The 57,549-nt window shown below is 38.6% G+C and overlaps 2 protein-coding genes across 5 annotated transcripts in view; both read left to right on the top strand.

Moving 5' to 3' along the window:
• The window catches only part of LOC117411583 (CD2-associated protein-like), a 68,876-nt gene extending 65,962 nt beyond the window's left edge, over positions 1–2,914 (top strand). For both annotated transcript variants that reach the window (XM_059025780.1, XM_034019236.3), the window contains exon 19: positions 465–2,914. In XM_059025780.1, the coding sequence (XP_058881763.1) occupies positions 465–506 (42 nt within the window). In that variant the 3' untranslated portion in view covers positions 507–2,914. The remainder of the gene's footprint in view (positions 1–464) is intronic.
• Positions 2,915–21,263: 18,349 nt separating this feature from the next.
• Positions 21,264–40,926, top strand: LOC117410980 (opsin-5-like). 3 transcript variants are annotated; one of them, XM_059025779.1, is made up of 7 exons: positions 21,264–21,553; positions 28,529–28,598; positions 33,331–33,450; positions 36,656–36,826; positions 37,293–37,627; positions 38,865–39,106; positions 39,814–40,926. In XM_059025779.1, exons 3-7 carry the CDS (start codon positions 33,369–33,371, stop codon positions 39,887–39,889), a joined length of 906 nt encoding a protein of 301 aa, XP_058881762.1. In that variant the 5' UTR covers positions 21,264–21,553; positions 28,529–28,598; positions 33,331–33,368; the 3' UTR covers positions 39,890–40,926. The 3 variants fall into 3 exon arrangements, with proteins under 3 accessions (XP_058881762.1, XP_033873857.2, XP_058881761.1); XM_034017966.2 differs by having other exon boundaries at positions 28,450–28,598; XM_059025778.1 differs by having other exon boundaries at positions 28,446–28,598.
• Positions 40,927–57,549: the final 16,623 nt, after the last annotated feature.

Raw genomic sequence — 57,549 nt, 5'->3', positions numbered from 1 at the left:
TGAAAAAAATGCGGTCGGCTGACGTCACACGCTTCGGAGGACAGCGTGTGCTCATCTTCGCCACTTCTGAGTTAGCACCGGGGTGGTAACGGTGAGCTGAGCTAAACAAAAATAATTGGACACTATTAAATTGGGACGAAAACTACAAAAAAAAAATAACTGGCGACTACTAAATAAAAATTTTAAAAAAAGCTTATTATTCTATCATTAGATTTGACATAGTCATTGCAAAAAAATCTGTTTCCATGGGAAAACATTCATTGGACAAATGAGGTAACCACGCACAAATCACGAATCTAAATGAAAGCATCAATCGAAAGCCAGTAATCGTTTTCTCAATTGGTACTGAACCATAGGACCTCCAGTACTAGTAATAGATAGGCAATATGACCAATTTGTCTGGCATGGTCACACCGTAATTTAACCACAAGGTTTTACAGCAATCTTCTGTTCTTTTTTCACAGATGGAGATAGAAAAATTGAAGACGACAGTCCACCTCACATGAGGGTCGACATTATCAGCAATAAGAAGAAAGCTCCAACGACAACTGGAAAGAAAATATTGTATGCCTAAAACTTTTTTTAAATAATCATTGCTCTGTTCCACATATGGAAGAAAATTGCCATGTATTGCACATAATAAGGTCTTTTTAGTTTAGAGTTGTAATTGAATACAGATGTAAAACAAAACAAAAAAAGTTTGTTTTTGTTTTTTGCCAACACAAATAATTGAGGCCTTATTTACTACTGTGCTGGACTTGCAGACTGCATTCATTGAATGTCTAAGGTTTGCTTTCAATACTACTGAATCTGTATAAAGGGATAGGGGGTTCAAACTAGATTTTTTATTAAATGCTGGTAGTTGATTTTAAACATGAGTATATAATTACAGTTATATTGGTATCTATAAATATTGTTACATAAAATGATATAGCCTAGTAGCAGGAATGCATTGGTTACTCCTTCTAAAGGAAGAATATAACTTTGTTTATTTCGTTTTTCAACATTCCTTTCCAGGATAACACTATCGTGCCTGTAGAAATACTTCAGTGCAAGTGTTAACATAGAAATATTTTATGTCCAAAAACTAAGAGTGAAGACTTGATGATAATTCAGAAGTCTCAACTTTTTTCAAGCTGTGGGAAATACGTAATGCAAAAGTTTGTCTATTCATAGTCAGGGACTACTCTAGCAAGCACCCAGAAAAAAGGACCATTTTAAGTAACTCCAGCTTCAGATAAGGGATACATTAGGAGGACAAGAATTATCGATGTTTGAGTAGACAGACATTTTCTGTTAGAACCAAACCTTTGGTGTCAGTCCACATTCACCGAATATAAGATTTTGATACACTTTACTGGAAGAGAAACCTATTTTTAAAAACTGTCTTAAAATCTGGAAATCTTTTTGTTGTACAGTTTTCAAAAGCCGCTGTCTGTTGTCAAAGCATAAGGTATAACAGGGCAAAAGTAAGTTTAGGAATGAAGTTGAAATAGTAGACAAAAAGTCAAATCTGGACCATCCGTCATGGCATAACACATTTTACAATTTCATTTGAAATCCGATGTGGTAAATCCTTATCATATCCCCAAAGGTAGACTGACAATCTACTATAAAGTAGATTCAAATAATATGCTGGTGTTTCTGGTCCCATTTTACCTCACTCCACCACTAATTGTGGACCTACTATACCAGTCTATAACTCATATTGCACTCTGCAGACATGCAGAGCAAGGTGTTTTCTGAAATAAATCTAATCCTGCATCAGGTGCAGGTATGTTTCTGCAGCTGTTCCTTTTGTGCAGCATGTGTGATGACCTTTTTATGTTCTAACAGTAGTTCTCGATCTTCTATATTTTATAAAGGAGGAACAGTGACCACTGCAACAGTAAAACTCTGCTTTTAATAAGTGGGTTTCTCTAGTTATTATAGTGACAATCCTTAGTAATGATTCAAAAGCCTTTACAATGTTATATAAAAACTGCCTTCTTATTTCCATAGCAATAAAATGAGTGAGTACAAGGACTTAATGAATTAAAAGAAAATCTTGTTATATATATATATATATATATATATATATATATATATATATATATATATATATATATATATATATATATATATGTATAAAGTATATAAAGTATATATGTTGCTGCTATGATCATTTTTAAGCCATGATACTGTGTCACCCAGGTAACAAAAATACATTTGTGCATTTCTTTGTTTTAACGATTATGTTGTAAAAAGGGACTATGGACTGAAAACATTCCGTTTTATATAAATAACTAATGACCAAACACATTTAAAGTCTATTCCCAATTACTGTGTTTCCAAGTGCTGTACAATTGCATGAATAATTGAAAAATTGTTTTCAAAAACAAATAAATATCCAATGTATGTATGTATTCTCTTCTGAATTCTGAATATTATAATTTGCTTTTTTCTTTTCCTGAGATTATGTTGTAAAGTTTGTTACTTGTAAAGATTTAACAGTGTCCCACTGTATACTGTGTTGTCTATTCCTCAACTGTGGAGCCCATCAGCCAATGTGTATCACAGAACGATGTTTCTTTCAGTACTGTCATGCAAGAAATGTTTGAGGGAAGGGGCTGGATGAGGTGTATAATTCATACATCCTATACAGATGACACATGTGTTTTACAGAATGAACAATAAGTCACAGGATTGAGGCATTATATGGGGAACAAATCACACCAAAATATACAGTACATTACAATAAGCTATAATACCTACAGTGCACAGGGGTGAACATGTGGCAACGATCCACAGTGAGTTGGCAGGGGGCACACAAAACATATTCTCCTTATTGGTTTGGCTTCATGGCTACAGAGTGAAATACATGCATTTTACACTTTTAATAAATTGTTAATGTATATGCATTTATATAGACAAACTTCACTATTGTATTGAATTATTTAACTTTTCCTTGTGCACTGAAGCAGTCTTTTTTCATCAGTCATATCTTCATTATTTTATTTATATATTTTTTTTGGGACAATTTTTTAATATAGAGGTTTGTTTTTTAAAACATGTTGGACCCATTCAAATAAGTGGAATAAAATGAAAATACATTCCACTGTTTATTTTACAGTTCACTAGAAGTGCAGATCGGACTTTAATTATCAGTGCTAATAAGGGTAGGTCATCGTGGGGAAATTGAAGAAAATGTATAATTGGTTCATCAAACGGGAAACAAGCGTGCAAGAGTAGATTATCTTTTTTTTCCATTTTTTTTTTTGTTGTCATATTGTGGCAAAGTGGTTTGCAGTGCTCAAGACAATGACAAACAACAAAAGTACTGGTGAAATGGTGGTTTATTTATAATTCCAATGTCACTTGACAACAGTAAAGTAATGGAGGAAAACAATGTGTATTGCATAGTTAAGTAAACACAGGGTTCAGTTCCAAAATAATACACAGTATTTAAACACACACAGAACACAAACACAATCACAAATCCAGAGTGAGTGCTGTTGTGCAAGTGGTGAAATACAATTTATTAGTGTACACGAGTGCAGTGAAGTCCGGGTTGGCTGCTGGCCTTAAGCGACAGCTCCTGGAAGTGTTAGTCGTCTAGAAAGGACTAACAGTACAATTAATACGGCAAACAAAACAAACACAAAACACTCACGGTACATATACAGTCTTTCAGTGGTTCTTCCGTAACCATAACAAAAGGAACAGTTCACATCGTCACATCCCATTTTATACCATCACCCACGGCCCTTTGGTTAGCAAGTACAATCGTTTTCCTCCAATGCGTGATCGCCACATCGCTTCCTGTCTGGGGTGATGACTTTGGTGTACTGTGACTCCGCCCCCTTTCCCGGGAATGAATTGCCAAACCATACAGTCCGGGGCACACTGTTCCCTTTACACAGCACCCTCACAGGTCGGGAGGGAGATTTGTAACTCAGGTTAATTCTTTCTGTGTCACACATATTTACATTTTAAAAGTGTGTAAGCCACCTGTAGTAAACTGAACACTAACATTTAAATGATCGACGGGACCTTCTCAGAAATATAATAAATAAAGCATTAGTTTATCTAACAACTGGAGATTAATCACTACCAGTTCTTTATATTTAGTAGTAAGTACTTTCCAGTAATAAAAAAGGTGAAACAAAAAAAATAGTAGCAGAAGGATGCTGATTACATTTAATATACAAGCACATTAACAATAAAAACGACTGTCGTAAAGACAGTAGTACATAAATCTTTGCAGAGACACAATGCAAGGCTGTTGTGTCAGTATGGGTTGTAACACAAAATTTGACCATTCACACACTTAATTACTGTATCATAGCATACTCTAAAATTGTTGAATGTGTGTGGATTGTGTAACCTGCTTACAAGTACCTGGAAAGAAACAAATTAGATACCTATCTGAACTTAAATTGGTTATCTATCTGAGAGATACAGGATTACAAAACAATACAGGCCATGCAAAGCACTGAGGCAGTACATCTTCATATTCACTTCTGTTACTCCTACCTCACTGATGTGTTCTTAGTTAAGTAATTAAAGAGAAAGCCAAGTTATAGCATACATAAAAAGACTAACAATGTTCCTTAATTGTTCTTTCTTGCACTGCAGTTTCTGCGATGATGACTTCGATGACTGGAAATGGGGACACATTGTCTGTTTGTTAATCACTGTCTTAAATCTGTGTGTAATTCTGAGAAGAAAATGATAGAGAATGTGTTTCTACAAACTGGAATTATAACTCATTTTTGGACTGTCATGATAATAACATGTTAGTGCTCCCACTACAGGCATGTAACCTAGCATTAGTATTATAAAGAATAACTACAGAGTGTACAGAGAGATTGATACAATCTGAGACAAAGTCAAAATTTTGTATTATAGCAAGGGTGAAAAATTTGCTTCCTTTAGTAAATGCAAAAAAAATGACAAGTATCATTTCTGACATTAAACGAAGCTGTCAATGGAACCCATTGTGAAACGTATACATTGTGATGGATTTTACAGGTTAAATAAAAAAAATAAAAAATCCAATAAAATCACTGTTAGCCTTAATATTAGCAAATTTTTTTCAGAAGGTGAAAAAAAATGCTACTGAATCAGAACAACCAGACATCTCATTTAAGGGCTTGTCAGTAGTGTGGCATTGTTTCTTATTCATTTTAGAATTGTGATGGTGTTTCTGGTGCTTATAACAATTGCTAATAATCCAGCAATGAGTCAAATAATGTAATTTACAGTAAATCTAAAATGTTGTACTTCTTGATACATTGGCTCAGGTCTTGATGGGGCTACAATGCCCCCTGCCCCCTGCCCCCATCCAAGGCTTTTTTTATTATTATTTTTTACTTAACACCAGCATATTAGAGGCTTTGGTTCCTTTAAATGAGCGTGGTTTTTTCGCTTTGCCAATTACACAAAGTTTAAGTTTATGTGAACAGGTTGCCTTTGCACAGCACATAAGTGTTAGCCTCTCTTTATTAGACTTATGGCCTGGGGCATGTCGTGTGGCTTCAAATGCTAAGGTCTTTGTTGGTAAACATTTCCAATAAAGTCCGGTTTCCTTGGCATTGTAAATTTCTTCTCGTTGGAACCCTTCTTTTTCAATAAATTGAAAAGTTATCAGCAGTTGACTGATCTGCACATAACTTTTCCCCATGAATGCAGATCGTGGATGCCATGTCGTTTTTTAAACCGAGTTAGCCATCCAGAGGAAGCATTGAAATCGCGCTCCATCCCCAGCGCATCAAAAATAAACTTGGCTTGTTTAACAAAAATTAGTCTAGACACTGGCGTACCTTCAACTCTTTGCTGGTTGAACCATTCCAACATTGCTGTGTCCAAATCCTCATACTTTGCCTTTTTCATTGATTTCCTCTTGGACAAACTACTCGCGTAGGAAATCAACTCCTCCTTGTTCTTTTTTAAATTACGAGCCGTCTGTTCACCAATTCCATATTCAACTGAAAGTTGCTTTACAGTGCTACCTTTTTCTAGCTTTAAGTATTTCATTTATTTTTTTTCAATCGTCAAAACCACATGTTTACTCGCAGCCACAATGGCACTGAGTGACTGACATTGACCTACCGCGCATGTGTACTTTTATGTATCGGTATATATTTTTTTCTGCTGGCACGGATAATCTGTCCACGGGTAATCAAGAGTTGACTGTAGTATTTTATTTAATAGTATAATTTTCTGACATCTTTAGTCAAAATCAATTAATAATTTTGTATTTTGTTCGAACATTTCTTTTTAAATTGTTTTATAAAGGTCATTGTTTAAGATTGTATTCATTTTTATTGAAAAAAACTATTTTACTTTCCTGTCTGTGTAAGAATACATTCTTGATTTATGGAAAATGTGCAAAGGTACTTAACTTATTGAAACTGAAGATGTTATGACATACTCATTTTCTTACTCCAAATTTTGTTTTAAGCTTTTCTCAACCCTGCAACTCAACTCTATCTGACAACACTTCAAATATGACCCAGGGAAAGATTCATCTTAGTGCCAGATCCACAACTGCAAAGTCATCATTATAGGGAATCATGCTGCCAACTTGGAAAGGCATGTTCAGCGGTTCCATTCAAAAGAATTCAAAGCCCTCTGTGAGGAGAAGGCAGGAAAAAGAAAAGCAGAAGAAAGTCTGTCAGGTGGCCTTTTGAAAAAAGTAGCCAGCCAGAGACAGCAAACTTTAAACTGTCTTCTGGCAAGTAAGACAGTGAAAGTGAAAATCAATAAGGAGTGTCTCTTAATGCTCACGTTGAATTGGTGACAGTCAACGGAAGACCTTTCAGTTTAACGGAAGACTGGCTTTCGAAAGATTCTTGAAGGTTTAGATTCTAATATTTCTGTTAATGTATAGAATATTAGGAATAAAGTGTCAACTGTGGCCAGTGATATGCGCCAGTAAATCAAACAAGAAGTGAAAGGTCGTCTTCTGTCTTTTAAGATTGACTCCGCAACATGTTTGGATCGCTCTGTTTTGGGGATTCACATCCAGTTTGTGAAAGATGCACAGATTGCAGTGAGGACCCTCGCTTTGAAAGAAATTTAAGACATAAATCCCAGCGTGTCCTTTATGTCCATTGAGACATAGGCAGTCCTTGCTTTGCCTGTTAGTAATGGCACTAAATATATGGCCCAATCTTCTTGTGGCCATTTGCACACTATGGAAATTTGTTCAAAAGTTGTTAGATAATGCTCAATGTCCTCATCTTCTGTGAAATTTTGCATTTTGGGCCCTGTCCAGCCCCTAAATTGTCTGTTCATGGCCTCCGGGCTAGTCCCCACCCTGGGCTTTGCTGGTCTTGACTCAGATGCCATTGCTCCACTCTTCACCTCGGTCCTCTCTTCTCTTGGTCTTTTAGGAAGTACTTGCTTGACTTCAGTTTTGTGTGCCCCCTTCTGGCCACTGGATCCCACCTGCCACCAACTGTAATGTATCGTGGGCAAGTGCAGGATGCAGGAGACAATCAGATGTCGAGTTTTATAATGCCAAAAAGTGTTTTTTATTAGAGGTCTCCAGTGGAATAACAAATCAAAACACTAAAGAAAAATAAATCAACAAAAACAAAAGATTCTCAATATTCAGTGCAAAGCAAAGAAAATACAAAATAAAACTTTTAAACAAAAAATACTGGACTGTTTCACACAGATTTCCAAACACAGAACACTTATCTTCTCACAAAGTCTACATAGTCAGAGTGCAACTCACTCTCCTTATTTTATGATATCGGATGGCTAAGCCATTTACTGACTACACAAAACAATTCTACACACACACACACACACACAAGCAAACAAAGGTTTTTACACTACCTTTATCAAGCCACACAGGTTTTTATTGCACCAACAGCCTCTAGCCTTCACACTGACTGCAGACTGCCCCAACAAACATTTCTCCTTGATTTATATCTCCTGATTGCAGGCAGGTGATAATTATTACAGATTGGAGCCAGGTGACTCATCCTGGCTCCCTCCTGTGGCCTTCTGGGGGATGTATTCTTTTGTAACCCCTCCTGGACTGCATTTTATTCCTCTTCCTCCCTCCAGTCTGTCACAATATATATATATATATATATATATATATATATATATATATATATATATATAGTAGCGATCATGGGATTCAAGGACACACACACCAAGGCTTTCTGGTACAATGCGGTTTACACACTCACCCAATACACACACAGCCCTTACCCGCCCTGGAGCACTACTCCAACTCTCAAGGTGACATTCGCTCAACAAAACAAAGGCAGCACAGGAAGGGTTCAGCAATTACACAACTGCACCACACAACAATGAATGCACTTTCCAATAATCAACAATGAAATACAACAACAATAATCAACATTTTCCCAAATATTCCCACTCCCAGCATCCTCTGCTGCTAATGCTATGAAAGAGGCTGACTCCAAGCAACGGCGAGTTGTTCTGCCCGTTCTCGCTACAATATATACACATTCTGTGGCTTCTATTTGAAAAGCTTAGAATATTTTCTTTCTCCAGTTGCATGAAGAAAATGTTGTTGCCATTCTAATTGTGCCTGTATGGAAAAGCCCCTGCTGGTGACCTATTTTCCTTGGTACTGACACCTGTAGAATGTGATTTATATGCTTTTTGGGAGAGCCTTTGTACAGTACTTCTATAATGTCCTGTTTTGTTTTGGCTGGAGTCTGTAGTCACAGAAACCGGATCTAGAAAATGGATGTGTATAAGCTTTTGTATTTGTTTTCTTCTTTACTGCTCCATCTTAATCCAGACTTTTCTTGCCTCCTATTTCTTTTTAGACAGCTGTTCGATTTCCAAGCAACTAAGTAATATAATTCAAGATTTCTGAAGCACTTTCAAGTCGTTTGTATCTCATTCTGTAGCATTAACCATAACTTTGGCAGGGTGGCCTGTTTATTCATTTTTGACAGGGAAGGCTGAGTGGTGACGTCAGGCCAGATGCAGGAAGAAAACAAACAAGTACTGCAGGGCAAAAGAAAATAAAAGTTCAAACAAAACAAATCACAAACACAAAACAAAATAGCCAATACAGGTCAGGCTATGCAAACGCTGTCATTGATCCTCTATGATTTTTATGATTTTTTAAAATTTCCTTTCTTCTTTCTCCTCACTCTCCTGTACTCTCCTCTGAACACCGACCCCGAGTGCAGAGAGATGCAGGCTTTTATGCAGGTGACGATCTCCCAATTAACAACAAATTAATCACGTAATTCATTCAGGAGATGGCCTCCTTCTACACAAGGTTTTCAATTACTATTGGCAGAGGACGAGTTGCCGACCTTGCCAGAACACAAAATAAAAATAACAAACACACGACTACGCCGTCATTTAAATACACAAATCCAATAAATAAATCATAATACAAAATAATACACAGCACAGGGGTGGAGGGGTACCCCGTTCTAAAAATAAACAAATACATTTGTTTTTTAAATAACAAAACTAAACTAAACAAATACATTTATGGCAGGGCTTTGCCCTGCCCCCTTTTCAAGTAAAAGTTTGTATTGTTCATACCTGTGTGTAAAAATCCTTGTTACTAGTAGTAGCTGGTCAGCTGTGTATAAAAGATGGCCGACAGTGACACCTCGCAGCGTAAAGGAATATCCGCTAGAACAGGGCTTCTCAAACTCGGTCCTGGGGACCCCCTGTGCCTGCTGGTTTTCATTCCCTGTGCTAGAAAATGTCCTGAGGTCTTGACGGTCATGGAGCATGGTCAAGACGATTATTAAGAAGTGGAAGATGTATGGCACCACCAAGACCCTGCGTAGATCAGGCCGTCCCTCCAAACTGGATGACTGAGCAAGAAGGAGACTGACCAGAGAGGTTACCAAGAGGCCAATGGTAACTTTGCAAGAGCTACAGGCTTTTATGGCCACAATATCCCAAGCACTCCACAAATCTGGCATGTATGGTAGAGTGGCAGAATGAAGCCATTACTCAAGAAAGCCCACCTTGACTCCTGTCTGAAACATGCAAAAAAACACTCAGGAGATTCTGTAGCCATGTGGCAAAAAGTTTTGTGGTCTGACGAAACTAAAATATAACTTTTTGGCCTAAATGCAAAGCGTTATGTTTGGCGCAAACCCAACACAGTGCATCACCCAAAGAACACCATCCCTAGTGTGAAGCATGGTGGTGGCAGCATCATGTTATGGGGATGTTTCCCATCGGCAGGGACTGGGGCACTTGTCAGGATAGAAGGGAAAATGAATGGAGCAAAGTACAGAGAAGTCCTTGAGGAAAACCTGCTGCCCTCTGCAAGAAAGCTGAAACTGGGATGGAAGTTCACCTTTCAGCATAACAATGACCGAAAGCACACAGCCAAAGCTACACTGGAGTGGCTAAGGAACAAAAAGGTAAATGTCCTTGAGTGGCCCAGTCAGAACTCCGACCTTAATTTGTGGCATGACTTGAAGATTGCTGTACATCAACACTCCCCAAGGAACTTGACAGAGCTTGACAGTGCAAAGTTGGTAGAGACCTATCCCAACAGACTCACAGCTGTAATTGCTGCCAAAGGTGCTTCCATCAAGTATTAACTCAGGGGGGTGGAGAGTTATCCAATTATGATCTTTCAGTTTTGTATTTTTAATATATAATTTTTTTCTCAATAAAAACTTTTTTCCCCTTAACAGTGTGTAGTATGTTGTGTAGATAAATGGAAAAAAAATCCTCATTTAAATGCATGAAACTCTGAGGCACTAACACAACAAAATGTGAAAAAAGTTCAAGGGGGTGTAGACTTTCCATAGGCACTGTATTATATATGTGTATATGGTTAACCTTATATGTGTGAATCTGGCCAAAATAATTTTTGATGATGCTATTGAAGCATTTTTGTGTATGTGTTTATTTTTTTTTTTGAAAAAAATGAGAGTTGTATCTTTAAATGAGAGTTTCCTTATGGGAAATGTATTCTATACATAAGGGCCTGAGTTTGCTCAGGGCTGAGCTGAGCTCTGACCTTGAAGGTGGATGCTGGAGAGACTCATATGGCATATTTTTTCTGTAGTCTTTTTTTGCTTGTTTTTTCTTTTGTTTCCTATAATAAATCAGGTTTTTTATCAACTTTTTCCACTGGGTAGGGCATGTTGGAATGTAAAGGTACGGTTTGGCATTTTTCTGTCTTGACTAGACACACCTCAGACCAAGAGGGACTCCCAGGTTGTGCTAGAGAATCTGACGGTTGACAAAAGGGTTATTCATCAATATTTTTAGTCTTCCTCTAATGGAATAACCCTGATAACACTGCTGCTCTCATTCCATTCATGTGGTTATAATGCGTGCAGACTTTGCTTAGGGTTAAACTCAAATTATTTGAACTACTTGGGGAATTTGCAAACCATTATGTTCAAGCTTTCATAAAACAAAAAATAAAATTAAAAAAAACCCTCAAGAACTTAAATTAAACTCTGATCCACAAATAAATCTGAAGGAGAACAGATGGGTGGGTTTTAAAATGATATATATTTTTTCAATCTAGTGGATGCACATTAACAGTTGTGTCATGGGTTCTCTGGTTAACAGATCCCTATCTGTTTACTGAAATAACCTTAGGTTATCAGCCTTGTAACTACATCACATCAAAAAACAAACTCAAATGAATGGGCATCTCACATAAGCGTCATAGTCACACATAAGTGACAGAACAAATTAAATGATTCAGCTCATCCTCAGCATTCTACTGTATGATGCTCTCTCAAATTCTATACCTATGATGACCTGCAAGGAGCATCATAATCAACCTTCATACCAGAGCTGGGATGAAAGAGCCATACTGATGAACCCGTGTTTTTGTCTATTTTTTTTTTAACTTAAGCTTGAATCCCCATAGACAAGCATTGGGCTTGTGAATAGTATTAAGCTTTTGAGGGTACGATTTGAGTTGGTTCACAGGTCAAATACTAAAAAAGGAAGCTGTGTGGTCCAGTGGTTAAAGAAAAGGGCTTGTAACCAGGAGGTCCCCGGTTCAAATCCCACCTCAGCCACTGACTCATTGTGTGACCCTGAGCAAGTCACTTAACCTCCTTGTGCTCCGTCTTTTGGGTGAGACGTAATTGTATGCATAGTTCACACACCCTAGTCTCTGTAAGTCGCCTTGGATAAAGGTGTCTGCTAAATAAACAAATAATAATAATAATAATAATAATAATAATAATAATAATAATAATAATAATAATAAAGCCCATGCAGCTTAAAATAGCCCAGGCATCTTAAAATAACAATGCATGCTGATGAGACACAGGTCATCATTCTATTGGCTTGAGCTTTATTTAGAAAACTTGGATATTGGAGATGTAGTTAGCCAAGATTAGGGTTGTCATCATGATTGTGTAATACTTAGCAATTTAGCTAATATAGTGACGACGCACACCGGGGGTTTCATACGGGGAAAAATAACAGAAACCAAGTTAGCAAAATAAATACAACAAAATAGTAAACACACAAAGCAAAAAATGAACATAATAATTAATAAAATAAAACAACCAAATAATCACAGCAAATTATAACAAACAGTGCAAATCAATCAATCAGAGAGAAGTGAAAATGTGCAGTGCTCAGTTTGGTCCCTCATCACGTGTGCTCGTTCTCGTCTCTCCCGAGACAGCACAGGGGAGAAAATGGGGTAAAAAAAACAATTGGCAATTCCAAATAAAAAAAAATGGCAACCACAGTTTAAAACAAATTTTAAAAAATGCTCACCACTCTGAGAAGGAGGAAAGGAGCACCATCACCATGACCTCAATCCACAGCATGTACAATACCATCTCATGGGTAATTTAATGTCCAAGGATCCGTTCCCCAGTATCTGAGCTGGGGCCAGATCAATTGTCTTCCCCCATTACATCTGATCAGGACTCAGGCAAAACTAAAAACTAGGGGTCAAAAAGGTGAATTTAATGTCAGACTAAGTCTAAAGGTTTTGGTTTTTTTAGCATAGAGCTAATGTGATGCATGTGAAACCTCCTCAGAATATATGTTTTATAGGGAATAGAAACACAAATAAAAGTGTTAAAAAGCAATTATTTCAGACACATGACATTTTCATACATCAGTGAGAATATAAAAGTATATTGATATGTAGTAAATAAATAAAAAGTGCAAATATTTGTATCCTTTTAGGTACTATGCAATTAATAAATGATCATGAAGACCTTCTGTACGCATGTGTTTAGAGTGGGGTCATTTTCAGCTTTAACCTTTTTGATGATAACATTATTTGATTGACAGATAGCGAACTTTAATCTAAAAATACTAATGAGCTAATTTACCCCAATTTTGTCTCTCCAATTTAGAATGTCCAATTGTATTCTCTCACAGCACCTCTCAGGAGGACTGCAGGTCAGTGGATGTGCTTCAATCGCAAGGTCAAGCCAATCTCCCCATTATACCCAGGAGGTCAACAACAATTTGTATTGAGTTACAGTCCACTGAAGGACAAAGGCCAGTCCCTGTAGAATTTCATTTGCACACGTCCAGGAAGAGTGTCATTTTTGCACATCCAGGAGGCAAAACTGTGTTCTGCTGAGTGTATGCCTTTACCCGGTGAGCAATGCTAACTATATATTTTTTCAACACAATTTTTATTAAACGTAAATGAATGAAGATAAACTGACAGTAATGTGTGTGCTGACACAACAGCAGTGATCTTATGCATGGTTAATTTTCAGTTTTGTGTTAACTGAAATAAACTAACAGTTGAAAGAAGTTTCAAGAAGTCTTATGACACTGAGACAAATATGAAAGAAATTCAAGCCAGCTCAGAACCCCCAAGCCAAATCATGTGGTATTCAATTAAACAAATAGAGCATACAATCTCTTCATAGGCTCCGTTGTAGGACTAAGGATATTGTTTGAATATAAAGTTTTGCATTTGCTGTGAAATATCTTACAGTTACTGTCATAATTAGACTTCTATCCCTTTCTACAGATGCATATGAATGAAAATGAAGCAGTGTTTTAGCTGTGAATCATTCTGTTGCTACACACTACATTACCTTTCCTTTTGAGTAATGAAAAACAAATCTAAATCTTTAGAGTAGTCTGTGTTGTAAATGATGTCTTTCAAACTTGTTTTTTTATAGCTTGGCATGAACTATCGCACTGTAAAAGGCTCCTGATTTACATCATTTAAAACCCAGTTTGCAGAGTATTTCAGCATCACATGTTTTAGCTATAATTGGGTTTATATGGCTACACCATGTTTTACATGTTTTGTTGTTCATCTGCTTGTTGTTGTGTACATTTGAATATATTTAAGCATATATAAGCATATATTCTGTGTGATTTTTGATACTGTACATATCTACTACAGTCATTTTCCCCACTAAAGTCTGCAAATAGAAAAATAAATATAAATCATTCTGTAGTGGTCCAGAAAACGCCACAGATCTGCAATACTGTACTACCTGTCCACATCAGTCTATTTTATTCATAACTAGTGCAAGCACAAAGAAAATGATTAGTGACGACATTTTTTATTACATTTCATATGACTACCGTATTCATCACTTTGATAATCTCTAAAAAGAGAAAAAATATTATGTTGATTTTTATGTTAATATATTTTAAAAATGCACTTGCACAAGTCTGAAAAAAAGGAACAATAACCTTTTTGAAGACTCGCGTCCTAGTCGTGCCAGATGAAGTTGATGATCGAACCAGACTTTACGCACCAATCCGACCCGTGGTGTCAGGGGACAGCGCCTCAGTTTCATGCAGACGCTTCAAATCCAGTCCGGTAATTTGGGGGGGGGGGCTGGGGGGGCTGGGGGGGATCTGGCCTTGTCTTTACCTGCTTTTCTAAAAGTTTTCATGACTGACAGGAATACATTCTTGTTGGTTTTAAACTTGCTGTCAGCAATGATGTTAAAACTTATACTGTTAATATATCTGTTTAGTCCAGCTCAGCATTATAAAACTGGAGACTGAATACTGAATACCCAGTTGAACTTCTTGCACTGGCATAAAATTCCCTCATGTTGCTGACATTTTTTTTTTAACTTATTTCCTTAAAATTAATGTCCATATTTTTTTCTTTTAAACCAGTCTTTAAGTACATTAACAGTCCATGCTGTAGTTTATTTTATTTGTATTTTTTTTTCAGATGGACTGCTGTCTTCAATCAGAAAGTTGGTGTTGTACCAGTTATCTGGAGTTTCATCCCCCAATATATTAAAGGAAACAGGTGGAATGTCACTCATTTGTAGCAGTGGTTTTGTAACTAATAACAAATACAATGGCAGTTTGTCATGGAATTTAGAATGCAGTGATGTATAGTGATTTATTCAGTGTTAAGTGGCTTATTAGTATGCAAGCCATGGTATACGCTATATATACGCATGGCCATGTGATGCTGTTTAACCAATCAGAAGTTGCTATTTTTCCAAACCGTGTTATAACAATATTTAATTCCCTGTGGCTTAAATTCAGGCATACACTGATAATTTATTTTAAATCAAATAGAGATGTCTGTTTTCTGTTTTTTTGTTTTTTGCCTCTGAAGCTATTCTCAGCGCTGACCAGCCTTGACTGCCTGCCACTTTACCACACTTTGTGTACAACACTTGGGTGTTCATGAGCTATTTTACTGTTTTAAGGTTTTACTATTTTACTATTTTTCTTCTAGGTTCTGTTTCTCCAATATTGGGTTATTAAGATTGCTTTCCTCTAAATCTATGTCACAGGCCATCATACACCATCTTGAGTGAACACTTTTTACATGAGAGTGATACAGCAAGAATCCACAAGTCATTACTGTATATAAATTCTAGGGATTTTACCCACATTTATTAAGCACATGTGCCTCTATAGACCATCAGCAGTGCATTATCTCACATTTATTAGAAAAAAATAAAACTACAGCGAAGCATGCCAGCTATAGCTTGTAGTAGAGTAAAAACAGGATCTGCCTCCAGAAACTAGACAAAAGTGACCTCTCCACTAAACACCCTCCTAATTATAACCACCTGACCACTCAACTACCATTCCCCATCACACCTGACCAGTAACCAAAGTAAGCAAACACATAACCTCATTATTTATCTGCACTTTTGATTTATTTTTCATGACAATTTGCAATGATGTTTATTTATTTATTTAAAAACTATAATACAGCCAAAATGTAAATAATACATACCACAAACACAAGACCATGAAAGAATTTGCACCCTTCTCTTTTAGAACCCTAAAGGTCAGAATTGCAAGTGTGAACTTGCTAATGCAGATTCATGGTAGCAGTCGACACTGCTCATCAGCATTCCACAAAGAACCAGTGAGCGTGTAAATGCAATTGACAATACTGTCATTCTTTATTTTCTTTATTCAATCAAAACTTTTTTTCTCCTTTTTCACATCGCTCTTAGGGGATTTGTATTGCAAAACATATTCTGCCCTTAATGGCTGTCATCATCAATTGCTGGTTTTATGCATCAAAATAAGGGCATTTACAGGACAAGCATTTTTAAGCGGTTAGTGGTTAGTTTACATTTTCTAGGTTTTTTTTTTTTAACAATAACTAGTTGTGTTAAATAAAACACATACATACTGTATTACTGTACCAGTATAAATGTGATTTACTTTTGATACAGCAGCTTGTATCAGATTTATTATGAGAGCCAACACCCATATCAGATATTATAGCTGAAAGTAACTTGATGCCATACAATTGTACCATCAAGGAATTGGCAGGGTGGTTTAATTTATTTCCTTACTAATATTAACTTCATTGTTACTGGAACCCCACTGTGTGCTGAGAAACTTTTGGGTCTTCAAACACAGCACTCTAGATAAACAATTGCCGTTGGGGTGAATTTTAATAAATACACATGAAGTGATTAGGTACCTGGAGGCAGTAGACACTCTTATCTAGAGCAATGTTGTTGAAATATCCAGCTATTCTGCAGTGATAATATAAGTGCTAGTAATATGACGTTAGCACTCGTTTAAGAATCTTTAAAAATCACAGCCTAAACAGCAGGGTACATTTTGAAATGTGTGTTTTCGGTCTTACTCAGCTGTAAGGCAAATTCTGGACGTTTAGAGTTCTGTCAGTTTCAACAATGATTGTTCTGTGTCATTCCCAAAACCTAGATGAAGTTGAAATTGAATAGGAGAAATTCTCCTTTCGGTAACAATTTTGTTTCAAGGTTAATTATGCTCAATATTGTCAGTGAACACGGCAAATCAAAGGACTAGCAAGCAAGCAAGTTCAGTCTGTAAAGTCTGAGCTCATTTTCCTTGCAGAACAAATTCTGAGCAGATTGAGTAGATCCTACAACTGATTGGCTGGCTCATTAGCAGCTGCTAGCAGATGTCTGAGCTGTGCAGTTATACCAAAAAGAACCCACCCACCCATAATGCATGTGCTCTATTTGTGAAATTCTGAGACTGGTCAGCTATACTCATATATTTTTTTTTTTTAATCTAGTAGTCGCCAATTATTTTTTATTATTTTCTCCCAATTTAGAATATCCAATTATTATTTAAGCTCGGCTCACCGCTACCATCCCTGTGCTAACTCGGGAGTGGCGAAGACGAACACATGCTGTCCTCCGAAGTGTGTGTCGTCAGCCGACCGCTTCTTTTCACACTGCAGGCTTTCCATGCAGCCACCTCAGAGCTACAGCGTTGGAGGACCATGCAGCCCTGGGTAGCTTACAGGCAGGCCAGCAGGCGGCCAGCCAGTCTACAGGGATTGCTGGTACACCGTGAGCTGTGGACACACTGGCTGACCTAGGCCCTACCCCCCAGGACGGCACTCGGCCAATTGTGCGCCGCCCCCTGGGAACTCCCGTCCACGGTCGGCAGTGGAATAGCCTGGACTCAAACCGGAGACCTCCAAGCTATAGGGTGCATCCTGCACTCCACGCGGAGTGCCTTTACCGGATGCATCAACAGTAAGCAACTAATGTACAGTATAACTGGAATTTTTGGCTGGTATTAAATTTGGCGGATTTGCTATCTTGGTAGATTATTACGGTTTTTGAATTGGCGTTAATCACTTAGCACGTTCGCAAAGATAAATGCCACACAGTTTTGTGTTTCTACTTTTAATATAAAAAACATTCAAATATATGTTTACTTAATGAAATCTGTCTACTACAGTAACTCATTATAGCACCTACAATGTCACTGCAGCAACAACAGAAGAAGGCCTTGTAAAAATGAGTTACAGTATTTATCGTTCTTATGGCCCTTCATTTTAAAATACCAGTAATTGGAAAGGATTAGTAGCTGCAGTACACTTTAACAACAGACATTTGCTAACTCTCAGTTCTAAAACTTAGCTATGGTTCACTAACATAACACAGTGGAATGATCTGGGCAGCGGACCTCCTCTCCAGGGAGGGTCCGCATCCGTCGGAGTGGTGACTCCACCCTCAGGTAGTGGAGCGCATTTGGGAACAGTTCGGGAAGGCGCAGGACGATCTCTTCGCATCGGCAGAGATGACGCATTGTTCCCTGTGGTACTCCCTCCTCCACTTAGGTGTAGACGTCCTATTGCACAAATGGCCCAAAGTGTTTTTATATGCTTTCCCGCCTATACCGCTGCTCCTGGCCTTTCTCGAAAAGGTCCGGTTAGAGGAGGCGTCAGTTCTCCTAGTGGCCCCCAGGTGGCCCAGGAGAATCTGGTTCTCGACCCTGTGCCAGTTATTACACTGCCAGCCCTGGGAGATCCCACTGCGCATGGATCTCCTCAGTCAGGCGAGAGGCACTCTTTGGCACCCAGAACCAGGCAGGTTCCGGCTATGGGTCTGGCCCCTGAAAGGGACCGTTGGTTAGCCCTAGGGCTATCAGACATGGTTGTGGGTACTTTGCAGAACGCTAGGGCAGACTCCACTAGGTATTTGTACACAAGTGGAGGTAATTCCAAGCTTGGTGTCTGGCTGAAAGCCATGACCCAATCTCTTGCCCTATGCCAGTTATCTTACAGTTTCTACAAGAACTGCTTGATGCTGGTAGGTCACCTTCCACTTTGAAGGTGTATTTTAGCAGCTATCTCTGCATGCTATGCCCCGCATAGATTTGGTGTCTCCAAGTGCGCATTTCTTGGCTACCTGATTTCTTAAAGGTGCTCGCCGATTACTCCCTCCCAGGAGGACTGTTCTCCCCGAATGGAGCCTTAATATTGTACTGGAGGCTCTCACGAAGGCCCCATTTGAACACATACACTCCATAGAGTTGAAGTACCTGTCTATGAAGACAGCCTTCCTAGTGGCTATCACCTCTGCTAAGCGGGTCAATGAGCAGCAGGAGCTGTCTGTGCACAGCTCCTGCATGTGTATTTGGGAGGATGACAGCAGGGTCTCTGTGCACCAACCCTGCTTTCCTCCCCAAGGTGATCACAGCTTTCCACATTAATCAGTCTGTGGAATTGGAGTCCTTCCATCCACCCCCATTTGCTTCAACGGAGGATGAGATTGAATTTCCTCTGCCCAGTGCGGGCATTGTGATGCTACATGGATAGGACAAGAGCTCTGCGTCAGTCTGACCAGCTTTGTCTGTCACGGCACACGGACCCTAGGACAGCCCCTCTCAAAGCAGCGTCTGTTGCATTGGATTGTGAACACAGTCTCGACTGCGTATGATGGTGCCGGCTTGCCCCTACCTGGGAGGGTAGCCGCACACTTCACTAGAGGGTTGGCTACATCTTGGGCCTTCTTCAGAGGGGCCTCGATGTCCGATATTTGTACCGTGGCTAGCTGGGCCATGCCGCATACTTTCTCCAGGTTCTACCACTTTAATGTGGTAGATCCTGCCCTGCCTTCGTTAGGCACGAGGGTCCTTGAGGGTGTAAGCTCACACCGCTAACCATTGGGTTATACAGTTCTGATGCATCCTTCATATGCTGCCGTTCCCTCTCCCTCGCGACGGCTCTGGTATACATTATCTCATACAAAATGTAGTTGGTGGTCGTCTTCGAATTGAAAGGGAATGTTAGGTTAATTACCGTAACCCTGGTTCCCTGAAAGAGAAGACAACCACCAACCACAAGGTCGCATCGGTCGCCATCACGGGTTCAATGGAAAAAGAGAAATGGCTTCCTCAGGATGATGGTTTTAATCCCTCGGTGGGTGGGACCGAGTGCATCATCCCAGGAAGGCGTCTATCGTTAGCTCTGGTATAGAGCGCTCAGCAATTACCTACCCAATGCGTAGGCATATCCCATACATAATGTTGTTGGTGGTCGTCTTCTCTTTCAGGGAACCAGGGTTACGGTATAACCTAACGTTATTGATCCGAGTTGATAGCATTGGTGCATGAAATGAAGCAATCTCTGTCAATTTCTTACCACAAGATCAACGCTGCATTTGAAATTTAAAAAAAAAAGAAAAAAAAGAAAAACAATGACGTAGCCTACTCTGTGTAGAGGTTCTCAACATGGGGCGTCAGATTTTCTAGGGGGAACATAGAGCGTGCTAATAATAATACAGTAATTAATCTAATGTACAAAAACGAAATACAAAGTTTACACATCAGTCTCAATATGAATCTTGAAACGGGACGAGCTGTGAGTAACAATATTAACTGTCCAGGTGAGAAGCTTGACAGCCTAATATACATACATTCAAATCATAACAATTATGTTTCATTGCATTGCTATGGAAGAACTGAGATCGCTGTGTAACTGGTGGGACTGTGGAACTGGACTCGGTGTATGCAGCCTATTTGATAGCCTATCTATTCATGTTGCAAATGTGCAAGCTGAATACAGAAGGCAAGTTAGACTTGTCTTTAAACAGAAATTCTCTGCTGTTGAAAGCAAGTAATACATCGTTTATTCAGTTTCCATAGGTCTGATTAATAGTACAACAAATCGGTTGCAAGTGTTGCGCTGTTCTGCTCTGAACGAACCCAGAATGATGTTATGGGGATTTTTGCTCCAGTGTAAAATTTGCTACACGTTTTCTAACTGCAAATAAACGTCTCTATTTTTCCAAAACTGTTTAAGTGGAAAAAAAATATTAATTGTATTTCTATTTCCCATACCTACGCGTCTATTAGATTTGCACCTTTAAACTTTTACAATTACTTTTAGAAAAGCACTCGCAAATTTTGCTCTAGAGCAAAACACTTTGAAAATCACCCTGTTACTGTATCAGTTAAATTCACTGACCAATTTACAGGTTTATCAACGTTTTAATTAAGAATCTGAGTCATATTAATAGCAAGCAATTACTATATAAAGGATAGGGTAATACAAAGTAAAAACCTACAAGGGGGTGGGGGCAATGAACGGACCACAGGTAACTGCTGCAATTTTGTAATTGGACGACTTCAAGGAGAGCATGTGTTTGTGCAGAAACGCGGCGCGATTGTTGCATTGATGGGAAAGAGAGGATCAACATCACAGAAAGTTAGAAGCATAAGAAACGCAAATCTGCTAGCTGCTAAAGAAAAAAAAAACAAAAAACAAAAACCAGTACAAAGGAAATCTGGCTTTTTTGGGATTTAGTGAGTAGGTCTGCCAAGCACCTTATTTGACAACATCTGGGCATTTTGGGAATATTTTAAAAATAAGGTAAGACTATTTTATCACCGGTATGTCGTTATTTTCTCTTCTTTTCTAAACGACCTTATTAGTTAACAGAACTGCCAAGCCTGTTTTAAGTTATGCTGGTAAGACTGTAAGAATCGTAATTTACTTTATTTTGACACATGCTGATCTCAAAGTAAGATCGCATCCCGGTAAGCTTATTGTGATGTGTGGTATTCTAAATAAGAATTAATTACGACCCATTTATGACTACATGGTATTTTGATTATGTTTTCCTTAAATGCCATCGTTTCATTTTATTTTGGAACCATATGATTGTATTATTAAGGAATTCAGATTAGTTTGTCTTGTATGCAGAAACAAATGAAACCATAGTTGGAATGTGACTTGTGTAATATTATTTCTTCTCCATTCTCAATGCAGAACATCAAACAGTCAAGTTTAGTTTTACAGTTACAAAACATAATAGCAATTTTATTTTTTTTAATTATATTTTAAAGATGCAGTGCCCCAGAGACATGCTCAGTTTTATATTAAAATATGATTTCATTATTATTGCTTGCTTCAGTCTTTGCTCTTTTCTGTACTGCATCAGACACCAGGCCTTGAAGGCTGTCCAGTTTGTTTATACTTTCCTACAGGTAGCTTTTACTGCAGCCAGAAGCCTTATTGCCAATGTCACAATGACAAAAAAGAAGAAAAAAAAAAAATAGAAATGTCTTTAATGCCATCTGCTAGGTTCACTATAATTCAGATCATTTTAAATTATGTACCTTGTAACATTCCTGGTTGTTTATATGGGCTTAATGCAAGGTAATATGTTACAGATTATATAAACCAGTCATGTAGGCTACAGTGAAATCCTAGTGGTGTTGCATAGATGTCAGAGTAGCCCATTAGCATTCTGACTCTGAAAACTCAGGTACAGATTTAGAAAATTACTACTGGCAGCAATACATGCATATATGCACAAGGAAGTTAGATACAAATTAAAATAACCTGCGACCCTAGACGCTTGTGTGCCTGCTGGGACACATCTTAACATTACTTCAGTGGGAACACTTGGTACAGGATATTCTTTGTAATCCTAATGTGTCTTGTCAGTGTATCTGTGGCAGAGTGATTTAATGGAATATATTTAATCATGTTTGAAAAGCATCATACATATTGTCTTAATTTAACAATACAGACAGATAAGTAATCTAAGTAATTACCACAAGACTACACATTCAAAGACACTGACTTGTTTTCCAGCAAATGTTCCTTAATCAAGGTAATGTATTCAGAATCTAAACAGCACGGTGTAAGCAATAAGCCTCGACACCTTTGCTTCAAAGGAACATCCTTTGGCAAACAGATAACAATCCTGGCCCCTCAAAGGTCCTAGAAGGGCTGATATAACTGTAGTACATGGGAAATATATTTAGGAAAATTAAAAGATTTCAAACAAAATGAATAATAAGAACATAAGAAAGTTTACAAACGAGTGGAGGCCATTCGGCCCATCTTGCTTGTTTGGTTGTTAGTAGCTTATTGATCCCAGCTTCTTGAAGGATCCCAGGGTGTCAGCTTCAACAACATTACTGGGTAGTTGGTTGCAGACCCTCACAATTCTATGTGTAAAAAAGTGCCTCCTATTTTCTGTTCTGAATGCCCCTTTATCTAATCTCCATTTGTGACCCCTGCTCCTTGTTTCTTTTTTCAGGTCGAAAAAGTCCCCTGGGTCGACATTCTCAATACTTTTTAGAATTTTGAATGCTTGAATCAGATCACCGCGTAGTCTTCTTTGTTCAAGACTGAATAGATTAATTTATTTTAGCCTGTCTGCATACGACATGCCTTTTAAACCCGGGATAATTCTGGTTGCTCTTCTTTGCACTCTTTCTTGAGCAGCAATATCATTTTTGTAATGTGACCAGAACTGAACACAATATTCTAGATGAGGTCTTGCTAATGCATTGTAACGTTTTAACATTACTTCCCTTGATTTAAATTCAACACTTTTCACTATATATCCGAGCATCTTGTTGGCCTTTTTTATAACTTCCCTACATTGTCTAGATGAAGACATTTCTGAGCCAACATAAACTCCTAGGTCTTTTTCATAGATTCCGTCTTCAATTTCAGTATTTCCCATATAATATTATAATGCACATTTTTATTGCCTGCATGCAGTACCTTACACTTTTCTCTATTAAATGTCATTTGCCATGTGTCTGCCCAGTTCGAAATGCTGTTTAGATCATTTTGAATGACCTTTGCTGCTGCAACAGTGTTTGCCACTCCTCCTATTTTTGTGTCGTCTGGAAATTTAACAAGTTTGCTTACTATACCAGAATCTAAATCATTAATGTAGATTAGGAATAGCAGAGGGCCTAATACTGATCCCTGTGGTACACTTCTGGTTACCTCGCTCCATTTTGAGGTTTTTCCTCTAATCAGTACTTTCTGTTTTCTACATGTTAACCACTCCCTAAAACATGTGGATGCATTTCCTTGAATCCCTACTGCGTTCAGTTTGAGAATTAATCTTTTATGCAGGACTTTGTCAAAAGCTTTCTGGAAATCTAAATAAACCATGTCTCATGCTTTGCAATTATCCATAAAAAAATCAAGCAGGTTAGTTAGACACGCTCTCCCTTTCCTAAAACAATGCTGACTGTCTCCCAGGATACTGTTACCATATAGGTAATTTTCCATTTTGGATCTTATTATAGTTTCCATGAGTTTACATATAATAGTAAGTAAAGTCCATATGAATTAAGAAAACACTGAGACTAAGATTTGGTCCGCACTCGGTATGGTTCGGTATGTTTGTCACCCGATCGGTATGTTATCAACCATTGAATGGAAGTCATCAGTATTTATCAGTCCGATTTTAATGAGGCAGTAGGTAGGTACCTACTGAGCCAGCAGCTCCAGCAGGTCATTATCAGCCATTGGTTGCAGTCTGATCTCACAGCAAAAACATTATCACGGTAATGTTTTCATTAGGCTCTGAAACATTACCTACATAACATATTTCAGCGTTTTTGCTACGTCAGCCACAGTGCTTTGCAGGTGAAATTGTGATGGTTTCAAAACGTATATTCCAATTGTTGAATTTATACCAATTTATTTATTTATTTGTGATTTAGAACAACCAATTTGTTTACTTTAAAACAAATTAAATTGTTACAAAAAATTACTATTCTGTGTCCATTCATTTTAATTCTGTACATGGTCTGCTAAAATATACAGTGCCTTTTTTTCTTTATATATTTACACGAATCCTTGCTTAATATAATTGTAGGAGTGTCAGCACTGCATTTGCATCCAGCGCACGTCTGACTATTAAAACAAAAATACGGCTAAAAACAAAACAGTATTCGGTTCAACAGAGACAGTCCGTAGTTTAAACACATTTAAGCTAAGTGCTCTGTGTTTCTGCATAAATGTTGTTCCCTTTCAATTCGAAGATGACCACCAACATTGCTATGGGATATGCCTGCCTATTGGGTAGGTATTACTGAGCTGTTTATATCAGAGCTGCCGATAGGCCCCTTCCTGGGATCACGCACTCGGTCCCGCCCACTGAGGGATTAAAACCGTCATCCTGAGGAAGCCATTTCTCTTTTTGCTTCTCAAGACGGTAGTGGAAGACCTCTGTGTTTAGCTGAGCGTGTTGATAGAAAAGAGCTTCTTGAGTTGACTGCAGTTCCCTGCATTCGTGCTGAAAGCTGGCTTGCCACTTTCCTGGAAACAGCGACTCCAAAAAATCGAGTTCCTTTTTTTGTCCTTCAGCAGCCTGCTCGCTTCCGTTGCAGGCTGCCTTCTTTGTCACTGTCTGTTGTGTGTGAGCGACTGCTGGTGCAGTGCTATTCGCGTGTGGTTTTTTTTTCCTTTCTAAAAACTACACTTTGGGAGAATACAGTTCCTCCACGGGGCTAGGCCTTGCCGCATCCCCATTGTCGAGTGATTCCACCAGCCGCCATCTGGCAGCTGGATTTGGCCTTGTTTGTTTGGCTACCGCTGCACGTCCCCCATCTGTGTATTAGACTGCAGGACCCTGCTTGTCTTGGTACTGCTGTGGATTAGCTGCAGCGCGGTTGTTGACAACAGCCAACCAGCCGTGTGTTCCTCCATCAGACTTTGTTTACATACACCCCGCTGTAGAATAGACCTCATCAGCTGCATAGGCCCACCCACCTAGGTGAGTTGGGCCTCCACAACAAACAACATTGTGTTTTCCCCCAACTATTTTTCTACCGTGTTTTTTGCTGTTTTCAGCTTGCCCACCGCGGCTTCAACCCTTGTGTCTCCCTGGTGCATGCTACGCACTGACCAGGTGTGTGACCACAAGGTTAGGGTAGGTACTGTTGCATAGCTGCCCACCTGTGCTTCGGTACCTCAGTGCACGCGTAGCCCTCGGTACTTCAGTACCCTTGGTGCGCACGGTGCTCATGCACGTGGTGCTCGGTGCACAGAGTGCACACGGTGCCCGGAGCTAACAGCGTCCAGTACACGCGTTGTTCACAGCGCCCCGCGCACGGACACACGGTGCTGCATGATACTCGTGCACATAGTGCTCACGGTACTCTGTGCTCGGTGCACACGGTGCTTAGTACGCACAGTGCTCGGAGCATTCAGTGCACATGCTGTTCGGTGCCTGCATGCAGTACCTTACACTTTTCTCTATTAAAAGTAAGCAATCCAAACAGTAATGCGCATCATGACCTGTTTTGATTTTATTTCATTTTTATTCTTTAAAATACATTTCTTTAAAACTAAATTACAAATCAGGGCTTCAGACACAATTGCTGGTTCCACTTCAGGAGCAAGCTGATTGCTGTCATATTCATCTGCTTAAAATACAACTCCTTGTTACGACACTAAAGTGATACTAAAACAGTAACTTAATGTTTGTACTCACTTGTTTGTTGCCTCATTCTGCTGAATGGCTAATCTATGTAGCTGATGACTGCAATGAACTCGGCATGTTTATATTTTTCAAGTGTTGTGTGTGGAATTTGTGACGGCAATTGTGGATAGGTTTAACATGGGAAACAGCATGCTGCAATGCAGCAGCTCCCATGCTCAGTATCAGTAAAGTCCTGATCTGACATCATGTAACACAGACAGCTCTTATGATTATGTAGCGCTTGACTGGCTATAAATTATGATAAGTGTAGTCCGACCACACCAGCCCTATTAAGAGCACTAAATTTAGAATATTAAATTATTTGCTAATTAGACACTCGGGTCCATTTTATTCTGCTGGCCTGGACACAAAAGGCATGCAACACATGAAAAGGACACAACTTTACAGTAACATTCTATATTTTATTTACCACAGGAATCCCCCCACAAAACTATTTTAGAATAAAATTGCAATACAATCCACTTTAGACACAGGAAGGGGTCTGTAGAAGTCTGAAGTCAAAAAACACTATTTGTCTACTAACATTACCTGTCCCCATGATTTAACTAAAGGTGCCTGTTTAATTATGCATTTAGCCTGTAAACAATTCCAGTCCTCTGTGCTTCTTTTATAGAAGAAAGCACCTATTTACCCCCTTCCAGGTAGCAGACCTCCAAACTCACCTTCTGATGCCTATACAAAAATCAACTGATATACAATGGTAATCTCTTGGGCTAAAATAGTAAAATTAACTAAAATGATTAAGAAATAAATAAACAAGCTAAAATCAATGTATACTCTGGCAGCATTAAATACAATACAATTGCAATTAAAATACTTAAAACAATAAAAGTATTGGTACAATTCTTTTCTGGTGAGTAGTACACATTTAACAGCTGCAAGGTGCCCACTAACTACTGTGATTAAAGTTAGTCTCTGGTAATGTTGAAGTTGTTTTCTGTAAACCGCAGTTTTCCTAAGCTAATGATGTCACTTTGCTGTTGTCAGCACTTTTTTTTTTTTTTTGGACTGCAAGGCACATTTCTTTAAACTCTGTCAATGCTACACACCGCTGGCTTTGACAGAGGGACAGTCTTTAAATAGCTGTATTCTAGGATTCTCTCAAAATCTTTTACAGAGGATGTCCAGAGAAAAGTAACCGTTTCAGAGCCACATTGTTTTTAACCTCTGGATAAATCAATTATACATCTTTCTCATTTCCATTTTACTTCATTTTCACAAACCGTTTGGTCTGATATGACATACCCCTTAGATTATGCTACCTGTGATGCTTTGTTTTTATTCACAAACACTCCAATTTTTTATTTATTTTGATATTGTCATTCTGGGAAGATCATAGCAGCACATATTATTATTCATTTTGCATCAGAATGTCTTAACTTCATGTTCCATAAGGAAAGTTCCATAAGATGCAACTAATTGCATCCGCAAATAACGGATAGAAGTGAAAACTGGGTTGTTTTCTTAACATGCCAATTCCTTATAACAAGGAATAGTAAAGTACATAAGAAAAGTGGCATAAGAGAACAAAAACAAAGACAAAAAGCGCTTTGAGATGGTGGGCCACTATGAAAGGTGCTGTATAAAATAAAGGTTGATTGACAAAAGATGTACCGTAACATTCTGGAAAATTCCTACAGTTAAATATAGATACCCTGGCTTGTTTTCTTCTTATTCCTCATGTTATTTTTACCCTGGTTATCTAACCCAATTTCAATGTCGCCTCACCTCTGCAACCCACTTACCATTACCACTGTCAGGACAATCACCTCTTTCCCCCCACCAAACCAAAGCACAGAATAAACAAACAGGAATGCATGTTCAAAAGTGATGTACACTTTCCACGTTTCATTTTTAAAACCAAAATTGGTAAGACCTTAATAGTAATGGCAATATACCACTGGTTCAATTTGTGGTGTTATTTTATCAGCTAGTATTTTATTTGTGCTGAAAAACTGTTATGAAAGTATATTCATGCAAACTGTTTTTATCCAGACAGCTATTTGTACATGAACATGGAGCTGACTGATAACGGCACGTCATCCCACAATAACCACATTCCTCATTATCTTCTAAAGGATGACCCATTTGCCTCCAGGCTATCGAGAGGAGCTGATGTTGCAGCTGCAGTCTATGTTATTATTATAGGTAAGCTGTGAATACTTTGTTTTGCCAATATCTCCCTTTTTCCTCTGGTGCTTTGCGCAGACAACCAGCTCCCAATTGTTCCATGAAGCTATGAAACCAATCAGACTGAAAAAAGTAAAAGTGAGTGGTCTTGTGTGCTTGCTGAAAAGATTCCGGGTCAGTTGTGCTGAACTGTGTTGAGAAACCAAATAAGTCAAAGATCATAGCCATGACATCATCAAAATGGGAATTGTTTTACATTAGAGAAATAATTTTATCTGTGCATTCCTGTCAATACTTAATCTAGCCGTTGCGCAGCACAGCAGTTTCAATTCTTGAAATACAAATGCGTTGTATTAGCAACATACAGTGTGCCTCTCCCATCATAGCTAACGAAGTACAGTATTGTAGGAAATGAAGTTCATTTATCAGTATAGGAACATTTCTGCAATCTTCTTCAGAAGCATGCACACTATAAGTACCAATATGTTTACTGCCATGCTGGTGTACCGAGGTTGTAGTTTACCGTGTTCTGAATAGAAAATGTTACTTTTGTAGATCAAGAAAGCTTCAGTGATTGTGTACCAAATAGAAACCTTATTCTGAAGTTTAAGACCTAATTTGTATAGATCTTAAAATGATCTGACACAAAAAGTCCAAGGGAGCTCAGAACAGAGTTGAATATACAGTACTTCGCCTTTAGCAGAATGCACATGTTGAACCCTGGTGGCACCACTGTCATTTGTCATAATGATTTCCAGTGTTCTGTTTTTGGTGTGTGTGTATTTTGTAACATGAGTAGGCTTGACATTTCCTGTGGTGTGTTCAAATATCCCTCAGATTATTTCTGACAAATCAAAACTGTCAGTCATTTATTTTTTATTTCAGGAACCTATAAACTTTGAAGAATGCATTTTTATGCTTCCTTTTTGTTGAACAGTAATGTTGGGCCGGATTTTCAAAAGTTTGTAAATGATAATTCCAGTGTTAATCAACAAATTGGTATGTAGCATTGGTTTTGGCATTACCAAGCGGTCGTTATTTCGTTATAAAATAATCGTCCTAATGTGATTTCCGAAATTATGTTGATTTACGAAATAATGTTAATATCTTAATGAGCTGTGCTTCTTGCGACTGTTTCTTTTGTTTGCTTGGGAATTTAAAAGGAAATCTGTGTCAATTGTCATAATTTATCAGGAGTTAATTTGCACTTGGATAAAAGAGGGTTTTAATTAATATGAGAGAGAGAGCGAGAGAGCGAGAGCGAGAGAGCGAGAGCGAGAGCGAGAGCGAGAGCGAGAGAGCGAGAGAGCGAGAGAGCGAGAGAGCGAGAGAGCGAGAGAGCGAGAGAGAGAGAGAGCGAGAGAGAGAGAGAGAGAGAGAGAGAGAGAGAGCGAGCTCTCTGCAGCCCCTGGCCTCACTCTACATGACACTGAAGTCAAGTTCCTGCTCTATGCACATGACCTGGTCCTGCTATCGCCCACAGAGCACGGGCTGCAGCAGAGCCTGGCACTACTACAGCAGCACTGTCAGACCTGGGCCCTCACAGTAAACATCAACAAGACCACAGTCATGATATTCCAGAACAAAGCCAGATCTTGGGGAAATAACTACCACTTCACTCTAGGCAACACCACCCTACAGCACACCAGCAGCTACACATACCTGGGTCTGACCATCAATGCATCACAGAGCTTTAACCTGGCCGTGAATGCACTAAAGGAGAAAGCATGCAGGGCTTTTTATGCCATAAAGAGGATGCTCTACAATATAAATCCCCCTGTCAAAATTTGGCTCAAAATTTTTGAAACTGTAATTCAACCAATTGCTGTCTATGGCAGTGAAGTGTGGGGTCCAATCAACAACCAGGAATACACAAAATGGGACAAACAACCCACAGAAACCCTGCATGCAGAGTTCTGCAAAAACATCATGAGATAACAAAGAAAAACACCAAACATTGCATGCAGGGCTGAATTAGGCCTTTATCCATTGATTATTAATATCCAAAAAAGAGCATTAAAATACTGGATTCATCTAAAAACTAGTGACCCAAACTCACTCCATCATAAAGCCCTGCAATACCAAGAGCTCAGCCCAGAAAAGAGTCCCCTCGGCCAGCTGGTCCTGAAGCACACTGAACTGAGCAACACTGACATCAGTCAGCTTCAGGACAGCACTGCAAAAACAATTCCAATTAGTGTAAACCAAATTATAAAACACCTCAAACACTTCTATCTGGACCATTGGGATACAAATACTAAAACACAAAACAAACTAGAGTGCTATCGGACCCTAAATAGAAATTACACCCTGGCAGAATACCTGGTAACTGTCAGAAACACAAAGCAGAGGCAGATCCTGACCAAATACCGGCTCGGTGACCACAACCTGGCCATTGAAAAAGGCAGACAGAGGCAAACCTGGCTGGCCAGGGAGAACAGGCGCTGTGGTCACTGTGAGACAAGAGAGGTCGAGACAAAGATTCACTTCCTGACACAGTGTGAAAAATATAAAAACATAAGGGACATTTTCTTCCCCAAATTCTGTGATTTAGTCCCAGAATTCCCAAAAATGTGTGATGCCCAGAAGCTGTCAATCCTGCTGGGGGAAGACAAACACACAGCCAGACTGGCTGGTCAATACGTGGAGACCTGTCATAGCCTGAGGGACAGACCGTGAACACGTCGCACTAGAGAGGGAAAAGAGAGAGGGAAGGAGGGAGGGGGTATTCTGTTTAATAGAGGGAGGGAGGAGGATTCTGTTTAATAGAGGGAGGGAGGGGGATTCTGTTTAATATAGAGGGGGGAAGGGAGTACTGTTTGATATAGAGGGGAAGGGAGGGATTCTGTTTACTGTATTAATATAGAGGGAGGAGGGATACTGTTAGTATAAAAAAAAAAAAAAATCCTTTGTCTGTATATTTGAGTCGGTTATGCCATGTATGTGCTTTGGCAACACAATTCTTTTTATTGTCATGCCAATAAAGCCAATTTGAATTGAATTGAGAGAAAATATGTACAGGACCAGAGTTAATTTCTTACAGACAACCCTAGATAATTCAATATTTGTAGTTATGAAAATATTTTAGTCTTGTGGTTATGATTCTCAAACATTTTTACTATCACCAAGCAGACGTGATAAAAAGATCTTGCTACATATCAAACAAGCGAGAACACCACTGCTTAGTCAGCCGACTCCTCCCTAATCGCCTCCTGCTTTAGTGCAGGAAATACCAGTACATTTACCTTCTAATACTTTATTTGGGAAAGAGTTACAGACGAGTATGCTGAAAAGACAGAAAATGTGGTTCAAATTCAGACCTCGGGGGGGGGGGGGGGACCTCTACAGTAGATTTTATTTGAATTATACAAATGAAATATTGGTATAGAAAACAGCATGTAAGATATTACAATAAAGTTTTCTTAGGTGATTTGAAGTCAAGGTTGTTATAATAGTAGAAAACACTAGTAGAAGCTTTGAGTACATTGTTGAAGCTCATAATGCATCAGAATGCATTTTCCATTTTGGATCTTATTATAGTTTCCATAAGTTTATAAATAATATAAGTCAGGCTTATTGGTCTGTAGTTACCTGGTTCGGTTTTGTCTCCCTTTTTGTGGATCGGTATTACGTTTGCAATTCTCCAGTCTGTCGGTACAACCCCTGTGTCAAGAGACTGTTGCATGATCTTGGTTAGCGGTTTGTAAATAACTTCTTTCATTCCTTTGAGTACTATTGGGAGAATCTCATCCGGCCCAGGGGATTTGTTTATTTTAAGAGCTCCTAGTCCCTTTAACACTTCTGCCTCTGTTATGCTAAAGTTATTTAAAATTGGATAGGAACAGGTCAACATGTGAGGCATGTTGTCCGTATCCTGCTTTGTAAAAACTTGTGAAAAGTAATCATTTATTATATTTGCTATTTTTTACTCTTCATATATGTTTTTGCCATTTGTAGCTCTGAGACATTTTACTTACTCCTTGAATGTTCTTTTGCTGTTATAATATTGGAAACAACTTTTTGAAATTGGTTTTAGCCACCTTGGCAATGCTCATTTCTATCTCTCTGGCCTTTCTAACTTCCTTTTTGACTGTGTTTGCAGTTCCAAGTACTCTTTCTATGTATTTTGTTCTTGGTCCCTTTTATTAAACGCTCTGTAAAGTGCCATTTTTCTCCTGAATAAATATATATATTTTTTTTAAAATTGATCTATTTTAAACCATTTTGGCCATTTTGTGATTTTGATTTGTTTACTTTTGGGATGTAATTTTTACCTTGCATTGTCTACAAATGGCGTTGCTCATTTCTATCTCTCTGGCCTTTCTAACTTCCTTTTTGACTGTGTTTGCAGTTCCAAGTACTCTTTCTATGTATTTTGTTCTTGGTCCCTTTTATTAAACGCTCTGTAAAGTGCCATTTTTCTCCTGAATATATATATATATATATATATATATATATATATATATATATATATATATATATATATATATATATAATATATTTTTTAAATTGATCTATTTTAAACCATTTTGGCCATTTTGTGATTTTGATTTGTTTACTTTTGGGATGTAATTTTTACCTTGCATTGTCTAGAAATGGCTTTGTACTGAACATTCACAAAAATACAGCTTGTCAGTGTCAATGAGCCACCTGTTGGCACCTGTTGTGAGAGAAGGGCTGTAGACATTTCAAATGTTTTTTTGTTTTTTTCTGTGATACATGTATTGATTCTTTCCCCTTTCTTTTGTAGGGATCTTGTCAGTTGTTGGGAATGGTTATGTCATTGTCATGTCCTGGAAACGGAAGACAAAGTTAAAACCTCCAGAGCTCATGACAGTGAATTTAGCCGTCTTTGATTTAGGGATTTCAGGTAATTATCTGCGCAAAAAATATTTTACATATTATGTATACAGAGTTGCATAGCTGAAGTCACACTTCTTTGTTCATCTCTATAGCTTCAAGTATGCAGTTTCTGAAATGCAGAGATGTGCCTTCATTTATATGTTAGCCTTTAGGCGTAACTCAGAAAGACTGGCTCCAACGACATTGCCGTACTACAACTCTCTTCCACCGGCGCCTCACAGACCATGGTTACCACGGCAACGCCTCATCGAGTGACTACTGGGAGTGGGAAGTTGCCATGGTGACCAGGCAGCTTCATCAGGCAATGCAAGCCTGTGCCTCAGTACTGCAATCTTCTGGCTCCTCCTGCTGCGCTTCTGCAACATGAGAACGAGTTCAACTCGCTGAATTGTGACATCTAAATACTGCAAGCTCCTCTTGTAGACCTACGTTACCTTATTTATATACATCACTAACTGTTCTAAAGCAAATGTTTTATACATAGACAAGGATTTTAATTGCAATAACCAAATATATGCTACCCTGCTTCACTGAAGTCAATAGTTTCAATTCCAATCACAACCTCTAGACGGCAGCATAACACCACGCCTTTCTTTACTCTCAAGCCCTCGTAGGCGCCCAGGGAAATGTTAGCCTTGTTTCTTTTACAAGAACAGGAAGATTTTTACTCTCTGATTGCTTATTTTTCCTAATCCTATAAACAGAATTATTATTTAAAAATAAAAATAGGGTGAGGGGAGTGGTGTTTGTTACGGTAAAAGTCTGAATATTGGCAAATCTTAAGATTTACAGGTGAAATGTCAACATTTACCAAAGCAGTAAATGTCTGAAACAAACATAATAACACTTTACTTCGGACATTTACTGGTAAATCTCAAGAATAACCAAGTGCCTTTGGCTTATGTATCTTTGTGGTGTTTGTCATAAGTGTGATTTTCTGTTGAAAAAAATGAAGGTCCTAAATGATTTAATTTGCATTTAACAGAATGCTGTTTTTCATCAAACTACTACATATTTGGAGTACAATATTCTTCAACACCATTGTGAATTGTTTTATACACACATTTACCAGAATGTTCTACGTAAGTGGATCACAATATCGTTCAGTACCATGTGGAATTGCTCAAATGTTAGTTACTGTAAGCTCATTAATGATTATTTTGTTAATGGAAAATGTGTATGCAGAACTACATATATTGTTCGACATTCATTATTTTGTTAATTGACAATTTGTATGCAGGAATAAATAAATTATTTGATGATATTGTGACGAAATTAATCGGGGGTGCCAGGTAGGCATTGTTTTAATCCTACCAAATAAATGATATCAAATAAATCTTCACCAGGACCTAACAGCAAGCACATGTATAACTATTAGACCCTACCTGCATTTACCAATAAGCTTTGATAAATCATAAGATTAAAAGGTTAATGTCCGAAAAGCAATCCGTTTCTTCATAATTTCGGACATTTACCACCTTATTTGGTAAATGTTGACATTTACTGGTAAAATTTCAGATTCTGACTTTTACCGTAACATTTATACCCTTTGGTAGCGCTAACCTTGGCCTTCTTTATACACTCCTGTCTATGGCTTGGGGCACATAACATCACCTGCTTGTCAAAATACAAGTCCTTTCTATACCGAATAAACAATACCCCTTTATTGTACTCAAACTTCCAAGTAAATGCCATTGATGTGGTCTAACATATATTAAACGAGGACACATTTTTTTTTTTGTATTCCAATAATTAATAGTGTTTTAAATACTGAGATCGGACAGAAACCAGCCAGCAGAGAAACATCCTCCTTAGCACAATGGAGCATATTTAAACAGAATGAATCCCTTCCTTAAAACGAGACACGGCTTGACACCAATTTAGATAACAGCTAAAAACAATCAGTGTTTCACCATAACTCCCTGTTTCTTATTTACGTAACAGGATTAACGTTGGGGCTGTTAAACTAGCAACTTCAGAGAACCAATGCAAAGATACCAATAACGTGCATATCGACACTAAACAACACTTATTGAAGTGTTCGATCAGAGGAATCATTTTCCGTGACAATGTAATTTAAAACAGTTGGCTAATTTCATAGAACGCCCGTATCTTTCTTTTTTAATCTAATTATTGAGAAAATATTCGATCTCTTGGCCAGGCAGCTGCCACGCAATTAAGTGTGACAGACCGCACCTTTCTTGTGCTGCAGTGTGTAGCCATGCTACATATTATTTAAGATTTGAATGTTGTTTGTGTTTCTCAGTAAAAGAGACTAGTGTGAATCTGATTCTAACGTTTTATTATTTTATTTCTTTTTTACAAATGTTTTGGCTAATATTCAATAAAATCAGTATCCTCGACATTGACTCTTTTGTTTGTCCCTTTAGCTAAAAACAAATTTTAGGTTTTAAGCTTTTGTTCTAACTTGGCCTCTCAAACTGTTTATGAGCTGAAAAGAATATAAAAGCCTTGATTAGCAAATTATTAGTTCAATTATGCCAAGAAAATTCCTGCAAAATCTATTTTTTTTTTAGTCCCAGCTCAAAGACAAATTTCGATTCAGAAATATTATTTGTTCAACATTTGTGGAACTTAGCCTTGTTCTTTGGTCAGTAAGTAAACCCCCTGCTTTGGAGAACACTTCCCACTGATGTTGCAGGCACACTAAAGAAACGATGTGACAGTTGTGCTGACAAAGGCAATGAATCTTTATGACTCGGCTCAGTCATGTTGGTGTTGGAGAGTGCTAAAATGGTGCTAATGCAAAAATCTTATGCTGCAGCAACTGTGGCCAAATCGGAGTGTCTTCTCAAAAGTCAAAAAACAAGTTTCTTCAGGTTATCATAAACAAGTAAGGTGATCACTAGACCCTGGGGTCAAGAAAAGGTTAGATTGGATTGGCTATATCTGGTAGAGGAGAATGTGTGTAAATTAGAGGGGAAGGACCAGTAGCATAGGCGGTGAATTATTATTATATATCTTTTTTTTTTTTTTAATAGTATTTGAGTGCATGTTCGTGTATTTGTGTACATTTCAGTATTTAAGTTACCAGTTAACAATGTATTAGCAAAAGTGAGACAGATGTTAAGCACTGACAGTTTCAAGGACTAATGTGGTATGTGCTTAATTAGGATGCAACAAGATGTTGATTAGCATGCATTATATACAAATTGAAGATAATTGTTTTTAGCTTTTTGTTCATTTTTCAGTTACAGGCAAACCATTCTTTACAGTGTCCTGTTTTGCACATCGCTGGATGTTCGGATGGGCAGGTTGTCGATGGTACGGATGGGCAGGGTTTTTCTTTGGCTGTGGAAGCTTAATTACAATGACTGCAGTCAGTCTGGAGAGATACTTAAAAATCTGCCACTTAAGATATGGTAAGGACCTGATAGTCAACATTTCACCTTTACTGGGAATGCTCCCAATTATACATGATTATTTTTAATGCTGAATAAAGAATGGGTCAAAACTCATTGATGCCAGCAGGTGGTAGGAAATAGACCAGTTGCAACAGTTTAGTCCTTAATCTTTATATATTTACAGTATGTTTATGATGTTTCTGGAGGTTTCTTTATGTGGAATGTGATATAAACTGTTTCACAGTTACAATTTGACTGTCTGAATAATCTGATTATGGGAAAACTGCATTGGAAGGAATGCACAGGTCAGGGATTAATACATTTTAAATAATCGATAGTTGTTTTAGCAGTTTTTTTTTATTTGAGTAAAGAAGCACAGTAGAAACAAATCCATGACTGCAAAACATTTGGTACGACACACTTCTCAGCCAGATCTCTCAAGTGCATTCTCTGTTCTTTCCTTTTCTGAAATACTACTTTTTAGGTAGCTGGTTTATGAGGCACCATGCTTTTGCCTGCTTGGGGTTCATCTGGTTCTATGCAGGATTTTGGGCCACCATGCCTTTGGTAGGATGGGGAAACTACGCTCCTGAACCCTTTGGCACATCTTGCACTTTGGACTGGTGGCTTGCACAAGCATCAGTGGCTGGGCAGAGCTTTGTGTTGTGCCTTCTGTTCTTCTGTCTCATATTTCCTACAGCAATAATTGTGTTTTCATATGCACAAATCATTAAGAAAGTCAAAGCATCTGCACAGGAGGTTGCCCACTTCGACACCAGAAATCAGAACAGTCATGCTCTGGAAATGAAACTAACCAAGGTAAGTGGGCTACTATTACTCCGATTCTTTTTAATCTCTAGCAAATGTCAATTTAAGTGAGTAGTATAGCCAAAAGCTTACTGTCGCCATTATGAATACAGCACTACAATTTAAATGTTAACCTTTAGGTGTAATTCGGTGGACGCTGTAGAGGGCGCTCCCTCGCTGAGCTTCCAATTTTTATGTTTGTAAACAGCATCTCTAGCCTCCCTGGCAGTTCTCAGTGGGGGCAGGATTAGCCACGCAAATTACTTCTGGGTGGGATGGGGGGGGGCAGTTCAGTTTCAATCAAGTTCCAGTCTCTCTGCCAATAGCTGGCGCTGCTCTGCTTGGTCAGGTAAGAAGGGCGTGACCAGAGCGGTATGGGCAATCCCGTTAGGTAGCTTAGCATGTCAATCTCTCCTTCTTTTTATATATACACCCAGCACTGCTTCCGCCCTTTGTCTGTGTTTGTTTTTGTCCTCCTCCTCCCTCCTCCTCCACTTCATCTTATTTCTAATACCGCTCTGTCCGCACAGGGATCCCTCTGGGGGGGGAAGTGATTCTCACTCCCCCGACCGACCGGGTCGGCCTCCTGCCCAAGTCACTGCCGTCCCTGGCGGTTCCTCGCCTGCTGGAGGGGATCCCCGGCCACAACTATCCCTTCGCAGCTCATGCGCTAGCCTCCCCAAAGCCACAACCTTGCTATCCCATCTACCTCGTTTCTTTTCAGGTCCGAGCACCTTTCTGTCCCGTATGGCTGGCCGTGTCCCCACCTGCCGAGCCGGGCCCCACCACTATCCCTTTATCCCTTTGTCTTTTATGTCTCTCATCGAGAGTGTCTTTTATGTTTGTCTTCTCATTCTCCTTGTTCGTCCAGCAGCTAAGAGACGCCACCTGGTTCTGACCTGGACTGAGAGCTTTGTCCTTATTTGTTATGTCTCTCATTCTCAATAGCCACCCAGCAGCCAGAAGATGCTGCCTGACCCGGTGAGACATGAGAGTTCAGAGTGTTTTACGTCATATGTCTTGTCCAGCTCTTCTCATCTCAAGCTGTCCAGCTTTATGTCTCTAATTCCATGTTACACAAGCACCCCCGTTCCTCAAATTAAATCCCATTATACTGCACTACTCAAGCCCTTGTAAGCGACCAGTGAATTGCTGTAATTATTTTCTACACATGTGCTGTTGTTTATTATGTAAAGTTTGGACTCTGCAGTTGTGTTTTAGTGTCTGTCATTTTCTGTTTATCCACCAGGTGGCAATGTTGATCTGTGCAGGATTCCTGATTGCCTGGATCCCCTATGCTGTTGTGTCAGTGTGGTCTGCCTTTGGACAGCCTGACTCTGTTCCTATTCCTGTGTCTGTGGTGCCCACCCTTCTGGCAAAATCAGCAGCTATGTACAACCCTGTGATATACCAGGTTATTGATTGCAAAAGCGCCTGTGCTAAAACAAGTTGTTTCAGGGCCATGAAAAAAAGGAGAATGTACGAGTCCAGGTATTGTATTTTTCTTATTCCATTTTTTTTTTTAAATTAAAAAGTAGTTTGAAAACTGTTGGATGCTAGAATGTTGACAACTGTTTTTTCAATATAACAACATACAATTTTAGTGTGTGTAATCATTATCAGTTAACTTGCTATAAAAAAATATAAGCCAGTATCCTATTTTTGTGCTATTTGGAGTTAACAGGTTTACCACAGAACAGGTCTATCTTATTAGTACTGGTAATACAAATTACTACCGAAAGTCCATTGTTAGTTGCATCACTAACTTAGAAAATACTAGTTGATGTTAGCATTATCCTTTTTAAAGATTTTAAACATGAATTTTCTTACCTCCTATTTGCAGTAAGAACATTATCACTGGCCCTGTTTTATTATGTCAATTAGTTTTTTGTACTTTTTGGGGATTCTATTACAAATTTTGGTTGTATTACTGAACTGGAAAAATATGAATATCAAATAAATAAATAAACAAAAACAAATTCATAAATAGAGCAAAGACAGAAGCGACTATTCTCACAGTGAAAAAAGGACAGTGATAGGGTTTATTCAGTATACAAGATGTTGTGAAGCCAACAAAAAAAAATGAGGAAGAACTCGGGGGGGACATCAGGGCACCAGTGAGGGATCGTGAAAGAAGGTAATTCAACAGGAAGTAGCCAGGATACTGTGTTAAAATATTCTTTCCCTGTTTTCCACAGGTTTTATTCAATAACTGCAGCTGGCAAAGGTGCCCCAGTTATAGAAACCCAGATAGAGATAAAAGAAACTGACTAATTCATTGTGTTTGATGAAGAAGGTTGGTCTGTGCTTGTGCTCCTGATCTGAAGTTATTCTGGATGTATTACACAACAAATTAAACATGAACTACAGCTGCACAGTATACTCCTTCCTTTCTGTAAGATACCTGCTACCGATATTCCATAGCACTCAGAGCAATATATGGCATTGTTTTGCACCTTTAAACCATCTTTAAAAAAAAAATAATAATTCCAGCCACTGTATCCATTTCCTTGTATTCCAAGTAATTTGGTTACAGGTTACAGAACAAAAATATATTTGTCCACTGTGGTCTTCAGTTATTTAAAAAAAAAAAAAAAGTATGCTTTACTGGAGTATTCGACTGAACATGAATACTTTGAAAAGATTTTCAACTTCAAACTTATATTTTATATTTGTAGTATATTTAACCACTTATTATTTACCAAAGACAGTGTCCAGGTAAAATGTTGAAGGAATATTTACAAAATCTGCATCAACGTTCAGTTCTAAATGAGCACAATAAGTTCTTTCTAACTGTGACAGGGTAACGTCAAGGCCCACATTGTTACTGGCAGGAAGAGAGACTCCAAAGCAAGAAGCTGCAGGTTAAGCGCTATTGCGCACGTTTATTTTATTATTATTATTATTATTATTATTATTATTATTATTTATTTCTTAGCAGACGCCCTTATCCAGGGCGACTTACAATTGTCACAAGATATCACATTATACATTATTTCACATTATACAGATATCACATTATTTTTACATACAATTACCCATTTATACAGTTGGGTTTTTACTGGAGCAATCTAGGTAAAGTACCTTGCTCAAGGGTACAACAGCAGTGTCCCCCACTGGGGATTGAACCCGCAACCCTCCGGTCAAGAGTCCAGAGCCCTAACCACTACTCCACACTGCTGTTATTACAACACTAGACACACAAAAACACAAACAGGCACAGTGGCCAAAACAAAAGGTCTACAAAAACTTACAAACATACCGCACCGCACCTCACTGCACCTCACATCACCTCACCACAGCGCAGCGCACCTCACCCCCCCCCCCCCCCAACCCCCCCATACATACCTTATACCGGCCATGAATCATTTACCTGTTAAGATGTCTATGAACTTTCATGACTCTCTGTGAATAGGTAGATCATAGTTCTTGGCTTCTTTTTATTTACGCTTTCGTAATAAACCAAGCTTATTTTTGTATTTATAACACCACAAGAGGAACATTTTTTAAGTTGGTGGGTTTACATTTTTGTGTGTGTGTACAAATAGTTATATGTAATGTGTATATTGGTAATTATGTATTTGGGGTATATTTTCTGTTATTTGAAGTGTTGATTGCTAGGTTTTCTCACTATAAACTGCAGATGTATTAGAACTGTGTAATTTCAATTTCTCCAAAAAGTGTGCAACTTAGACAAAACTTTTTTAGAAATATGGTCTCTTTTTTCAGAAAGTAAAAAACAAAATAAGTCAATGCAATCATTGCTTAAATCATTTAATTCTAACAACTGAATAATGCCATATAACGTCATAACTTGTTTTTCTTCATCAGTGGAAATAGTGCTAATGAAAACAAATACATGTACATTTGTAAATTTTTGGTGTCAATTAATTATAACATTTTCCCCCCTAACAGTGTTACTCCTAAGTTTTCTCTTGCCCTAAAACACTCACCACTCATACATACTTTGATATCCAATCACAGAAATGTTAATGTAACGCGGTTGCTCACGTTACATTAAAATAGGCACGTTTTGATTAATTTTTGTAGTATATTTACTTTTTATTAAATTTTTTCACTTTGTTTAAAGCACGTTTATTTTGGCACATTATTGTCTGTAGATTTGCACTGATTACACTAACACGTTAATGCTCCCCTGTTCGCAGCTCCCATAAGTGATAAATTGATTGATTTGGAGAAGCTGAGCACCTGATTTCATCTATTCGAGAGATTGATTTGTCCATTGTGAAGTGTTGTTTGTTTGGAGTGGAGGCCGAATGCGCAGCCAGCAGGAGTAAAGGAATTGGACCCTTATTCGGCGGGTGGTAGGAAGACAAATAGGAAAGAAAGAGCCTCTGAATTTAAAGGTGTATCTCCCTGCCTGCGCTTTTGGTGTCCATTCTGTCATGTATGTGTTTTTAAAAGACATTGGGGTTTTAGAGGAGTGCTGGAGACAGGCTGTATTGGTTTTATTGTTGTTTTTTATTTGTGAGCCCTGTCTCAGTGCAGGTATTGAGCCGCACTGCCCTTTAGTTTTAAATTATAATTCTGTGTTTAGTTATTGTTTTAATTAACGGGCAGTTCAAACCCCTTGCCGTGATTGTGTATTCTAGATCTGCCATGTTTGTTAAGTATAGTTTACCACCTGTATTTAATAAAATGATGTTCATTGTCCGACATAATAGTGTGGTCTAGTTTATTTTCCTTCTGATATTCTGCCTGGCTGATCCCACCCCATTCAGAAAAGAACCAGTGCCCCTCCCGGGTGCTACATTAAGAACCTGTGTGCCCCAGATTCTTAGACCTTTGAAAATTTCATGTAATTCCTTACTGTCATGCCTGCTAACATGTTATTCATGAAATACTAACATGTACAGGACTTGTACAGAATGTTTAAATAAATACAGTGTTTCTCCGGTGAGAGCTGGTAAAAAGCAAGGTAAAATAAGAAGTTATAAATCACAGAAACAAAGATTACTCTGGATACCTTAGAAAATGTTTATACCTCCCTCCCCATCCCTTTCTTGCCTTTTGTAATACAAAATAAAAGGAATGGAACAATTTTAATCCCAAATGTATTTTATACAAACTGCCACTTCGTATAAAGTGTTTCCATTGACATGTATATACTGTGTGTATATATATATATATATATATATATATATATATATATATATATATATATACAGTGCCTTGCGAAAGTATTCGGCCCCCTTGAACTTTGCGACCTTTTGCCACATTTCAGGCTTCAAACATAAAGATATAAAACTGTAATTTTTTGTGAAGAATCAACAACAAGTGGGACACAATCATGAAGTGGAACGAAATTTATTGGATATTTCAAACTTTTTTAACAAATAAAAAACTGAAAAATTGGGCGTGCAAAATTATTCAGCCCCTTTTCTTTCAGTGCAGCAAACTCTCTCCAGAAGTTCAGTGAGGATCTCTGAATGATCCAATGTTGACCTAAATGACTAATGATGATAAATAGAATCCACCTGTGTGTAATCAAGTCTCCATATAAATGCACCTGCACTGTGATAGTCTCAGAGGTCCGTTTAAAGCGCAGAGAGCATCATGAAGAACAAGGAACACACCAGGCAGGTCCGAGATACTGTTGTGGAGAAGTTTAAAGCCGGATTTGGATACAAAAAGATTTCCCAAGCTTTAAACATCCCAAGGAGCACTGTGCAAGCGATAATATTGAAATGGAAGGAGTATCAGACCACTGCAAATCTACCAAGACCTGGCCGTCCCTCTAAACTTTCAGCTCATACAAGGAGAAGACTGATCAGAGATGCAGCCAAGAGGCCCATGATCACTCTGGATGAACTGCAGAGATCTACAGCTGAGGTGGGAGACTCTGTCCATAGGACAACAATCAGTCGTATACTGCACAAATCTGGCCTTTATGGAAGAGTGGCAAGAAGAAAGCCATTTCTTAAAGATATCCATAAAAAGTGTCGTTTACAGTTTGCCACAAGCCACCTGGGAGACACACCAAACATGTGGAAGAAGGTGCTCTGGTCAGATGAAACCAAAATCGAACTTTTTGGCAACAATGCAAAACGTTATGTTTGGCGTAAAAGCAACACAGCTTATCACCCTGAACACACCATCCCCACTGTCAAACATGGTGGTGGCAGCATCATGGTTTGGGCCTGCTTTTCTTCAGCAGGGACAGGGAAGATGGTTAAAATTGATGGGAAGATGGATGGAGCCAAATACAGGACCATTCTGTAAGAAAACCTGATGGAGTCTGCAAAAGACCTGAGACTGGGACGGAGATTTGACTTCCAACAAGACAATGATCCAAAACATAAAGCAAAATCTACAATGGAATGGTTCACAAATAAACATATCCAGGTGTTAGAATGGCCAAGTCAAAGTCCAGACCTGAATCCAATCGAGAATCTGTGGAAAGAACTGAAAACTGCTGTTCACAAATGCTCTCCATCCAACCTCACTGAGCTCGAGCTGTTTTGCAAGGAGGAATGGGCAAAAATTTCAGTCTCTCGATGTGCAAAACTGATAGAGACATACCCCAAGCGACATACAGCTGTAATCGCAGCAAAAGGTGGCGCTACAAAGTATTAACTTAAGGGGGCTGAATAATTTTGCACGCCCAATTTTTCAGTTTTTTATTTGTTAAAAAAGTTTGAAATATCCAATAAATTTCGTTCCACTTCATGATTGTGTCCCACTTGTTGTTGATTCTTCACAAAAAATTACAGTTTTATATCTTTATGTTTGAAGCCTGAAATGTGGCAAAAGGTCGCAAAGTTCAAGGGGGCCGAATACTTTCGCAAGGCACTGTATATATATATATATATATATATATGCAAGATTCGATAGCCCTTTGGAATCAGACCCAGACACAGACATTGAAGTTTAAAACACTTTCGTGCCATTTTTATTAATTAAAGAAAATAAAAAGAAAACAAAACCTAACTCCCACATGGAGTACTAACTACACTTTTTCTTTCAGTACTAAATAGCCCATGGGACGGCTAACCGTTTACCGGTTAAACAAAACAATTTTACAAACACGCAAACAAAAAAGTCCCTCCTGAACTACATTTTTGTCTCCTCCTCTTAGTCTACATCTATCTATCTATCTATCTATCTATCTATCTATCTATCTATCTCTATCTATCTATCTATAGATACACACACACACACACAACTATTAGTATATTGTATGTTGATGACTACGAACACAAGTCAATGTCTTACTTGGTTATGAGTACCTGTGACACTAAGGCCAGTCTTGTGTAACCCAGGGAAAGAACTGTCAGAACAGCCCGTCCACAGAACTCTGTTCTTTCTGCTTAGCGCCCTCACAGGTCAGGAGGGAAATTTACAACCAAGAATCATTGTACTGCTGTCACTATATATATACAAATTATATATATATATATATATATATATATATAATATTTAAACAAGCTGCTTATCTTGCTTATACAGCAGAACAACATGAACACATTACAAATGTTTAGAAACAGAAACGGGCAAAAGTCTTTTAGAACTAGAATAAACAGGCTCTTTTCAAAAGCCACTGAGAGGCACTTTACTTCTGCAATTACCACGTTTACAAATGAGGTTTATGGAGAACATTTTATTAGAAACAGAATTACATGGGAACTGGTTTTATGACCTAAATGGAAATTGGACCCACAATTTTGATCTGTGACAGGTTTCATCTATGTTAAACCACTTGTTTAGCACAAATCAAACGCAATCAGTGTAATTCTTGTAGTTTACATGATAATTGTTATCACAGCATAGAAGTACTTAGGGTCAGTTTATAACCCAGTGTATAATCCATGTATGACATTTGCAGTAAATGTTTCAATAGGCATTGTAACACAAGAATCTAACAATAATGGAGGAAATTGTAGAGTGAAAAAAAAATTGCTGAAATGCCTACCCGTTCTCTGCATGGTGTGCAGATCAGTCATGTGACCATAAGACTGCATTGCTGATCATGACCCAAAAGGAGCACTGCACTGGCCTTTGTGCTTCTGTTTGCTAGGTTTTGGTATTGGTTCTCCTCACCGCACCACAGCAACCTCTAGTGATGAGGCATCAGACATGACTAGAATGAAGACTGAGACAACTCATCTTCAGTCTGGGTTATTACTAACCTAAGAACATTATATATTTTTTTACTCCTTAACTCAGGTCTATAGTCCTAGTATTTTAGTGTAACCGAGGGTAAGTAAACGTACATTCACAACTGCAGCTAAGTTAAAGAGCCTAGTAATGGTGGTGTTTTGTTTTATACTTTCAGATGAAAAGAAAATCACATTTATTTTTTAAAGTCAACCTTTAGGAATTTCTAGTCGCACACGTGCACCTAAATTAAAATGTACGTTCGCACAAGCATTTTTTTTTAGTTTCATGCAGAAACTGTCAGGATATTTTCATCTGCACAACTGGACGACACAGAAGGCTCTCCCAATCTAACACAAACTGTTGTGTGCTTATATGTTAGTGTTTGTTCTGATTTGTCCTGAAAAATCTTATGCAATCCACATATTGGCCACCACTGTCCTAGATTGTATAATGTTTTTGTTTTTTTCTTTTTTATAGCACATGTAATAAACTGTGGTGAAATGTATTTCTGGAAACCTCCAAAATACCCTTGTGTGTTTAATGAGTAGAACACCTGCCAAGCCAACATGTTGACCAATGCATGTGTACTGACTTAGCAGAACTGAAGTACACAGGCCTTCATGCCTCAGATTTCATGGAGTCCTGCATTTTTTTTGAGAATACAGCTACATGGGTCAAAATAAAACAAAACAAAACACAAAAACGTTAGGAATTATGAGTGTTGCTTGTCAATATATATTTTCCAGATACAGATTTAATAATCACCTGCAAACCTGTTGCTGACCCAGATATAGGCCTACACATAACATCAATTGCATTTGTGTTACAGAGTGAAATGTGTTAATATGTTGCGACATTTTCTCTCTGAGAAATTAATCAAGCTGACAGTTTAAAATGTGTTAACATTTAATATTTGCTGATAACTTAATAGAAAATGTTTAAAGTATAGCTCAAGACAAATTTCCTCTTATTAAATTTATAACTACGTTGTTTTTGACTGTGGTTATGGGGTGAAGTAAAGTTCATTCTGTGTGGAGCAAGGGCATTTATCCCTTTGATTAATGAGTTTTCTGTCTTCTGGATGTGCTTGATTATTACGAGTACAGCGTACAAACAAGCTGAAAGGTATATGTTTGTATGTATGTAATGAATACTGATGAAATACAGACAAAAGAGATTTATTGATTACAATTAAATAACTATTTACACACATAACATAGACATAACATAGGGAAAGGTTTTGACTAACAAATAACAGGTAGGCAATAAACAATAAACAACGGAGTGGAACAGCCACAATAACACGTCCTAACAAAAAAAAGGGCTGAACTAGAGAGAGAGAGAGAGAGAGTGAGAGTGAGAGTGAGAGAGAGAGAGTAGAGAGAGAGAGAGAGAGACGAATAATCATATCCGGGTAAACAAGTGGTGGGGACGGAGGGAGTGAGAGTGTCAATAATGCTTCAGCGTATGATACTCCTTATATGTTTTTACAAGATTTATAAATATGAAGAAATTAGTGGATATAATCAGATACTATTTCAAGAACAAAATGTTTCAGGTACATTTTTGTTTCCTTATTACTAATAATAATGGAATAAAAAACTATTATTTTATTCATAAACATTTATTTTGAGAAAATAATCGAGAGTAGTGTCCATTATTGCTTAGTCACTGGACATGATCGAGGGCTGCAAGGAGGAAGAGACCTCGGGAATTGATAATAGGAGAGATGTGCTTTATGACTTACAGATGAGTAAGGAGATTCCCCTTGGCTCGCGGAGAGCCGATCAGTCTCCAAAGCTGGGAAGCAACCGATACTAGATGTGAGAAAATGGGAAGATGACAGTTAGATAGATTTGGCGGGGGGTCCCCCTTGTCTGGCTTGTCCCCCCTTGTCTTGAATGCATTCAAGAATTCGGAGTGAGACAGCTTTGTCCAGCAGAGGATAGAATGGTCAATGGCATTTGTCAGCTGTGCTGTGACAGGCAAACAAAAATGCATGACAGAGCGCAAACTTATGACTTGGGGTTTAAATAGGGGTTTAGCAGATGTTATTAGGAGGAAGAAAATAAGGGGAGGAGCCCTCATTCATGCCCCCCCCCCAAATCACACACAAGTTTACAATAAAGAAACTTGAGAATAAACATGTATTATGTGATTGCAATCACGCAGGTAAAACAAACTTTCAGGAAATATTGTAAGGTCCCTCGAGTCATTGAATAACATGTTTTTATACATGTATCTCCAAGCAGAATACATCATAATAAAAAGAATACTTATCGTTTAAAAAAAAATAACGCCCCCCCCCCCCCTAAATTCTGAAAAAAAAATGACACCAATTCCAAGATGCTACTGTAAAAAATAGAATTTTAGTGAATTTTTATAGGAAGAGAGTCAACTACAGCCAAAAAGCCATGATCATGGGGGAGCATCCCATTGAAAAACGCTGGGTCCTTAAAGGGTTAAATAATCAAATTGGCATTTGTTTTGAGAGCATTGCACTATTTTCAAAGTTTCCTGTTGGGGTGCTGCCCTTGGTTATCATGCTCCCGGATACTTCAGTGAGAATTTTGAATGATTTTGTATATCTCTGTAATTGCTGCCTGCTTTAGTAAACAAGACTTACCCTGATTAACTGTGTCAGAGACCTTTCCTACAACATCCATGAATGATTGAATTAAGCCGACCTAATGGACGATCCCTGGTAAGTGTAATTGGTATGCACATGAATGAATAATTTAAATAAACGCGGGTCTCGGGGGACACATGATATAAGTGTTATAACCGAAGAGCGTTATAAAAGGGGGGATGGGGGGGGGGGGGGGGTGGTGCCATAGGACACATAACAACACATACCTGACTAAAATACAAAATAAAATAACTCCCTCTCTATAATGCACATATAGTGAAGCAAAAATGTAAATTTCAGTGAATTAATCATGCATAAAGCACCATGTAATCAATGCTATATTTTTTACCAAAAAAAAGGTAACATTCCCACTTGTGGATCATTTTAAGTAGCAGTTTTTAAACTATAAATAACCTGGCTAAACGGCTGTTGGGAGTTCTGTTCGAAGCGACAGACAAGTAAACCAAGTGCGAGAAGGAGAGCGGGTCGGGCGAGGGGAAGAGGGAATGGGCTAGACCCAGGTTCGGCTGCCCGAGCGGGGTTGAAGCAAAGCTGAAACGTCTCATCTCATGGAGAAAGCTGCAGCTCCTCTCGCTGCAAAAAAGTAAATACATTAAGAAAGATAACCACGTAATAGGCCTAATATTTATTTAGTTCTAAAACAAATGCTGAATAAGATGTCTGTGTTATAAAGTGCCAGCGCAGCTTTTCTTCAGTTCAGATACTGTATCAAAAGGGAGAGACAGAATCAGAAGTAAGACTGAGAAGTTGTTTACAGTTTGGACAACACAGGTACTGTATTTACTGTAGAAATATTGCATGAATCACTAGTACAGGGAATTGGGGAACATGATGTAGGAGTGTTATATCTGAGGCTCGTTATAATCGAGAGCCTTATAGCGAGGGAGAGGTGTATATTTGATTAATTGCTTATCAAATTGGCCCCCATGACACTTGGTAATTCATATTCTATACTATTCTGCACACACTTGTGATAGATATTTATAATTTAATATTGATTATCTATGGTAAATCAAATAAAACACATATATAAATATCTAAATGAATTATAGTATCTTAAAAGAAAATATTATCTAACTTGTATCAATTAATTTAAATAAATTCAATTACAATACCAAGATTAACTTAATAATTCAATATATCCTTTTTATGCTTATGTATATAGCTAATTTAATATGTTAAACAATACTCCCAGTTGGCTTAATAGATACTATTTCTAACAGTGCTTAATTAGCATTCAAAAATAAAATTAGGTAGATTAAAAGTATGAGTGTAGGATTTCTAAATAGCTAATTTTGTCATTTGTTAGGGTATGTTCAGAAAATTAGTAACCATATATTTTATCAGAATTCTAAATATATTCAGAAATACATTAATATATTCACTCAGATTCAAAATTCAAGATATATTCAAACAATGGGTTCATTTCACATTAAATCATACACAATTTAAACAAATGAATCCTATAATTTCTATGCACCATCGGAATTCAATAAACTTGTATATGTATTCAACCAAACCTTAGTTTTAGTGGAAAGTTGAAACAAAGTCTTGAAATGAAGAAACAAAGTCTTTGAACCAAAGATGAAGAAAAGAAAGTAAGATGTTGACTCCTTAAGGTGAAGATTTTAAAACGTTGCAAAGAATGAGATTTGTTTTGCTTTGTGATTTCCTCAAAGAAATGTATTTCCTGGCTGTGTCATCCTAATGATTCTTTTTTTAAATAGCCGTCTGACAGTGAAACATTGTTAGTCTTGTTTCAATATAAAAGCTTTTATTATTCAAGCAAGACGTCTTCCCCATCTATTATGTTTTATTTATTAATTTTTAAGCCAGCCTAGAGAAATATCATACTGTTGGCAATGCTATTAACGGTGTGTGGGAGAGTTGTTGGGAGAAATGTTAAATAATTACTAATTCATAATCTGCAAATTAGAGAGCAAATAGAAAAGGGACAAACACAGAGTTGTTAAATATTAACAAAGAATGTGGTGTTTTCATATGAACTAGACTTTTTATTAAAATGGCTGTAATTAAGTATCCCTGATTGCAGTTCATTTCTTTCCAAAGAGAAGCATTCTCATTTTATATGCAGGAACAAAAAGCCGTCCTTACATGCCTTCAAGTCATTCAAAACACCTGCATCTCAGAGGCCAGCAAGAGGGCTTCAGTTGGCTGCTGGCGTTGGATCCCATCAGTGACTAAAAATCACTGATACCCATAAGAGGGAGTAAAGAAGAAGTTTACTGCATCACTCAATACAACTGAAATAATTGGAATTTATGGATGACATGGTTTAAAAAAAAACAAAAAACATCAAAACTGCTGATGTGCTTTGTTCTGTGTCGATGATTTAGTGTATCGTAGCTCCGCCACTTTCTAGATGACCGACTTCTGTCTAACCCTAGGAATGAATTGTCTGGCCATTCAGTCCATGGCACTCTGTTCCCTTTACATAGCGCCCTCACAGGTCAGGAAGGAGATTGATCACCAAGAATCATTCTGTCTCTGTCACATATCCCGCCACTCAGAGTGGAGCTGAAGGAACACTCGGCTGAATCTACCTTTCCCATTACACCCCCCTCCTGGGAAAAATAATCAGCATTTTGGTGTTCTTTCCCTGTATGGTGAATCATATGATGCCAGATACTACTGAGTTATCTGGGCATTGCTGTCCTTCATTGTACTTAACCACTTGAGTGGGGTGTGGTCTGTGACAAGATCAAATGAATGTCCCAGCAGGTAATATTGTAAAGAGTGAGTAGCCCATTTAATGGCCAAACACTCTTTTTCGACCACGGAATAGTTGCGCTCCCGGGGGAGCATCTTTTTTGCTGAGGTACATTATCGGGTGTTCTACTCTGTCTACCTTTTGGGACAAAACCGCACGCAAACCAACATCCGATCCATCATGTGGAGGATGAATCTCTTGGTGAAATCTGGTGTGATGAGCGTGGGAGCCTGGCAGAGTCTCTGCTTAATAGTATCAAACACCCCCTGACATTCTACTGACCACTTCATTGAATTTGGTGCACTGTTTTTGGTGATGTCAACTAAGGGATTGACCACTGTGCCATATTCGGAGATGAATCTACAGTAATAACCAGCTAACCCCAGTAGAGACCTCACCTGAGCCTTGGTTTTGGGGACTGCCGCGTCCACCAAAGCCTAGACTTTGGTGACAATGGGTTTCACCCTTCCATTCCCCATTATGAATCCCAGATATTACGTCTCTATTTTGGCAAACATTTTCTCAAGTTGGCTGTCAGCCGGGCTACCCTTAGAGACTGAAGGACGGCCGTGATCCTAGTCAAATGCTCTCGCCAGGTGGAGCTGTAAATAGCCACATCATCAATATATGCTACCGCATATTCATGACATGGGTGTAAAACCTGGTCTGTCAGTCTCTGAAAGGCAGCGGACGCACCATGTAGCCCAAACGGCATAGTTATGAAATGGAACAGCCCTGCAGGAGTTGAAAATGCGGTTTTCTCTCTAGAACTGCGGGTTAAGGGGATCTGTCAGTATCCCTTCATCAGGTCCAACCTAGCTGTTCACAGTCTATCGAGAAGCTCGTCGACCCGAGGCATTTGGTAGGCGTCGAACTTGGCAATAGTGTTTACCTTACGAAAATCAACGCAGAAGCGGTTGGTGCCGTCCTTTTTGGCCGCTATCACAATTGACTGCACCACTCGCTCCTGGAAGGCTCAATCACCCCAAATTCGAGCATCGCCCATACCTCTTTGCTAACGCCACTTTGTCGACTTTCTGGGATCCGGTAAGGTCTCTCTCGCACCGTGACACCTGGGGGAGAGACAATGGCATATTCAGCAGGGTTAGTTCTACCGGGCAAGTCAGAAAAAAACATTGTTGAACTCCTCAATTAACTTACGCAGCTCTCGTTGCTGATTTGGAAGTAACTGTTCCCCCATCAAAATGTCTTTAGTGCTAAAGGTCTCTAGACCAGGGCCTAAATCATCCTCTACTTCACCTGGGGCTATAAATAAGGCCTCCCTTGCCTGCCAGGGCTTTAATAAATTTACGTGATAAATTTCTCGTTCATTATGGCGATCGGGCTGTCTAATTTCATAATTCACTTTTCCTATAGCCTGAATCACCTCATATGGCCCCTACCATTTAGCACATAATTTCAATTCTGACAAGGGAAGAAGCAGCATTACTTTGTCTCCTGGTCGAAAGGTTTGAATTCTTGCATTTTTATTGTAATGCTGCTGTTGCCAGTGCTGAGCCGATTTGAGATTGTCCTGGGCCAAACGACCGACAAAATCCAGGCAATCTCCTAGCCTTTGTGCTCTTCCCACCCCTCTCTCAACAGATCGAGGATGCCGCAAGGCTGTCGGCCGTACAAGAGCTCGAAGGGGGAGAACCCTGTCGAACTCTGCGGCACCTCGCTCACTGCAAAAAGGAGGTAGGGGAAAAGCGATGCCCAATGTTTTTGCTCTTGGTTCACAAATCGTCAGCATCTGCTTTAGGGTCTGATTATAACGTTCCACCAAACCCTCCGTCTGTGGATGATAAACAGATGTTCTGATGGGATGTATTTTTACTATTTTATAAACTTGCTGTAATGTGTAAGACAGATAGTCAGTTCCATGATCAATCAGGATTTCCATCTAACCCTGGGAATGAATTGGGAAAGAATTGTCTGGCCATCCAATCCTGGACACTCTGTTCCCTTTACACAGAGCCCTCACAGGTCTGGAGGGAGATTCATCACCAAGAATCATTCTAGCTCTGTCACAACTCCCTAAGGGGTATAGTAGGAGGAAGGGAAAAGGTCACTGGCCAACCAGTTTACTATGCAGGACAGATAGAAAGACATCATTACAGACTGAACATTAAAAGTTTATGAAAATATTGCTGAATTGTTGGATTAATACTTCAGTATAAAAACAAATTAATAATGTTTAATTCCTGAGTAAAACTAATATAATCATTTTATATTTTTAACTACAGGGTATTCTGGCTAGAAATATATCATACTAAAAGAGTTGTAAAAGGTTGTAGATTCTTATGACAGAATAGCGCATAAAAAACTAACAAGCAAAAGGATACCCAATAGGATTGCATTGCAACATGTAGGGTACATATCAATATATCTAAGGCAGTGTATGAATGTCGTTTGTTGAGGGCTGATCAAGGGCGCCATTAAAAAAGGCATTTGAATTATTTAGCCTTGCCAGAATTTTCCCGGTACACCAGAGATTGATTTTTTACTACCAGAGGACTTGGCTGGATCAACAAGCCTTAGCATGACTATTGTTTTTTTACATAAATATTGCAGTCACCTATTCCCAGAAGCATAACAAATAATAAATACAGTTTTAGTGAAATCCATCTAGTTAAAGCACATACTGTAGCAATTTAATTAGAACTGTTATTGATAAACCGCAACGAGTAAACTACAATCTACAAATGTTTCTTTACATCAGGGTTTCCCAAACTGGGGACCACTGGAGGGGGCAATAATTTTTTAGGGGGGTCATAGCACAAACACAAATAGTCTCCTAAATTAATGCACTTTGTAACCACATTTTTTTTAAATTAAAAATAAAAATAATATATTTTCTTCCTCCTACATAAATAAAAGAAACCATTTCACTCCCGCTTCCCTTTACGAGCAGGTTTATGTTGCGTTTCCAGTCAAACTGAGTACAACTGAATACAGTAATTATATAGCAGTTTCTCAAACATTTGTTTGTATGGATTCATTGGGTGGGGTCCTCAGTCAGAATGCCTAATGCCATGGAGGGCCTTGAACCAAGAAATTTTGGGAACCCTGCTCTACATTTATTATGCTGTTTTGGATATTATTTATGGCAGTATTTTTTTTATTATTATTCTTATTTATTTAATTATCATATAATAATTGTCTACTTTACCATTTTGTGATGTTTGTAATTATTCTGATTGATACTGAGTTTTGTTATGCCAAAATTGTGTTTTACTTATTATTCTCTATACAGTCGATCCTGTGTCAGGAAACTAAAGTAGTTTCATTGATAGTTTTGTGTTATCTAATATTATCAATTGTGTGTTCTATGTAGTATTCTTGTATGAAGAGTACACTAAGGTTTTTTTTAGTATCTTTGTTTTTCTAGGTGTGGGATGAAGGATAAGATAATATTCATTGATACACTACATTTACAAAACCTATTTATCAATAATGTATTAATGTATTTGTGATTTCTCAATGGCTAACGTAACACAACAGAAACAATACACCAGAGGTATGGCTATAAGCACAACCCACCTCCTGTTGTGTCTACCATGCTTAATTGAATATGTATAACTTTGCTAAATCACTTATGTCTTGAGAATTGTGGAGTTATTACCGGTTAAGCTCAGGATATGCCAAGTGATTGATTTCAAGGAGATATGTACAGGTCAAGCTTCACTGAGCCAAAACAGAATATTAACCAAAGCGGTACAAATTTATAAAGAGAATTATTACCCATCTAGGACCAATGTGTTATAAATCCCTTTGGTGAGGACAAAGAAAGCACAGGCTAGTCATTTCTCAGGAGGCACAAGGACAGTTTGTGGTAGAAATTATAAGTTTGACTGCTGCAATGTCATTTGGTACAACTTAAAAGTTTTAACAAAGACTGCATTGCTCTACAGTATAGTGCATTCTTTAACTTTATGGGTGATCCAAACCCGAACCCAAACCCAGGATCGGGTGAAGTGCATAAAATGAGCCGGGCCAGTTAGAACACAGGTCAACCAGAATTACAATTTTTTTGACTGGTAGGGATGAATCTACGTGTAGGGAAATTGGCAATGATTAGCACCAGTCTTGGACTACTAAACCTAAGGTAACATCAGGTAGTCCAAAAATTAATTATATATTAAGGATAGGTGTTGCTTTTAACTTATAAGACATTCAATGGCTTTGCACCATCGTATTTAAATTATCTTTCAATACCATCTATTCCTAGATGCCCACTCAGGTCACAGAATGCCAGGTTGTTTACTGTCCCACAAATTAAAAAAAACACACAGGTGGTAGAGCATTTCAGTTATAGGGCCCCAAAACTTTGGAATGATCTGCCTAGCTCTGCAAGTGAAGCACCAAGTGTCACTGCTTTGAAACAAGATTAAAAACACACTTTTATAATGTAGCGTTTTTATGCTAAAATTATTTTTGTTTTGATTTATTTTCTTGCTTTCTCTGGTGTGCGGTAAGCCAAGGATTCCCTAGCTGAACTAGACCCTCCCCACCCGGGCAGCACATGGCCAGTTGTGCTCCGCCCCCTGGGAACTCCTGGCCACGGTCAGCAGTGGCATAGGCTGGATTCTAACTGGCGATCTCCAAGCTGCAGGTTCCTCATCTTGAGCTAAGGGGAATTTGGGGGCGTAATGGAATGGGGTTGCAGGTCCTATATGTTGTTCTTGGGGATATTTTTAAGAGCCAGATAGCCGAGAGGCCACAATGGGGGCAGGTGGAAACAGACTGGGGCTGCCTTGACATTAGGTGTATTTACACTTGCACAAATATTCCGGAACAAACGGCCAAGAGGATATATTCTGGAAGAGGTTGCTAGTGTAAACGCTACAGAACGCATTCTGAAACATGTCCTCTTATCCTTTCAAAAGTTGGGGTTCGATCCCGGCATAGCCAGAATATTTGCTAGCGTAACCACGCTGAGGACACGTTCCAGAACGATTCAAGATAATTCCCAGCAGGCACTGCACACAAACCACGTGATCACCGTGCTGCCTTTCCTCGATTAACTAGGCGGTAGCATTGCATACCATGATTAAATATTCATTGCGTTATATATAGTGTTCCGCGTTTTCGGTTTTTACATATATTAAAATAGGGATCAAATCGGTAAAACATTGTTTTCAATTGAAACATCGGTACAAATCGGGAGGAAAAAATCTCAGTATACACACTTTATATGTGGAATATGATGCGTAGCAGTTTTGGTTTCTGATTAATAATGCCTCTGGCATGTATGATTATTATTATTATTATTTATTTCTTAGCAGACGCCCTTATCCAGGGCGACTTACAATCGCAAGCAAATACAAATACATTCAAGTGTTACAATATAAGTCATACAATAAGAACAAGAAATACAATAATTCTCAAGTGTGACAAACCACAATTCAATAATACAGCAGATAATAGTGAAAGTTACATCAGGATATGATTAAGTAGTGATAGTTACATCAGGATATGATTAAGTACAAAATACTACAGATTAAACACTTGGGAGATTACAATATTCTGAGGTACAGGATTAAATGCAGTAAAATAGGGGGCAGATAAGAGCAAAATAAAGCATATTTAAATGAAGGGTGATAGTGTCCCAGGATACAACAGAGGAGTTCTACAGGTGCTGTTTGAAGAGGTGAGTCTTAAGGAGGCGCCGGAATGTGGTCAGGGACTGGGCAGTCCTGACATCTGTAGGAAGGTCGTTCCACCACTGCGGAGCAAGGGTGGAGAAGGAGCGGGCTCGGGAGGCAGGGGAGCGTAGCGGAGGTAGAGCCAGTCTTCTAGTGCAGGCGGAGCGGAGAGGTCGAGTGGGGGTGTAGGGAGAGATGAGGGTCTGGAGGTAGCTGGGTGCAGTCTGATCAAGGCATCTGTAGGCTAGTACAAGAGTCTTGAACTGGATGCGAGCGGTGATCGGGAGCCAGTGGAGCGAGCGGAGTAGTGGAGTAGCGTGGGCGAAGCGAGGTAGAGAGAACACCAGGCGAGCAGCAGAGTTCTGGATGAGCTGGAGCGGACGGGTGGCGGACGCAGGGAGGCCAGCCAGGAGGGAGTTGCAGTAGTCTAGGCGGGAGAGTACCAGGGCCTGGACCAGGAGCTGGGTAGCATAGTTGGTGAGGAAGGGTCGGATTCTTCGGATGTTGCTCAGGAAGAATCTGCAAGTGCGTGCCAGAGTGGAGATGTGCTGGGAATAAGAGAGGCATAATCTGTGCAAGTCGAAGCCACATTTTTCCAAGTTAGCTGGTACTTTGCGAACGTTTGGGCAATCACTGTGCTGGCGGAAATAGTATCTACAGAAGGTATGAACATGACATCAGCACAAAACAAGCCAGGTTTATTCACCTTGAAATCATAAAAAGAAAAGAAAATGGACAGAACTGGGTGGTGTAAGCCATCAGAAGACGCGTCAAAAACCACACT

Source organism: Acipenser ruthenus, chromosome 6 (assembly GCF_902713425.1).
Source record: "Acipenser ruthenus chromosome 6, fAciRut3.2 maternal haplotype, whole genome shotgun sequence".
Taxonomy (NCBI): domain Eukaryota; kingdom Metazoa; phylum Chordata; class Actinopteri; order Acipenseriformes; family Acipenseridae; genus Acipenser; species Acipenser ruthenus.
The sequence above is the reverse complement of the archived record's forward strand: the minus strand, read 5'-3'. Positions and strand labels throughout refer to the sequence as shown.

What these genes read in the sequence shown, in the direction of transcription:
- LOC117410980 (XM_034017966.2), top strand. Translation starts at nt 28,460, where the DNA reads ATGAACATGGAGCTGACTGATAACGGCACGTCATCCCACAATAACCAC. An exon ending in AGTCTATGTTATTATTATAG is followed by an intron (nt 28,599 to 33,330) that starts GTAAGCTGTGAA and finishes TTTCTTTTGTAG; the next exon opens with GGATCTTGTCAGTTGTTGGG. An exon ending in AATCTGCCACTTAAGATATG is followed by an intron (nt 36,827 to 37,292) that starts GTAAGGACCTGA and finishes ACTACTTTTTAG; the next exon opens with GTAGCTGGTTTATGAGGCAC.